At 50.9% G+C, this 57,278-nt stretch overlaps 2 protein-coding genes across 4 annotated transcripts; one reads left to right on the top strand and one right to left on the bottom strand.

The window, feature by feature from the left end:
• The first annotated feature begins 2,006 nt into the window (after window positions 1-2,006).
• On the top strand, window positions 2,007-19,169 carry LOC120532249 (calcium uniporter protein, mitochondrial-like). Its single transcript, XM_039758101.1, has 8 exons — window positions 2,007-2,293; window positions 14,104-14,179; window positions 17,267-17,437; window positions 17,530-17,634; window positions 17,702-17,871; window positions 17,966-18,169; window positions 18,591-18,707; window positions 19,034-19,169. The coding sequence occupies exons 1-8, from the start codon at window positions 2,231-2,233 to the stop codon at window positions 19,109-19,111; spliced, it is 984 nt and encodes a 327-aa protein (XP_039614035.1). The 5' UTR covers window positions 2,007-2,230; the 3' UTR covers window positions 19,112-19,169.
• Window positions 19,170-19,847: 678 nt separating this feature from the next.
• LOC120532247 (caspase-6-like) lies at window positions 19,848-56,488 on the bottom strand. 3 transcript variants are annotated; one of them, XM_039758098.1, is made up of 8 exons: window positions 56,179-56,488; window positions 28,835-28,879; window positions 26,851-26,890; window positions 23,795-23,944; window positions 22,839-22,915; window positions 22,574-22,749; window positions 21,924-22,068; window positions 19,848-20,675 (listed from the first exon to the last, which is right to left on the bottom strand). In XM_039758098.1, exons 1-8 carry the CDS (start codon window positions 56,393-56,395, stop codon window positions 20,437-20,439), a joined length of 1,089 nt encoding a protein of 362 aa, XP_039614032.1. In that variant the 5' UTR covers window positions 56,396-56,488; the 3' UTR covers window positions 19,848-20,436. The 3 variants fall into 3 exon arrangements, with proteins under 3 accessions (XP_039614032.1, XP_039614034.1, XP_039614033.1); XM_039758100.1 differs by lacking the exon at window positions 56,179-56,488 and adding an exon at window positions 36,261-36,394; XM_039758099.1 differs by lacking the exon at window positions 23,795-23,944.
• Between the last annotated feature and the right edge of the window lie 790 nt (window positions 56,489-57,278).

The following is a 57,278-nucleotide window of genomic DNA, read 5'->3' as shown; positions in this document are numbered from 1 at the left end:
TCAACATTAATTAACATAGAATAAGAGTAAGGTGGTCCGATGGCCAGGGTGGACAGAAAAAACTAAAAAAAAACTCCAAAGGCTGGAGAAAAAAATAAAATCTGTAGGGGTTCCAGACCACGAGACCACCTGACCAGTCCCCTCTGGGCAATCTACCTAACATAACAATGGTGAGACAAAGTCCAGCAGGGGTCAGTCCTGTTAGGCCTCACCCCCCTACCCCGTATGTCTGTGCTGGGCCATCTTTGGACGCCAAGTATGGACAGGAGAGCAGCGGCACAGTGATGGCCAGCAGACGTGCAGCCAATGGGCAGCTCCGATGGCGAGGCCCGAGACCAAAGGGGCATCGCTGAGATAAAAGCTCGAGCCCGCTTTGCCCATCGCTGTTAGGCCAGCAGTTGAGATCTTCACGTACGCTCGGGTTTGTAAGGAGTGAGGAGTTCAGGCAGCTAATGAAGGTAGGAGGGTTTGGGGCCGGCATAAGGACCCGAGGACAGGCGGTATGTGGTTGCACTTTGTAGTTCTTATACTCGGCACTGCCATTAGTGAGGGTCTTGCCTCTAAACTTCACCTGGGATATGCCGGCCTCCTCAGACAGAGACGTCTAAATGCTTACAGCAGATGTCAGAGTTGCAAACTAAGAATATCTCTGAGCCCCGCTAGAAATCATGAAGTCCTTCATATTGGGTGCCAGTGAAGGACGCAATGCAGTCCTAGAAGTAAAGGTGGGAGTTAATTGCTCAGGAACTCCATTTTTAGAAAACATTCCTGTACTTGGCATATAGCGGGTTGGATGGATGGATATGGGGGATGGGCAGCTAATGCCAGGCAGAGGGGCTCGGGCTGTGGCAGTAAATGTAAAAATGTTTGAAGGGGGTCTGAAAGTGAGCAGAAGGGTCCGGGAGTCACAGTGGACCGCTAAGTGTGTGGGGTCTCTGCTTATATGGCGCCCTGGTGTGCGGAGCACATGAGTGAGGCCTCAACTCAGTTTGGGTCTCCATATTCTCAAGAAGACACAGCAATGCCAGGGCATCTCCAGAGAGGAGGCAACCAGACGGGTTCTGAGCTGTGAGGAGAAAGCAAAGGGCAGCCTGATTATCTGGAACTTGTAAGAAAGCCAATGCATGAGACACGGGAGCCACGGCCTGACAACCACACCCTCTGGTGACCACTTTGCCAAACCCCCCATGGCAACCCTGCAGCTCGGCTCTACTCGGACAAACGCAAAGTCTGCGGGTAGCAATCAAGTTTGGGAGACTTAAAAGCTTTGCCCGTTGTGACGGTGAAATGTCTGACTTGGCACAGTCTGGCTCTGCCTATTAGCCAAGTGCCCACTTTGTCTTGTGAAATCCCAGTTTTGTGCTGCCATACTGCGCTGTACACCAGGATAAGGGTGTGGCACACAGGAGTTGCCAGGAAGGCCCAAGGCCATTTTTCACGCTCTCTGGATGCGCACCGTTGCACTTTTCCTGTCTGTCTTTGCACTTCAGCAACCAACCACTGGGCCTTGAAGATTAGACATGCGTGATCTGGCCCCTGATATGTCCGACATTAGAGACGGTGAGAAATCCACCCTGATTGGTGTGGTCAGAGCAGGGCGGCACAGGCGCCGGTTCGCGGCCTCGCACTTGTCGTGACGTCGGTGTACGTCGTGCATGTTCTCCTCGGGCAGCGCGGTGTCCGAGTGGCAGAGTTTGATGCTGCAATGGATTAGGGGGCTTTCTCAAGGTTCTGTTATTTTGGGGAGATTTCTTTCTCTCGACTTTAGCACTCCGTTTTTTCAAACATAACGCATTTTCATAACCCGCCTGTCCGCAATCGAGCAATGGCTGGACATGGCGGCGGTCTAGTCATCTGCGCGGGGAGCCCCGGCGGCGATGTCCCCTCTCTGTTCAACGCGGTGATCTTTCAGGCACGTAACTCTCGTCTTCTAAAGCCGCCTGACTCGGGGCATCGCAAACTCGGGCCGCGTTTATCTAGCTCGTCCATCTCCTGAGCCCGTAGCCAATCCGCGCGTCTCCTCGTTGAGTGGCACGCCCCTGACAAATCGTCGAGGCCGGAACCGAGCAAATGGGCGGGGCTCGGAGAAGCTGCTCTAGCTGCTGTTTCCCGCCGCCGCAGCAGCTGCTGTCGACTCGGCTCACCGGCGGAGTCCCGGAGGACGTCAGAAAGTAGCGAACGCGGAGGCCAGGCTCGAGGCAGCGCCGGGACACGCGGGCGCCAACCGGCCATGGCTTCTTTGGCCAGCTTGGCGGCGGTCCTCCGGAGCGCGGGGGTACAGGTGCTGTCAGGGGTAAGTGGGGCGCCGCTAGCGGATGTGGATGACCCTTGGCCCGCCTCCGCCCTCTCGCTAGCTCGCTCGGCTGACTGGCTGTTTGTTCGCTCGCTCGCTCGGGGCGCGCACTTGCCGCTGTTGACGGGAACTTTTCCTTGCGAGACGTCCACGTAAGCGCCTCGCCGGCGGACGCTGACACGAGTGGGCGCAGACCCACATCTGCTGACCTCTCGGCGTCCAGCTGACGCTTTCTTTGTCTAACGCGAAGTCGAACTTGTGAGCCCCCATTGCGCTCCTCGGCACTGTCTGTCTTCTCCGGCCGCAGTCTCTCTACTTAAACTTTCCTTCACTTGCAGGAAGTGCGCTGCTCTTTCCACGAGGATAACGGAACTGCACGTTCCCAGAAACTTGCTTAAAATACCCCCGGAATTGTAATTCCCACCGTGCCCGCCGCTCCCGCAGTCCGTTTGTGAGACATTAGTGACGGGCCGCGAAGCGGACTGATTACTGTAATCGGGGCGTCAGTCCCAGATGGCACTTGGGCTTCGAGTGTCGCCGGTCCGCTAAAGTTTAGCCGCCCACTCGATATGTAGCATCCGACATAAACCGGGGTCCGTTCAGAAAGTCGCCGCTCGGCGGGCACTGCCGTCTGAGTCACGGGTGGGGGTGGGCGCTGCTGATGCCGCCGCCGGTTCTCTGCTGATGTGAGCAGCGGATGTGCAGATTGGCTTCTTGCTGCCTAATTAGCCGTTTGCCGTGTGAACTGCGGGCTTCCTGTTTGTTTGTAAGCTGGCAGGCATCTCGGGCATCAGGTGCTGCTCAAACGGACCAGCGGGCCACCTCGCCGATGCCCTCCCGATATGCCAGAACCCAGGTTAGGACTGGGCGGCCCACTGGTTGCTGTTGTCAGTTGTATCCCGATGGGGAGAGTGACGGAGTGCCACTCTTTGCACCATAAGGACCGCTGATGCCAGTGATGACGAAGGAGGATGCCCAGCACCTCGTTATATTCTAGTTAGGTTTGCTGGCCAGAGTCGGGAGTGAGCGAGCACGTGCCTTCACAAGTCGCCCATTAGACGGCTTCAGAGACCACCCTGCCTCTGGATTACTGTTAACATCTCTAAGCTCTTGTCGCCGTTGGGGTATCCAAGTCTTCTTATCTCAAACCTGACGTCTCGACTGTGCATTTCCTCATAATTGAGGGGTCCCAAGGTGACTCTCTGTGTGCCTCTTTGGGAAGCCGCTTTCCTCCAAGTGTTCTGTTAAAATGGTCTTTCATTTGCTTCCACTTGTGTTTGTGTTCTTGATTTTGAAGTGACAGCTGGCATCCGCCATGCTTACTCTCGCCATGCTACACGTTTAAGATTGCCTTTTGTTTTTATTTTTTTGGTCCATCTTCAGTAATTTGTTTGCTGATCCACCGAGTTTACTGTTTGTAGTTTGACAGTACAGTCCTGCTGCTGTTTGCAGAGTCGTGTCTTCAGCATGGGCCCTGGCAGGACTGCACTTTGACTTGGCACCGTAAGTTGCCATCTGCACCCTGCTCTTCAGGCTCTGCCACTGCTTGTGTGCCGAAGTGAGAAGCTGCCTTGAAAGCGGAGGTGACGCTCGGCGCTTTGCGTGTGTTCGAATTGGGACGGGCCCTGCTACACGTTGAAGTGCTTTAGTTCCCCCCAATGGACAGTAAGTAGATTGGGCACGGTGATGGTAATGCCATCTATAAGACCCCCCTCCCCCTAATTACTGAGCCCCCTGCAGTCTCTGGGAGTTGGCTTCAGTGGTCACCCGCAGGGGCTGCTCTTTTCTAAACCACAGAGACATCCAGGTCATGTCATGCCCGCAGGGTGCTTCCTGCAGTTGGAGGCATTGCTGCTACTGGACGGTGGGCACCTTCTGCTTTTCCCAGGTGGTCCAGTTATCTGCTTTTGTTTTTTTCCTCTAAGCCCGAGCTTGAAGCCCTGCAGTCGTCACGTTGAGCTCTGAACTGTTTGTCAGAAGTACCCGAGTTGTGTTAAAATTGACCTCCTTGAGTGATTCGTAGAAGAGCGGTGGGCATACAAAGCATGGACGAGGGTCCCGACAGACAGAAAGCACTGCAGCATTAACTTGGCGTACAGTTGTGGCTTCACCCAAGAGTCTGCTGGTGCCACAAGGCGGGCGTTGTACAGTTGGCTTCATTTCAGTTTGTCCCGTCTGAAGGTTTGTGTCAAAAGCAGATGCCCACACACGCGGGTGAGGGGATCGTGCCTATTGTAGTTTAGTTGTTCTGTACATTGATGAGCACGCATGCTGAGGTTAGCAGCTTCCTTCTAGAATAAAGAAACGTAGTAAAGACGACTTCTACCTGGGAGAACAAGCCAAGGTGCTAAGGAATCGCCAGGCCTGCTGCAATCAAAGAGGAACAATGGAGGGCTCGTCAGACCGTCGCCTTCCCTCTTCATCGTAGAACAGAACTTCAGAATCTGCTGGTGGGGCAGGTGGGTGTTTTGCTGGGAGATGCCAGCTGCTATTCCTCATAAATTATAAAAGATTTAGATAGGAATACAAGTGACAAGCTGGTGAAGTTTGCAGATCTTCTGGAATCCATTGAACTATCACAAGGGGGTCTTGGACAGCAGGCAGGCGCAGGCAGGTTTGGGGATGATGTGGAAGTTTAATGTCCGCAAATGCCAAGAATTCGATGTAGGAAGTCGCAGTGTGAGGTCTGAATGCACAATGGGGGGGCCGAAGATCAAATGTCCCATCCGGGTAGGCGTGTGGAGCTCTCTGGGACTGGTGTCCGTTTGGAGGGAACTGGAAACGTTTTGTAGGTTCTGCTGATCTCGTCAGAATTCAAGCCTCTTCTTCTTTACGGGGGGCTGCTTGCGTTTCACGACAGGCCTTTGCTCGACACTCCTAAATTGTGGTGGTCTGTCGTGTCGTGTGCTTCTTAACTTGCTGAGATGTTACCACAAGTGTAGCACATTTGGAGCTCTTGGCCTTCACTCCAGCCTGGCACCGATGAGCCCCTCGATGACTGCTTGTCCTTTCCTTCTACGGCCTCTCAGTTCTGCTCTTTGGCTCACGGAGGGCTGCGGGTGGCCTTGACGGCCGGAGTGCTGACGTTCCCCGTGGCACACCAATGCATCTTAATGAGCTCCCCATCTTGGACTTAACGGTTTGGTTTCTGTAACCTTAAACGCCAGCCGGTGGCTCATAACTTGCCCGACTGGGGTTTTCACAGCTCTGCCCACGAGGCTCTTGTAAGGTGTGTGTAACTAAAAACGGTCCGATGCCGCCTGTATGTATTTTTAGAGTAGAGCAGCTTACGGTATCTGCATGATAATGTCGTATTATAAGGCCTTTGGCAAAGGCAGGGACAGCCGGCCATCTGCTGCCAGCTCGGATTGCCGGGTACAAAGTTGGCTCCCCGTGTGCATGGCACGTTCAGTTGGACTGTTTTGAAATCTGATTGGCTGATGGTGGCTTTGAGACGCTTCATTGGAGGGCTGAAGAGCTGAGGTTCACCTGCACCCCGTCACAAAGACCAAGCAGTTGGCATATCACAAGCACATCATCTTACCCATCTCTAGGCGTTAAAGTCCGCCAGGCCACTCGTAGTCAGCTGTGCAGCGGGCGCGTTCACAAGCCATGGAGACGACAAGAGGGGGGCAGACAATCTCAGAATTAGGCTTGTGGGTCAAATATGGCAGGAGGGAAAGAAACGTCGGGGTGACTCCGGGCCGTCTTTCAGAGGGTGGGCGACGCCATCTTCACTTGAGCAGCTGCCTGGTTGTGTGGCCTTGAGATTGAGGTGCGTAGTTCGCTCTTGAAGTTGTTTGTTTTAATGCATAAAAGTCGATTGTTTGGTGAATCAGAGGTGCAACATAGCGAACCCTGAGGGTCCGTTCTCTGGCACAGACGTGACTGGGACTGTGCCAGTCTGAAACTCCCTCTGTTGTTTGCACGATGAGCCAGGATTGAAGTTACATGTTGGATTTAATTCAGTTTTATTTGTGACATTGAGGCCTCTTCATACTTGGTGTCCAGGGATCGTGGCTGTGGTGACATGCGAATGTCCCCAAACGGAGGTGCATACAGTAGACAATGCTTCGTTATTGTTGTTCTCGTAATTCACAAGAAAACCGCAGCCTTTCCTAAAAAGCCGGAGTATGCGATGGGTGGGACCTCCTTCAGTTACTTCACCATCTTAAAGGCGGGCGGCACCTGTGAAATGCCAAGGTGTGCAGGAATGATTGGTGTAAAGTCCAAATACGAGGGTGGCACAGAGTGGAAGGGGAGGCGTCGTCTCGTCCCAGTGTTCGGTGTGCATTCATAACAAGAACCTCCCAGTCGCATTATGTGGCAGACAGTTTACAGTTGATGATGATGATGATGATGATGTCGTAGTTTGAGATCCTCTCAGACTCCCAGATCCACATTCCTGTCTTAGTGCTGCCATTTCACATGAAAAGAGAGCTGGCCTGGTGTGAGCCTCAGAGGCCCTTGTGCCTTGTGCACGTGTCCTTGGGGACGAGTTGTGGCCCAAATGCTGTCACACACACACACACACCGAGCTTGAGAGGCGACTGGAGTCCTCGGGCTAAACTGAAACAAACGTGAGGATAGCGCAGGCGGGAGACAAAGTCGAGCAGGGATTGTGTCACACGGCCAGCTGCAGGACACACACACACGCACACGCACGTCTGAGGAGGAGGGGCGGCCGCAGTGTGTGTCACACGACTCCAGAGGGAGCCGCTTCTTGGGGACAGGCCTGTTTGCAGTAAGCGTTAATTAACATCACAACTACCCGAGTGAGAGAGGCCAGTGAGCCCAGCAAAGCTTGCCAGTCTGCCCAGTGGCGTGTCATTGATGCGCCTTTTCAGGACGAGGCCAGCAGAGAGTTGGCCGGCTGCTCTGACTCTTCGTTTCCTCTTCTTTATGGACGGCCGGCCGCCTTCCCTTGTACCCTGCTTTTTGGTTTTTGTGCCACTTGCCTGCCTGGTTGATTTGAGTTTTAAAGGAAGTGAAACCGTCTCGCTACATCACCACACCCGAGCTCGGCGGTGGGCGGAGGGGCTGCATTGCCCCTAATGACTCACACGTACAGCGGGTTGTGTAAATTGTGGGTGTGCCTACGGATTGAGCTGCCTGTTTAACGCTAAGACGCGAGGAGCAGAGCGGGCCGGGGGGCCGAGTGATTGTGCTGACGTTGATCTTCTGGCTGCTGACTCTCGACTTGAGCGGAGACGCCGGACGTCGTGCTGATTAATTCACTGCAAAGATTGCAGTCTGCCAGTTGGCTGCTCTGCGGGCTTGGAGTCGTTTTTAATGAGTGAGGAGTGATCTGCTGTCCGGGGTGACTGCCACCCACCGATGACCCTTGGAGTAGCGTCGGGACCATAGAAGGACAGCCCCCTGCCAAACGCCCACCCAAAGTCCCGACCGTCGGTGTCCGATTCGTGATGAAGGGTGGATAAACAAACGGGTTGTGCCTGCGGCAGCTGCCAATGATGGAGCGTTTGTCAAAGGCACCGACTGGCAGAAGGTGGGGCCGCCATGCTGCTGTGCGTCCCACTCCTTGTCACGCCAAACGCCGGGATGGCCCTCTGTGGCTGCCGTCTGACCTCCTGCTCCTTTCACGTTTGTGAGTGGCGGCCGCCCAGCTCGCCGATTGTGCCCGGACTGCAGTCAGCCCTGAAGTTCTGCCGTTGAAAGTGAATGTCACGGACGATCTACATAGCGGCCTTCTGTCTCGTGACGACAGTAAACGGGGACGCGTCAAATGAACACGTGGCAGCCATGATGCATGTGCACATGCATTCTGAGTGTGAAGTATGAACCGGCCATAAAACCTTCACAGAGGTGGCACCGATGGCATCTACACGTGCCAAACAGACACTACATAATGTAGTTCACGTGAATAATGGCACTACTGCTAATAACGCCGGTGACATTTCTGTCGTTGCCTTGGTCACAATTAGGTAGCGGGTGTCGTGACATTTCACAGGCATTGGTGTCGAATACGACTGTCGTGGCACCTCTGATTTTGACCAAGGCCAGCAAAGAGCTGCAGATGTAAGGCGGTGCCACCTCAGGCTGGGCTTATTTTTATGTATGACACTGCATGGTGCCTTTGCCAGGCCTGCACCAGCCCTCTGTGCCATCATCTTGTTAAGGTCACCTGGTGAAGGCTGCACTATTAGATACTATGAGTAGCTCGTGGGCTGCCTGCTCCTGTGCCAGGGGCAGATCTGGTCCTCAGGCAGCCATAGTTTGCCCACCCCTTTCAGAGCTAATGGAAAAACTGAGTCATCGTCCTGGAGCAGGCGTATTGATTACTGTGGTGGGGAATGAGCCGCTGGCACGAAGACGGCTAAACTCCAAGGGCGGGTCGTCTCGAAGCCCCTCCGTGTGCCCGCATCACTAGGCGGTGAGGGCGTTTAGAGGTGCCAATCACTGCACTGACGAAAGCCAAGACCGACCAGTGAGTGAAGCTGATGAAGCAACTCGAGCTCGTGGGTCAAATGAGAACGCGGGGAGCGTCGGTGGGCTTTCACTCTCGCCGTCCTTCACTTATCATGCGTGGCACTTTTAAGGGGCTGATCTCCTTATCAGGTGAGCGTCGGGCATCGCACACCTGGCGGCCCACTGGCAGGTCCACCTAGCGACCTGGGATAGGGCACAGCATGTGGCAAGTCAGGTGAAGGCACCAGTCTAGCGAGTTGAACCTGTGAAGGTGGCCGTCCTGCAGTGAGAGAGTTGGAGTCGCGTCCCCCCATCTACGGCAGGGCATGTGGTCCGTTACAGTGCACCACTCCTCAGGTGAGCCACACGGGTGAAATGTAAGGCAGGTAAACCACCGTTGGTGCCAGGCACTGCCCACAACGGCCAGGAGCAGCTACCGCTTTTCTTGGCCATGGCAGCAGTCAGCCCTCGATGTGACCTTCCTGAGTGACTGCGGCCCAGAGGGTGGCTTTCCGTGTCCCTGACAGTGCAGAGGCACATTGGGGCCTGGAGGATGGTGTCGGTGGCACAGTCCGTGCTGGCTGTTCTGTCTGACCAACGTGTCACCGCTCCCTGATGCCACCAGTTCACCTTCCTGTTGATGACGCAGGCAGCCGTCCTCTGAAACGGGCCCTGATGGTGTGTCACTGGGCTTGAGATGTCCCCAGGGTGGGGTGACTTCCTGTCATCCCTGTGGTTCCACGTCAGGCAGGCCGGAGGTTTGTGTGGCGTCTTTGTTTTCGTATTTCTGCGTCTCCTGAGCTTCTGTCAAGTTTCACTTTACCCTTGGGGTCTTCTCAGTCTATTGATTGTTCACCCGCCGCGAACACGAGATGAAGAATGAGGAAGTGCGGTGACACGACTGGAGTGAGTGAAGGTCATTTGTTAGAAGGGCCCCTTCGTCACGTGGAGGGTTATGACGATCCACAACCCTTCACTCATGGTGCTTCTGAAGGGTAATGTTCTCGGCCCACCGCTGTGGACGTCTCCGCACGTCGCTCACGCTTGCCGTCTGAACTCGCTCTTTCAGCGCCTTTCACTTTACACTCTCACTTTCTTCAAGTTCGTGATTGACGGGTTTGAGCTGCGACTCGGGTCAAGTGCCAGGGCAGATTGCCCGTATGCCAGCTCTGTCTAACTTCACGCCTTTTTAAAATCAGATTTCACTCTTGTGGCACAAAAGGATTTGGGATTGGCCAGCCTTTTAGTTTAAAAGCACAAAGGAATCTTCTAACAAAAGGGTCATTGTGGGGTCCTGGCCTGGCCTGACTGCTCGGGGTCTTTCAACGTGTCGGCTGATGTGTGTGTGTGAGAGAGGGCATGGCAGGGGCATCGGCGGGGGTTCAGATTACTTTACCATGGTGTGCGGGGGTGAAGGTTACCCTGAAGGAACAGCAGGTCAGGCGGAGTGAGGATTGTGAAGCTGGACGTTGGAGGTGTGATGATGAGTGTGGTTAGTGCTTGGAAGATTTCTGGAGTGAGTTGGATGAAGTGATGGACAGAAAGTGGTGATTGGAGCGGTGAAGGGAGCAGAGGAGATGAGGAGGTGATGGGTAGGTCTGGTGTCAAGGAGATGAATGAAGGAGGTCGGAGGATAGTGGACTTTATCAAAAGGATGGACATGGCTGTGGTGAGTAAGAGGAGGGAGGAACACAGGGTGACGTACAAGAGTGGAGGAAGATGCCCACAGGTAGATGCCATCCTATGCAGAAGAGTCAATCTGAAGGAGAATGAAGACTACAAAGTGGTGGCAGGTGAAGTGTAGTTAAGCAGCATAGCATGGTGGTCTGGAGGATGACGTTGGAGATCAAGAAGAGGAAGAGAGCGAGGGCAGAGCCAAGGATCAAATGGTGGAAACTGAAAAAGGAAGACTGCAAGGTGGAGTTTAGGGAGGAGGTGAGACTGGCACTGGGTGGCAGTGAAGACAGCTGGGCACTACAGCAGATGTAGTAAGGGTGACAGCAAGAAGGGACTTGGCGTGACATCAGGACAGAGGAAGGAGGAAAAGGAAACCTGGTGGTGGAATGAGGAAATACAGGAGAGTATACAGAGGAAGAGGATGGTGAAGAAGAACTGGGATAGTCAGAGAGAGGAAGAAAGTAGAGAAGAGTACGAGGAGATAAGGCACAGGGTGAAGAGAGAGGTGGGGAAGGCTAAAGAAAAGGCGTATGATGAGTTGTATGAGAGGTTGGACACGAGCCGCTTTTCCGCTGCATAGTACGGCACAGCACGGTTCAGTACAGCTCACCTTCGTTCGGCTCAGTTCGGCTCGGTTTGCGTTTCGACTGCAGTTTAGTTCCGCTTTAGAGTGGGCGGGATTATTCACGTGTCGTTAGAGTTGCGCCGCCTCTACTGCAGTGACACCGAGGAACTTTTACAACAACACGCAGACAACGACAACACTTTAGCTCGATGACGCGCAAGGTTAAGCATCTAAAAAAAGCACATCACTAGCTAACTTTTATCACTGTTGCAAAGCATAAAATGAACTTAACTGCCAGTGTAACATTAAAATGCTGATTCTGTAGATTACAGATCTTCCACATTTTGCAAAAAAGTCGCCGCAACAGACCATCTGTTTGGACATTTAACTGTGCTTCAGAGTGGTGGGATGTGATTGTTCCCGGTTTTACAAACACTCAGTGGCTGGAGAACTTTCGAAACTTCCGCGTGTCTGTACCTTTAAAGAAAAGAATAGCCAGTGACGCAGTAATGACGATTTTCTCCGGCCAATCAGTGACCAGCAGATTTTACACGTCACATTTTGGTAACGGTTCGGCACGCTTGGAACCTCGGCTGAGGTGGTACTAAAAAAAGGACCAGGTACCAGGTACTGTTCCCAGTGGAAAGCCCCGCAAAAGTGAGCTGAACTGAACCGTGTCGTGCCGTACTATGCAGTGGAAAAGCGGCTTAAGGAGGGCTACAGAGGGGGGCCGAGCTGGGAAAGATGAGCGGCAGGTTAGGGTGATAAAAGATAAAGATGGAATCGTACTTATAAGTGAGGAAGAGTGTGATGAGAAGATGGAAAGAGGACTGTGAGAGGCTGATGAATGAAGAGGTGGAATGATGTGGAGATAGTGAATCAGGAAGTACAACGGATCAGCAAGGAGGAAGTCAGGACAGCGATGAAGAGGATGAAGAATGGAAAGGCCATTGGTCCAGATGACATACCTGTGGAAGAATGGAGGTGTTTAGGAGAGATGACAGTGGAGTTTTTAACAGGATTGTTTAATGGAATCTTGGAAAGTGAGAGGATGATGAGGAGTGGAGAAGTGGACTGGTGGGCCGATATTTAAGAATAAGGGGGATGTGCAGGACTGCAGTAACTACAGGGGGATAAAACTAAAGATATGGGAAAGAGTAGTGAAGGTGATGATTAGTGAGCAGCAGTGTGGTGTCACGCCAAGAAAGAGCACCACAGATGAGATGTTTGCTCTTAGGGTGTTGATGGGACGTTTAGAGAGAAGGCAAGAAGGAGTCGCATTGTGTCTTTGTGGACCAGGGGGCCTCGAGAGGAGCTGTGGTGTTGTATGAGGAAGTCGGGAGTGGCAGAGAAGTATGTAAGAGTGGCACAGGATATGTACGAGGGCAGTGTGACCGTGGTGAGGTCTGCAGTAGGAGTGACGGAGGTGGGATTACATCAGGGATCAGCTCTGAGCCCTTTGTTATCTCCAGTGGTGATGGACAGGCTGACAGATGAGATCAGACAGAAGTCCTTGTGGACTGTGAAGTCTGCTGATGACCTTGTGATCTGTAGAGAGAATAAGGAGCAGGTAAGGAGACCCTGGAGTGATGGAGATAAGAGAGGAGAGGAATGAAGGTCAGTAGGACCACCAAGACGAGACGTATGTGTGAACGAGAGGGAGGTCAGTGGAGTGGAGAGGATGAGGGAGGTGGAGGAGTTTAAATACTTGGGGTCACCAGTACAGAGTGATGAGGAGTGAAGAAGAGAGTGCAGGCTGGGTGGAGTGGGTGGAGAAGAGTGTCAGGAGTGACTTGTGACAGACGGGTAGCAGCGAGAGTGACAGGGAAGGTCTACAGGACGGTAGTGAGACCAGCTATGTCATATGGGCTGGAGGTGGCAGAGTTAAAGGTGCTAAGATTGGCACTGGGTGTGATGAGGATGGACAGGATTAGAAATGAGGACATTAGAGGGTCAGCTCAAGTGGGACGGGTGGGAGACAAAGTCAGAGAGGCGAGATGGCATTGGTTTAGTGAGATGCTGGGTATACTGGGTGAAGGGTGGCAAGGATGGAGCTGCCAGGTAAGAGGAGCAGTGTGTTTGTGTTTATAAGACTTGGAGTTACTCGTGGGGGGATACAATGGCATATTCTCTCGGTCTCCCACCTTTATGTCTGTCATGTCTCTGTTGGTTCTTTGTGCCCCTTCTGTTTCTCAGTGGCATCTTTCTGATACTGGACCACCTTTTCCTTCCTCCACGTTTGCCACCACAATTTCTTCCAGGCCCTAATTTCATGCAGAGACCACAAAAGAGGTAAAAGAGCCCCTCCTTGACACTGGTCAGGTGCAGATACCCAGTTCAGGGCTGAGACGTGAAAGTCTTGTGGGGCTCACGCTGTGACAATGACGCATGTGCAGTTCCTGCAGTTGGTGTCCTTAAAGTGAAGTCCACTGCCATGAGGTGACGCCAGGCTGGGGATGAGAACTGTGGCACTGAGCCGAACAGCTGATTGGCCAGCGCTGATCTGACAGCAGACCCTCAGAGTTGGGACTCGTATGTGTAGTCAAAGTGCCACCAGGAGTTCAGGGAGACCACTCTGTCCTCTGCTCTGAACACGGGCTAAAACGTGTCACCATTGCTTTGCCTTTCTCGTCCTAGAGACGCCACATGTGAAGTTGGCATTGGGGGCGACAAGAGGCACGTAAGAGCTCCTCAGCTGTGTCAGATGTCACCTCTGAGGTTGACTTTGTGCTCCTCTACTTGTCGAGTGTCTTTTTAGGTCAAAGCACCAGTCTCTTCTCATGCCCATCTGTTCAGAACCACCTTGGCACTGTGGCCTTGCAGAGCGGTGGATTTATGTGGCCAGGGATTGACTGTTGGTCAGGCTAATAAAAAAGCAAATCCTGTGTGCCTTTGGGGTGGCATTTGAGCGCGGTGGCCCTCCAGCAGGGTGCCCCCTCCAGAAGCTCCAGTGTGAGGCCACCGTATGATTGCACTTTTGCCCTCTGATTTCAAGGCCAGTGTGATGAGTCGTGTCATCGCCCGGTGACGGTCACCTTGCCCACACAGACCAATCTCTTTGTTGCTGTCCTACATAAAATGCCCGGCCGTGTGCCCACCGTGCTTCTGACGTCTTTGCATTTCTGCTTTTGTCTTGCAGGTGGGACGCTCCAGATGGTGTGTGTCATGTGGCACCTTGAGGGCCAGGCTCGGCAGCACTTCGGCATCCCCTCACGGTACGGTATTTACTTCTTCTTGAACTGGTGGTGAAGGGGCATCAGAGTGCTGATGTGATGGTGCCCGGTGGCACCTTCCCTGAGCCGTGGTGCCTTTTAAGTCACTGGCGGCGCGTTGTCTTTGTGCTTTTGGGGTACGCTGAGAGCTTCTCAGAGTTTGCCCTCCTTGACCTGTCCAAGAAGCGGCGCCTGGCAGATGCCCGTTGAAGACTGCAGTAGAGAGCCTGCAGAGAGGTTGGCGCACTGTGGCTGGCAGACTTGAGTTTATAACTGAAATGAGTCACCTCTGTGCTGTAACTAAGGTGACCGTGACGCCTCACAGAGCTCCAGCTATTATGGGATGATAATGATGGGCTTTCATTGAGGGTCTTGTGGGCAGCGAGCCCTGCACTGATCTTGAAGAAGCCTGCAAGTAGAAGCCAAAGCAGAGGCACAAATGGCAAACCTCGGCCCCCCATAACGATAAGGTGAAGACGTGTCTCTAAAATGGCCAGGAAGGGAGGGGACACGTTAGGGACAGCGCTGAAAATGCTACAAATGGCCGTTACTGTCTGCGGCGTCGGGACACGTGGAGGGCCGTCTGAGGGTTTGGTTTCGCCCGTTACAACCGCGGGCATCGCTGACCCACCTTGGCCACACTGTCACTTGCTGCCTGGTTGGTGATTTACTAGTGACACAGGACAGTCACAAACCTGGCCTGGCCTGGTGGCTTATCGAGAGGGCACGGCCGCCTCGCGAGTTTCATTTCCTCTTTGACCATAAAACTGATCACGTGACCCGACTGGCCTGTCGCTTGGCAACACGGGCGCCACCTCGGCCTTCACGTATGAAGTCACCAGAGCTGCTGGACTTTGGGTGGCAGGACAGCTTTGGATTTTTGGCTGGCACTTTTATCTTAAGTGATGCCAACTACCAGCAGGGGGCTTTTACCCCAGTGAGCAGGGGGGCTTGCACTTCACAACTGTTAGGGTCCCGTCCTCTCACGACAGGGTGATGTGTCATGGAGGCTTTGACTTTTGTGTCCCCAGGGTCTGTTGTGTGACGTTCATCTGGAGTGAGTTTACAAACTCGGGTGGTCCCTTCTCGCACAGCACGCCTGCCAGACCTCCAGACATGGGACCCCTTTAAGAGGGAGACAGCAGCAGGGTGTTGGGGGGCTTTACAGGAGTCTTTGAGCTGATGGCCATGTCTAAGAATGGCGTGCAACGTGGCATCTTCTGTGTAGTGGGCTGTCGGCCTGACATGTGGGACACTGAGACCCCTCTTATTTTAACGGGACCCCCAGGGTGATTGCTGCCCACAAGTGTGAGTTCCATCAATGAATATTTCAAAGTCCAGTCATTGGCAGGGAAACACTGAGGCGGTGGTCCCGAATGTGGCATATAGGGGTGATGTGAGGGGGTGGCCTGGCAGGAGGAGGGCACACGTTTACTGACTGTGCCCTTGAATATGCGGCTGGGCTTTGAAATCGTCATGCGCCACACATGCCAAGCCTGGGGCAAAACTCATGGTGCACGTCTCCATTTGCTCATCGGTATGGCCGGACCCTCCAGTGGGGTGACACTGTAAATGCGTGTAAACAGGTGACATCGTCAAGGGGAGCAGGGTGGGCATGCAAAAGCAAAATGGCATCAACAGGCCAAGACGGGTCTCAGCAGACGTGTCTGCTCACATCGGTGCCCCTCGAGCTATCCCCGCATTAGGAGGACGCAGACCACCATTAGAACATGGGAGGTGAGGAGGGGGACGTTTCTGTTCTGGTATGACATCTGACGATGATGATGACGATGGTTACAGGAGGGCAGTTTGACGACCCGTGGGAGAGATGGAGCGTTGGGGTGCTCGGTGGGGTCGTCTTCTGGCTTGGCCGAGGGTCCTGTCCGCAGTATCAGGTGGTTGAATGAAGAAGACCACCCCTTCACCAAGTCAAAGGCTGGGAGGTTCTGGGAGTCGGACAGACGGGGCGCCAACCGAAGGTCTGATATCTGAAAATGGCATAGTTGGGGTCGACAGTAAACCCGAGGGCTGGTGGGTGGGTGAGTGGAAACTGAATTCCTGTAGTTGGCATCTCCGAGCCAGTCCTCGATGGGTCATTTATGGAGGTCCGGCACAAAGAAACCCATCTGACGATGACATTGGCATAGCGAGGTCTCGTTCTGCTGACCCGCCAGAGGAGCCACCGAGTGGCAGTTTGATAAGCTGGTTACTCACACAACACCCGAGTCCTAAAATGCCACGTCGAGTGTAATTCTGGTGAACAGACTTGGCGTTGCCTTCAAGTGCCTCACCGATTTGGCCGTGTAAACCCTGAACCGCTTGTGTCTGCTGCCCTCTGCCAGCCTGTGTGGGTACAAGTGTCCACAAAGCAGGCGCCTGGCATTCATGCGACGACGATTCCTGGCACAAATAACTGGTGTCCGTATTTCAGAAAGTGAACGTCGATGGGGTGTTAAGGGGGACGTGCGTGGCGCAGTCGGATCACGAGTAGCCCACCTCCCCACACGCGCGATCCGCTTCACTGAATTTCAAATTCCTGCTTTATTTTGTGTCGTTTTTCTGATCCCAGCTGTAGGGCGAGATGCAGTCATACCCACATAGTGACACGCCGCGCCAGTGAGTGAATGGGGCCCACCTAACGGGTGGCAGACGGTTGTGCCCAGTCATTCATGTTCAGGCACCACGGGTTTGCTGTTGGCAGTGCGGCCGCCTTTCATTGTGACCCCAAAACATTTGGGAAGAAGATGAACAAGTACATAAAAACTGAATTGGTCAGCACCGAGAGCCCACCCTGACCGCATATGGAGCCCACCTCTGAGAGTGACGTCACAGAGGGAGGGTGTGATCATCCCAGTAAGTGTCCAGACTCTCAGTGGGGGTGTGATGCCAGCCTATTGAAGGCCCATCCAGGGTGCCCTGCCTTGTGATTTTGGTAAAGTTGGCCCCCCTCACCCTTTTGTGACCACCATGGTGGTGTCTCTTTTTCTTTATCCTCATCTTCCTCTTTGCTTCGCCTCCCCCGTGGCTGATCTGAGCTCGGTTTGGGGGTCTTGGCGCTCACTCAGCGACGTCTGACTGCTTCTCTCGTAGACGTAATAGTGGAGTACAGGCACGGGCTGCCCACCCTGTCTTTGCCTCTGCCCTCCAGAAGAGAGACGTGCCGCTTTTCCTTGAAGCCGCTGCTCATGAACGTGGGTGACCTGGTGCGTGACGTCCAGCGAGAGGACAAGGGCATCGAGAGCGTGACGGTGCTGAGCCCAGGTGAGCCTTCCATTCATCTCTTCTGACTGAGGTGGGTCAGCGCGTTGGCATCGGTGGTCTGCCCTCGTCACAGTCGTTCTTTGTCGTTGCAGATGGCGTGCGGCTCTCCTCGGCCGTGCCCGTCCACGTGCTGCTGAGGAGCGATTTCCAGATTGCCATCAACGGCGTCCACTACCAGGTGCGACCTCCAGACACAGGTAATGGCGGCCAGCGGTCGCGGCCCAGCCGGCTTAGGGGCGGAGGCTGACCTTTGCCCTCTTGTAGTCCTAGCGGAGCAGATTGGCGCGCAGCGGACGCCGGCGATGGACGAGCTGAAGGTTGTCGTCCAAAGGCTGCATTCGGCTCTGCACCTCCCGGCCCACCACGTGCAGACGCAGGAGAAGCTGCTGCTCCGGCTGGATGAGCTGAAAGAGGAGCTGCGGCCCCTCGAGGAGGTGGGCGCTCATCGCCGGGTGCTTGCGCTCACGCTTGGCGATTCCTCATCCGCCCGTCTGCTGATCGTCTGTATCTCTGGCTTCTTTGGCACAGGTGAAGGAGAAGCTGATGCGGCAGGCGGGGGGCCGCACGAGTCGCCTCCTCTGGCTGGGACTGGCCTACCTGTCGGCACAGGGGGGCGCGCTGGCGTGGCTGACGTGGTGGGTCTACTCCTGGGATATCATGGAGCCCGTCACCTACTTCCTCACTTATGGCAGCGCCATCTCCTTCTACTCCTACTTTGTCCTCACTAAGCAGGTTTGAACTTTTGTTAGCCGTCCCAGGGCACCACACGAAGAACTTGGGGTTGGAGGAACTCGAAAGGCTGATGGGCACAGGATTGGCTACGCCCTGCACTGTCACAGCTATGGTGGCGTCAGACACCGATGACAGTGACGGTCACAGGTCAGGCCCTACTTAATGGGTGTGCATGAAGGAAGGGCTGGCCCGTCGCGTGGCATCTGCCATCTTTCACCCTGTGCCACCCACATGTCCCCGGTCCTTACCTGCTGCTGTTTTGAGCAGCTTGGCTGGTGAATCGGCTCGTTGCTCATCCCAGTCCAGTTTCCTGCTGGGGGTCTCCAGGGCTCTCCACTCCTGCCTATCCCGGTCTTTTAAGGGGGCCGATTTCAGTCGTGTGCCAGGGGTCCTAACAGCTTGTGTTTTCTTTCAAATGCAGGATTGTGTGTACCCCGAAGTCCAAGACCGCCAGTTTCTTCATTTTTTGCACCGAGGAGCCAAGAGACAGCAGTTTGATGTCGAGAAGTACAACAAGTTAAAGGACGACGTCGCTCAGGTACGGAATGGCTGGCATCTTCACTCGCGCGGGTCACACGAGAACAGTGAAGGCCTGCAAGCTTAGTCCAAGGTGCGGGCTCAGTCAGTGGCCACCCTAACCGTATTTGGGGTACGACTGCCCCCTATGAAGGCCAGGCTCCACCAGTGTGGACAATGGCTGGCTGGCTGGTCACCTGAACAGCAGTGCTGCTACGAGTTATACATTTGACACATTAAAGGGTGTCACAGGGCCCAGGTGCTGGAGGGTCCGGCGGGCCCCCCGTAGTTTGGAGTCACCGTGGCGAGGCCCTGGTGTCTGATCTCCTCTACCTTTGCTGTCCACAGGTGGAGTGCGACCTTCAGCGTCTGCGTGGTCCTCTGCAGCTTCAGCTGCCGGTGGAGCAGATCAGCGAGAAGCAATGAAGGGGCCGAGTAATCGGAGGAGGGGGCATTCTGATTAAAGGTGGCACCCTGCACACAACCCGCCTGCTCCCTTACTTTGTATTTTTTAATATTCCTTTATTTTGTCTTCGCTGCTGGGCTCTGGAGAGGAGCCCCTGGCATGCTGGGCACAGCCCGCTGCCAATGGGTAGTAAAAAGTAAATCGAGTTAGGAGAAGGTGAGGCCTGCTGGCGCCCCCGCCTGGTCACTCACCCGGACACGCAGGCTGTCTGGTCCCCGCGTTAGCTGCGATTGTCGTTTATCCGAACTCGAATGATCAAATGCGTTCGGATACGGCGGCGTGGACAATGACGGACTGATCAAGTGGCAAGTGCTACTTTCACCCACAAGGTGGCAGCAGTTTCACGTTTTGCCAGCCAAGTGTGCAGGAAATGCCGAAAGGAAAGGAAAGCCGCCCCGCAATCTCCGTGCCGGCCGAGAGAAATCGGGAACCTCGTATGAGGAGCCAAGTGGATGTTTGTGTCGCGATGGCGGCCAATGCCGAGCAAAGCTGCACGACAGCAGCGGCAATCGAAAACCAAACACATCGCCGGGTCCGCCTGTTGGTAAATGAAAGGAGGTCCATTCACGGGGGGATCACACGAGACCCCTGAACAAGGGGATGGGAGTGGCGGCTCTTCGAAAGTGTGGACCACCATCGTTTATAGCGGACGTTGTAAGCACAGAACTGGGCGACATGAGGAGTGGATTACGCGACATAAATGCCGGCTGATCGTTTCTGATGTCTGAACAGGCGTCAATGGAAACCCCCAAATGCTTGCTTTTTATTGTAAGACCACCATTACCATTTTTATTATTGTAAGACCACCATTACCATTTTTATTCGGCGCTTCACTTTCTTTCACTGAGCGTGTCGCGCTGCTCGTCCGCCGGTGCCTTTCGACCCTACGCACGTGTTGTCCTCGTCCGTGCCGATCCTGCTCTTATATAGCGCCTTACCAGAACACAAAGAGAGCAGCCAGTCCGTTTGATTCAAATTTAAATGGAAGGCACTGCAGTAACTCCGACAAAAAGTAAGGCGCCCAGCGAGAGCCCCGGGGGTCCCCGTTCACATTTTCTTTAATTTCCCAGAGAAAGGCGGGGGGCTGCCATGGACAGACAGAGCGACACAAAGTCGTTTCCCTTTTGCTCCTCGAAGTGTCCAATCCCTCCGCTGCTTCCAGCACTCGAGGCCCAGCAGCTCAAACAGGAAGGAAGGAAGAAAGAAAGAAGCCGCCGCCGCCATTACCCCAATCCCCCCCGACCCAACCCCACCCCTTTGTTAAAAACGTGAAAGCGTCCTTGGCTCAGCTCGACTTCGGTCGAAAGTACATCTTCTTGGTCAACATTGAAGCGAAGCAGGGCACTTGCTTTTTGCCGAGGGAGCTCCGGTCGGCGCACCGGTCTACGCGTCTCGCTGCCACTTTCCGGTTGACGAGCGTTAAGATCTCCGTGAACTCCAGCGTGGGGCCAAACTTCGTGAGGGCGGCGCACAAGTCCTGAATGTACCAGGAGCCGCGGACGGTCTCTCGGTGGGAATAGTAGCCTGAAAAAGAAGGAGGAGGCACAGGTGACGGGCACAGCGCAGCAGGGGGGCACTAAAACAAAGCAAGAGGACGGGCACCTGCAGCCAAAGGCTCTTCAGGGCTGGTGGACGAATCTGCGTGCAAAGCCCACTGCCACCTCGCTTCACCCTGCATGTGCCAATTCTATAAAAGGAGTGCCATGGCAAAGTTGACACCCCAAGTAAACCAAAGCATGGCACTGTACCTGACATCACGATCGACTGCTAGACCAGTTTTGGTAAAGTGATGCCAATTTGAGCCCAGGCACAACAAGCAGCCACATTACAGACCAAAATGAGAGCTCGGGAGCCCCCCAGTAACTGGGGTCAGGGTCCTCCACTGCTGGCCCGTCACAGGGAGTGCAGACGGTCTGGAAGGTGACAGATTTAATTCTGTGGGACCGAACACTTGAGAGCAGCGGATGAAGACTACAATAAAGAATTCCAGATGGACCCTTCAACTTCTAGAAAAGTCTCGTTTCCTGTTAAACGGGACACAGGCGGCCATTCAGCCAAGATGCTGATGTTTCACTCCAGTGTGTAGATGAGAAGCCCAGAGGTACAGGAAATGCCCGTAGGGCACATGATGGCATTCAACGGCCCGTCCCAGCCGAGTGTTTGTCACCTTACAGCTCTTAAAAGGGACAATCACGATGACTTAAAGCAGACGGACTGCCGAGGAGGTTAAACAGAAACGAGAGCCACTCCTTCTTGAGGCCCTCGATGCCACACGCCTGTGGGCACAGATTCAGTTTGGCTCTGCGGTTCTCTTTTTATTAAACTAAAATTCAATTTGTATCCCTAAAGGTGAAAACATGCCAACGCGTTCCATGGAATATGGGCACTGGTCGAGTCTCAGCTTTGACCCACAATACCCACCTTGGACTGGAGGCAGAGTTTAACTGTGTGGGTGGGCCAGTAATGGAGATCAGTGAAGATTACCAACGCCCATCTACAGGGGTACGGGCATGAAGTGCTCAGGGGGCAGGGGATGGAGGGCTGGACTTGGGCATCAGCTGCTGAGTCAGTTCTCATAAGAAAACTGGACTTGAGCCGCAGGAAGGAAGGAAGGAAGGAGCGACACGGATGACCCTCAAGCTGGGCTGGCCGCCTGCAAACACAACTCGCCCCTTGGTACGTACAACGGCTGCCATGTGCCCCTCATGTCCAGTGCGTCACGTCGGCTCGTTAGCTGCTCATGCCAGGCCACAGCTAAGCAGGCACTCTCACCTTCTGCCACAGAGTAGCACATGATGAAGTCTGCGCCAGCCGGCAGCGTGTACACGGCGCCAGCATCTGCCACCACTTCGTTCACCTGGCTGTCCACACTGTCCATTGGAACCACGGGCTCATCATGCTTGTCACCACGACAGGCCTGCACAAAGACACAAAGGACACATGGAAGGTCACTTAAAACCGGCCAAAGCTGAGAAATGAGAACAAGGCCAGGATGTCACACAGTGCAACCCCGTCGGTGCGGGCAGGTGGGCCACCCCTTGGAGCCGAGTAGACCAGCAGGGCACGTGTGAGAATATCAGGGAACATTTGATGAAGGGGAGCTGGCTAAGTAAATGGAGACAGTGGCCAGAGGGGTCCATGAGGGGTGAAACACGGCCCCTCACAAACTGGGACTACGGCTCTGCGGCTGCAGTCACGTGGCGGGTAACTGGCAGGTAAACTCCCAGTCTTCCACATGTCCACAGATAGCCACACGTGCCCCATACCAGTGTAGACGTGCCAGGACACGCAGCGTAGTCCTCTCTATGGCTGGCTGATCCTGAAGTTCCTCGGCCCTCTTCAGTGTGGCCCATTGGCACAAATCCTTCTGGTGCCGACAGACAGAGGAGCTCTGGTTAGCAATGCTTTCTGGGAAGTCTTACCTGGATTATAAAAATCTTGGGCTTGCCAACTAGGCTCTTGCACTTGTCCCCCTTAAACTGGGCGGTCAGATCCTGAATTTTCACTTTGGCATCATAGGCGTACACGTGATCGTTTTCACCGTGGCTCAAAAAGACGCACAAGAAGCAGTCTGCATCGCTGTGGTCCTCGGCAGCCGCTGCAGAATTTAAAACAGCACAAGTTGGCGCAGGAAAGCACAAAACATCACATGCCGGGGACGCCATTCACAGTCACGTGACGTCTTACCATCCATAATCTTGTTCCACATGTCTTCCACTTTCAGATTGTCATATGCCCGGACGTCAAAATTGAGCTCCGTCAACCTGCCAACAGAAAGTGGGCTTACTGACAAGTAGAGGAGGTGGTCACAAATGACAAGACAGACCACTGGCACAAGTACCCAAGGCCAGCTGCCCATGAACAGGACCTACAGACAGTCAATGAATGCCTTGGGGACAACGACTGGCGGAGTTTCTCACAAGGCCTCCATCTACACTCGCACACCCATGCAGAAGTGACGCCAAGTTCAAGAGTCCTTTAAGCTGGACCTCCGATTGTAAACGTATGCCAAACTGCAGACTTGCCTGAATACTTCGTCAATGTCACCGAATGCTGGGGACAAGCAGGTGAGACACACGCAGCACAAGAGCAAAGAGTAAAATGAACGGCCACCTAAATAATTGAACGTCGTGTGTTTGTAAACCTAAGAGCTCAAAGGAATTGAATAGCATGGCATCAGCTGGCGCGGGGCACTCTTTCCTTGCACAGGCTTTAGACGACAGGATGCCAGTCAGACTAACGCCCAACGGGTTTTACCTTAAAAAGCAGACGGACAGGAGCCTGTGTGTGTGTGTGTGTGTGTGTGTGAGAGCTCGAGCTCGTGTTCTGCCGAGCCAAACCGCGTTAAAACTTCAGAGCAGGGCATCACTCGCCACTGCGCAGAATGAACTACAATGGCACGGTCGACTGAGGACAACTTTAGTGTTGGAATGCAAGTCAAGGAGAACAGCAGATGTCTTCAGAGGTGACGTGTTGGGGATGACCGATGGCTCGGCCACTGCTTGGGTGGTGTGGTGCATCTGTTGGTATGACAACCTGAAGGGGGAGTTGGGGGCACTCATAAACGTTAACACGCTGCCATGGCAACCTCTGAGCAGCAGGACGGTCACCTACCTGCCTCAGACCCCAAACGACTTCCTTACCGTCTCATCAAGTTCTCCTTGTCTGCGTTTGTGCCGTTCCTATTGGGCATGGCCAAATACCAGAAGAAGCGCTCTTGGTTAAAGATGAGAGCGACTCCACGCCGCTTATGGGTCATGTGGTATTCTTCTGCAGGGTCGAACGTGTCGCTTCTGTAAGACATTCATTTATGAGCACATCAAGTCACAGATTTCTTCAAATAGCGTTTACTGAATGCATTGCCAGAGCACACATAAAGCCCACGCCAGACAAACTGTACCCGGTGTGGTGTCACGTCAAGTCTCCACTGCCAAATGCTAACGACGGCAGCAGAATAAGAACGTTAAAAATGAGGCAAACTCGAGCCATGCTGCTCTGATGCCAACACACCAAGGCCTTGGGCGTAGCACTCCAGAGGGTCCATTTTAAGTTCCGTTTCACCCATCAGACGCTCAGTGGAGACTTTGTGCCACGATTCTCCTCGTACGCCTTGATGAGCACAATTAGCGGTGCCAGCGCTCCTCTCCTCTCCAGTGACGCACGTTTGAACCCCAGCCACTTCTCGTCTGCAGGTTTGCACCCAAATGTGGAGGGCAGCTCGACTGGCACATCTAAACTGACCCTGAATGAATGAGAGTGTGGGTGCCCAATGGCACTCCGGACATCACCGCCAAAGGTTGTTCCTTCTTTGCCACAAAGGCTATCACATCCAGACCCCCAGTAAAGTTGTATTTTGGGGGTTCAATCAGGAGCTCTCGCCAAAGAGTCAGGCTGGTCTCGTACTCCTGACCTTCAAAGGCACAGGTGGAGGATCATCCAAAACCGAGCAGCGCTTCACGACCCCCGGGTTCAAAGGAGGACGACACATTTCATACCCGAACAACTGCACTGGATTGGATTTGAAACACCGAGAGGTTCATTAAAAACCATCTGAAGAGAAAGTTCTCCCACCATCTGGTGACCTCTCAAAATGGGGGCTACTCCAGTGCTCTCACAAGGCAATCGCCTTCAGCGCACCAACAGAGCTGGAGTCCCAACAACGGGCAGCCGAATCCAAACAGCCGTCAGTGCGTCCACAGAGCGAAAACACACGCGGCTGCCAACACACTCGTCTGACTGCAGGCCCTCAAGTCTGCTCGGGTGGTGCCAGCACTGACCCAAGAGAGTAAAGGTGACCAACTCAAACAGGCCCACCCACCTCCACTTGAAGGGCTTTAAAAAAAAAAAATATGTTGTGTGGACAGCCAAGAAGCGGACACTCGAGCACAGGTGGCATCAGCCAGAACCCGGGGCTGTCCTTTTGACATTTCTTCCTCATCCGCTGCAGATTCCTGTCGATTTCCTACACTTTTTAATCGACTCCACTGCTCCTGCACCACCTCAACGGTTGCTGTGTAGGCCTTAGTGAAATGACGTTCCCTGTTGGACTTTCTGATATTCCACGCCGTGATCACGGAGCACTAAATCTGGACGGCCTTCACCTCTCCGTGTTGAACGTACGGATTTAAAATGAAGTGCGTGCTCCGCTTCACAGGTCTGTGGAGCTCCTTCATTGGATTTGGGAATGCGTCAACAGGATTGTCGCTTTTCAAAAAGCATCGAGCAACTGCAACTTGTGCAGAAAGCTGCTGCCGAAGCTCCGACTACACCGTCTACCTGCGTGCTTTGGATTAAAGTTCATTTGCACATTAAACTCCATCACATGATTCAAGTCTCACCACTTGGAGGTCACGTGTCAATCCAAATGACCCAAACTCAAGTCACATGTCACCGAGTTCGGGCTCAGAGCCCTGCGACTGACCAAACCTCAGCTAGAATACAAAAAACAGACAGAGAAACACAAAGGTCAATTCATCAACAAGCCAACTGTGCCACAAAAAGGCAATTAACTTTACCACTGGGGCGGCACGGTGGCACATTGGTAGCACTGCTGCCTCAGTTAGGAGACCCGTCTGGGCTCGCCTTCCGGGTCCTCCCTGCGTGGAGTTGGCATGTTCTCCCCGTGTCTGCGTGGGTTTCCTCCCTCAGTCCAAAGACATGCAGGGTAGCTGCATTGGCAGTCCTAAATTGTCTCTAGTGTGTGTGCCCTGCGGTGGGCTGGCACCAGCAGACCACCACCATGACTCTGTGTTAGGATATAGTGGGTTGGAAGATGACTGACTGGCATTACAAACTGAGAAAAACAAAACAAAAGCAAACTCCCTGGCGAAGACCCTCCGAGTGGCCCAAGGTGTGGATGAACAGACCAAGTCAGCCCGACACGAGTCCTCAACTCCTCCAGACGTACTCCGGCCAGGCTGTCGGCCTACTCTACATTCATCAGCAGCCAGGTGGGACCCTCCAGTAGCACCCTCACAAGCAATGTTATGGTGCCCTGAAGGGTAAAATGCCAGCACTCCCCAGAATACAACAGGGCAGCCACCCATAGCAACAGGTGACAGGGCCCGTTCCTCCTTCAAGGGGACTGGCAGACATGCATGTGGGGACGTGCAGGGGTCCATGCTGTGGCATCTAATCTGCGACTCATCTTTGCTTGTGTAACATGAAGCAGCACAAGGGAAAGTCCAGAGAGGAACCAGCAGCTGATGTGAGGAGAACGGATTCTGAAAAGACTCGACTCGCTACTCAGAAGTCTGTTTAAGGGAAATGAAATGCAAGAGTCGAGAGTGCAAATACCAGCGCTGCCAAGAAGGGCTCAGGGGATGCTGGGTAACGGGGAGGTTCATACAAATGCTGGGCTTGAGGGGACCCCACACATCCCACTGCAAACTCTCGAGGCCATCGTGCAGTTCTACAGCGTTGGGGCTACGTGTGACATTCTGTACACGGCACAATCGTCTCAAGTGGCACAAAGTTCAGCCAAGACACAAATTTATAAAAACTCTGCTAGCTGAAGAGGAGCAAAGACCAACCGTTACATTAACCTCACATCCCTGAAATTTGTGAAGCACTTTGGAAGGACAGGAGGACATGACATGAGGACATACTGGGCTTCTCCATGGCTTTGGCCATACAGTATAATGAGCCGTTCGCTAAAGTGAATAAACCTACAGAAATCACAGAATCCAAAAGGTCTTACTGTACAAAGGAGTCCGTCTCTGTGACGTTGTCGTCAGCACCTAAATCAAAAAAAGAAAAAAAAAATCCAATCAAGAATTCTCACCTCAGTTTTCAAAGCCCCATTTTGTCACAGAAACATAAAAATCACATTGCAAACTGCCGAGAGCGGCTTCTTCATTTCAAATCAGGCTTCTCCCTACGAGACGTACCGAGGGGCTCGAGCGTCCTGTCCATCAGGCATTGTGTCACACATCAAAAGGCAATGGCCCGTGGTGCCAGCCAAGGGCGACTTCACTCTTTCAAATCCTGCTGGCTACCTTTCAGAGCTAAAGGGGCTCCAGTCCAGCAGCATCAAGTGACAGGCAGTCCACAGCCGGCCAAATGAAGTGAGCACACCTGGGAAGACACCTGGACTGGGATCAGAGCCGAGGAGTGTGCAGCTGTGAACGTGCCACCCTCGCCACTTCATGTAAACTTTATGGACATGGCGAAGCTCACATTTATTTTGAGAGACTGGATGGGAAAAAAAACGCCTCCAAACATTTCTCTCAATAAAAGGCAAGGAAACACGAGGCCAGCACTGCAATGGATGCTCTACCCTCACATTCCATACCAGATCCTTTCAAAAATGGAGAATAAAGAACATCCAGGACAACGTGTGTTACACACCACATCAGAGGAGGCCTGACCAGTCTACAAACAAAGGGTTAAGTGAACAATCCAGTCATAACACACTTCAGGAGAACTCATGGTGGTCTTTAGTCCAAAGCACTGAAGGGTAGATAAGAGTGTATCTGAAAGGCCCAGGTGGTTGTGTCCCACCTCTGGGTAGGATATGGACCAAGAGGGTTAGCCGAGACGTCTGAATGAGCATTTTTACAATCGCTAGTTAAAACGTCAAGCAACAAAAAGTATGACAAGTGAAGAGTCCCAAGTCTGGAGCACAAGACCAGCTGGCCATGTGAATAAATTTCATCCATCCATCCATCCATCCTCTTCCGCTTATCTGAGGTTGGGTCGCAGAGGCAGCAGCTTGAGCAGAGAAGCCCAGACTTCTCTCTCCCCAGCCACTTCTTCCAGCTCTTCCGGGGGAATCCCAAGGCATTCCCATTCCTCCTGGTTAGATGTGCCTGGAACATCTCGCCAGGGAGGCGTCCAGGAGGCACTCTGATCAGATGCCCGAGCCACCTCATGCGACTCCTGTCGATGCGGAGGATCAGCGTCTCTACTCCGAGCTTCTCACCTTATCTTCAAGGGAGAGCCCAGGCACCCTGCAGAGGAAACTCATTTCAGCCACTTGTATTCGTGATCTCGTATTTCGGTCACTACCCACAGCTCATGACCACAGGTGAGGGTAAATTGAGAGCTGAGCCGCCACGACAGACCGATGCAGAGCCCACACCACGGAGGATGCCGCTCCGATCCGCCTGTCGATCTCACGCTCCAATGCCAATGGACGGGTGGGCGTGCTGTAGCACAGGGCACAAGGCAGCCCTGGCCAGACCACTGCGGGGCCTGCTCACACAAACGAGCCAATCACCAATGACCCAAACATCTTGGGGATGCAAACTGTGCACAAACACCACATGGGTGGGGAGTTTCAGCCAAGGGCACCAGAACCACAGCGCTGGCATGCTGTGCAAAGGGCAATTGATAAATCCGAGTGACAAGCGCACCTCTCGTCCTAACTTGAAATGTCGCTGCTGTCAAGTGCAGCTTTCAGCCATTCGAACGGTAACAGGACCAAGTGACAGTTTAATAGGGCAAGACTGTTCTATACTCTAAATCAAGACGCTCTGTGTCACGTACTAGACAGAAAGAAGAGACGATGACTAAAACTGAAACAACGAGAGTCAACCATTAACACGTTTATCTGCTGTGCGGCGTCTCTTATAGCAACTTCACTGCGAAGGAAGCAGACGAACCCCACGGCTTTCATTCCTTCATCTCATATTCACTACATAAATGGCTGGCACAGTGAACTGCCACCCACACAAACTCACCTTTGACTTTCTTCTCCATGGGCCGGCTGTCTTGCTCGCTTTTACCTGGAAGTGTTAGCAGAGACAAGGATTACAACTGAAGGCTCCACTCGTAAAGGGCTCGGCCCGAGGAGCCATCTCTCATAACAACTGGCATCTGTACATTAAACATAACCTTTGGCCAAGGAGGCTTTGCCAACCTTCAAATGTCGCCCCATTGCTTCAGAAAAAAAAAAAAAAATAATAAAATGAAGAACTTTATGATGGGAAGAAAAAACAAATGTAAAAACCCAATATACGATTTGTGGATGACTGCAGGCCAGTTGCTCCATCAACCACTTGAAGGCCCGCTGAATACAAAATAAAGATAAGAAAGACGACAACAGTTAACTCTGAGCAGTTAGCAGTCAGGGAAGTGGGGCTGAAATGAACACCACAGACGAGGACATTTCAAGAAACAATACGCTCGTCTTTAAAAGAACTTCAAAAGAAGATCGATCAGAAGTCCGCAGGCTCAAAAATGAGCGATAAGCACAGCGTGACATACGGGGCACTCCATGTCAGAGCTACCGATGGCCCAACCACTTTGGTGTAGCCATGTTTTGATGGAAGAGCCACACTTCTGAACCCTCTAGACGAGGAGAACAGGCCATTCAGCCCAACAAAGCTCGCCAGTCCGGTCCACTTGTTCCAGTTTACCGTTGGCCGGGTGGGGGGTTGCGTGTCACTTTTATCCGCCATCAGACCCTGTATGATCAAAGCAGCCCCCTGAAGGGAGTCTTTGCCCTCACGATGTTCAGGCCTCAGAAGCAGACGCCGTACAGTATTTGTAACCTACGCAGACTCTTGATTTTTCCCCCTTATTCAGATAACAGTACAGGCGTCCTGAAAAAGCAATAAACAGAAAAGTAACGGCATCAGGGTTTGAAGAGCAGACCTCTCAAATTTAAAAATCATTTGGGATTCATTTTCAGCGCACCCTACCGGCATGTGGGAATGTGCAGAGGAGGTTTTCTATTCCCAGACCCCCCATTAATCCCACACGGTCCCTTCTTTCTCAAAACACAAATCTTCATTTTCTTCTGCAAATCTTTCCATCCTAAAACAGGAGGAATGTGCCACGTGTCAATAATGGTAATGACGATGTCCGGTCTCCTGTTGCTGACCACAGAATGCGATACTCGATGGCCAAGAGTACTCGAGGATACCCCCGTTTAGGGCACCTACAACGCCCAGTCGGAGGACACACCACCGTACTGATGTCAAAGACAAAGACGCTCTGAACTCCGCACTTTGGCTGAAACAGAATGAATTGGGTCACGATATCAGGAGGTGGTGTGTTGAATGAAGAATCAAGCCGCTGCTGTGCAGGTCTTGTGCTGAACGCACCTTTGCCAATTTATAACACCATGAATCCCATACCTAAGTCAGTGATGAAGAATTTGATGGTTACCATTACTGACAATTGGTGAATGGAACCCGTATTTAGAATGGAAAATAATAATGAAAGAATCCCATAAGAAAAGTAAGACTTGTTTTTGGAGGAAGAAGGGACCACGTAGGGATACAGGAAATGCATTTTAAAAATGTCTGGACAGTCCCACAGTGCATTAAGCGGGGCTGCCAATCACACCCAAAGTGATGGTTTCACGTTTGAGAGGTTTGCAGTTTCTAGTTTGTTCAGAACCTTTCAAGGAGCCCGTGTGGTTATCTAAAGATGGCAGACATTTCAGCAGGCTGCATCAGTTACAGTCTACATCAGTCTGCTTTCTGAAAGCCTCAACAGGGCAAAGCCAAAAACACAAACTATTGTCTTCTACTTCTGAAGGTCTGCTCTTACCAAGCGGCGCCATCCGGACCACACCAGACCAGACCAGACCAGACCAGTATGCACCATGTCAGCCTGCTAGGTGCTTTAGTTCTTCAGCTATGGTCTTGTGAAACTGATGACAAAATAAAGCTGTGGCATCAAAACACTTTTACAGGGCGTCTCCTCTGAATTTATACATGCATGAGGTCACTCCATGTCCAAAAACCCCACGAGCTTCAGTGTGTAAAGTCCCAGGTGTCATCCAGGAAACGGCAGTGAAGGCACTGCACTCACATCAACGTGTCTGGCTGATGCCTTCAGTAATAATAATAATAATAATACATTTATCAAAGGTGACTTCAAACAATTGGTTTTCTTTTCTTTTGTTTCTCCAGTTGTAGCACAGAGCAGTGAATCGACCTGCTCAGGGTCACATGGTGTCAGTAGTGGGATTTAAACCCACAACCTCAGAGCTTAAAGTCCAAAGCCTTTGCCACTAAGTGCCCGCCTCTCAGGCCCATGTCCTGGTGGAGATGGCAGCCAGTGTTCTGCCCGACATATGCGCCACGTCAGGAGGCCAAGCTGCTCTGGAGCGAGTGCGTGTGAACCCAGCATGATCCGAGGCTGGCCATTCTCTTCAAATTCCTGACCTGCCCTACAAGTGAGGTCACCTGAGCACCAGTTGTGAGACGAGACATGAAACACTAGACGACGTTACTGGCAGTAACTGAGCAACTGCTGAACTTGACAGGCCCCAGCCATTAAATATTTACAGCATATACACTTCTATGGATCAATACAATGACCTATAAACTTCAAAGTCTGACCCCAGTCACAACAAGAGGTGACATCATATACAACCTGGTCAAGGCTCCCTGACAAAGCAGCCAGGTTCAATGGTCCTTCAAAACAGGCAAGAGAGAGCGGACCCCAGAATCCTCAGCAGTTTCAGAACAGGATGGTCTGTTGTCACATTAACATCCACCGACGTCCAGAGGTGTACAGCAGCACTTCACTCACTTCAGCGTGCAGACCACCCGAGTGCCTGCTCACTTCTACTGTCAGTTTAATGCGGACGTCGAGGCCACATTAGTAACATTCATTCGTTCACTAAACTAAGAGCAGTACAGGCCTGAGGCCCTCGCACTTGAAAATAAAGTCAGCCTGTAGTGTGTGACCTTGATCCGCATATCGCAGTAATCGGTGCAGACGGAAAGCGAACAAGAGCGATGCTGAGCTACATAAGCACAACGCTCAATATTCATTACAGTCATTCATAGCAAGCGCGGAGTCACCTGTGACTGTGGGGCTGGCGGCCTCTCCTCAGTACCCCAATGACAGAGCAGCGTCTGCCTTTTAAAATGAAACACGAGGCACAACTTGAGACTTCAATTATTCAGTAGTAATCGTCCACATACGTAATACTTTTAATTCATTCAGTTAGCCAGAGTAGCGACACAAGGTTTATTTAGCTTGGATTCTTTTATTGACAGCCGGGACACGAGGATACCAGTTACACGCCGAGTTCTGGTGATATCACAGAGAAACGAAAAGCTTAAACCCAAAAAGCGAGGTGGACTTTGATTATGCTGGAGACAGAGAAGTTTCAAAACGCCTGTGCCCACAATCATTATGAGCAACAAACTGGGCGAGCCCAGCAAAAGCCAGCTACTGTGCGCTACGGACATCTGGTCCACGAATACCGTCTCAGATACAGACGTTGAAATGGATGGACTTGTTTGTGAACGGCGACACAAACTGCAGCTGGAACCATTTTTTGAGATTGAATCGCTTGGCACTGCGATGGGCATCTCCAACTTCTGGAAACTACCATCAGTACGTGAACATTAACATAACACTAGAGAGGACCACACGCCGGACACGTGTTATGGAAACATCTGTGGAGCTGCCCTGGGTGCTTCTGACCTCGGGGTATTTTTCGTACGTGGATTACTCGTTGTAACAGTTGACGATTTGGCCTGATCCCGGATCTGTCGGTTTTTTGAAACTCTTGCTGGATGTGTTGTCACAGCAGCAGATCCAAATCCTCAGACCTGCTCGGAGCTCACACACTTAATCAGTGTCCGTGCGTGGAATTCATTCAGTCGTGGCTTCACCGTCCATGAATGAGCGACCAATTGATATCGGTGTGTAAATTATAAGAAGAGAATTTCATAGAGAGAGGGTTTTGTGTGATCTGCAAGATCCTTTATTGCTTCCGGAGGAAATTCTTTTCGAAAGATACCACTTCAGCCGAGGGGAATATTGTAACTCAAAGATTTATTAGCACCTTCTATTCGAAGTCAAACTCGGTGAAGTCGGGCTCTCACAGCCACACAGACAGTAGGCATTGCTTGGAGTTTTTTTTTGCAAGCGGCACTTTTTTTATATACTGTAGGCGATGCGGAAAATCTCTCTAAAAGTGCAGTTTGCCAGGCAATTCGTAAAGTCTGTTTGGCTCTGAAATATTTCCTTGGGGTTTCTTAGTGTTTTCTGGACACCTGCGTGTGGCGACAATAAAAGAAGCGTTTCATGCCAATGCAGGTACACAGGCAGAAACAACCACAGCTCCATAAAGAATCTCACAATCAGCCGAACATCCTCATTACAAATGTGATTGGGGCGCACGGGACTGATCAGAGTGGAGTTTGATCAAACATTATGTAGAAAATGTACCTCTCCTCCTGATGAATAATCAGACACAGTGTCTTCATCAAATATTCGACCGTTGGTCAGACACAAGTTCTAGAGATAGGACATTCACTGCAACTGACCCAACAAAAAAAAAAAAAAAATGCCCTCAGAAACAGGGCGATGGGCATTATGGTGGAGAGCCAACTCTTCTGCAGGCGTTAGGTGTGGACCGCGTGGACCTCCACCTGTTGTCTGCCTTCTTATTAGCTTTAAAATGAATGTTTCTTATATTATATATGATTCTTTATGTCAACAATTCTTTAAATAAAGAGTTATATACCAATATTTACCACTTTGAAGTATATTCTTATACTTCACTCTAACCTGATCCCATGTTCTCCTGGTGCTCACGTCTGACCTGGAATTACGACATATTAAATAATAATTCATCTGATACGTAGAAAATGAAACGCTGCGTTCAGCAAGTACAATGCACAATACTCAGCGTTGAATTTGCAGGCCGTCTTTTCTGGTTTGGGCTGCCTTTGCAGTGTTACCCCTTGTGCATATTAAATCTTGAAATCCTTCATATCCTTCAAATAAAAGGTCCTGCTCTGCTTGTGTAAAAAAAAAAAAAAATGTGCCCGTTCTTTTGTCATTTTGTTGCAGCCTATCAAAGACTCGCTGATCAGGTTTTCTAGCCTCGATATCTGTGGGCTTTTCACTCAGCGCGGGCACACGCAGTCATCTCTGCCAATTAGATCAGCTAGACTAAAAACGGACTTATCCCGGATGAGCTTCACCGGCATTAACTCATCCAAGATGAGGCATCTGATCTCAGATGATTTAAACCCCTCGTCTTCATCATCATTTGTTTACTACCAAAGTACAAACAGAAAGAAGGAAAACCCCAAACTGGTGCTAAGAGAGTGTAGAAGAACGGCAGGCGAGTGCCTCCTGGGACACAGCCGCATCATAAACCATAAAAGAAATAATCTTCTGAAATAATAAAACTTTCCTTAATCGCATTTTAATTCACCCGAGCAGCCACAAAATTGAACAGAAGAAGAAAAAAAAAAAAAAAAAAGGGTGAACCGGTGGGTGTACATTTGTCAAAAACAAACATTTTGATGAGAATTGGTGACTGCGTCGAGGAGCAAAAATCCTCTGCCCCTGAGTGTGGGCAAACATCAAAGAAGCCTTCATATGGCGCCTTGCAATAGCAAACCTCACTCTGAAGCACAAAGTCAGCTCAGCAGCCCATCGAAGAAGATAAAGGCCTGGCTTGGGCGTATCACAGGTGGGGAACACCACATGATTCCTTGCGGTTTACACGTCAAGTCCTCCGCCACTAAACCCCACAGGCTCCTGCCAAGTATGCAGACAAACACGTGTGATGTGCACTTCAGCTGTTCAGGCAGCGGGCCATACAAGTCATGTATACATGTTGCTGTTTTACAGTCAAAAGCCATGACGAGTCCCAACAAGTGCGGTGAGCCTGTGTGAGTGTTTCACGAACTGCAACGCACTGACTTTCTGACTGCGAGGCAGGAACGGCCCTGAGTGGCACACATTCACAAAGCTAGGATTTCACAACAAACAAACCCTCGCAGTAAAAAACCCCTGGAGAAAACGGACACACACAGGCCAGGGAAACATGCAGACACCAGAAAAACCACAAGTGAAACAAACTCAGCATCAAGAAGCAGTGCCAGGCAGGCACACCAAGACCTGTGCCAACCTCTTTACTAAACACCAAAGTGATTGTTAGTCAGCTCTACAGGTCTGTGGCAGCCATAAAAATGTGTGATCTCGTGGACTGGCATCCCACCCAGGCTTGGTTCTTATACTTGAAGCCACAGAGGCAGGAACAGCCGAGACTCCGAGAACAGAATAATAGAAAACACGGACCACAAGTTTCAACATGCCCTGTGTTAAACGAACTGCCAGGTTCCTTTTCTGGTCACTGGACGGGACTTATTAAATATCACAAACGTCACTAAAATCGTCCTAACGTGCCATTTGATGTAGTGGGGATAAAGGCTTGAACTGCAAACCCTGAGGCTCAAATCCCACCACTGTGAGACCCTGAGCAACTCACTTCACCTGCTTAAACAACTTGAAGGCACAAGTGTATGTCAAATGGTGTTAGTCGCCTTGGATAAACAAGTCAGCAAACGACATCAATAAGAAGAGCAGATTAGTTCAGCCCACGACACACGTCGGCAGTCCGGACTCCGCTCCCTTGAGTGTCTGACGTGGTTCATCATTTGGCACAAACTCGTTACCGAGAACATGAAAAGGAAACTGCCAACGAATGAGCTCCACTAGCCGCTGTGAAGCTCCGTCGCCGCGCCTGAATTCCCCAGCCGGACTCGTCCGACAAGTTTCCTCTGATGCTCGGACTCGGACCTGCCTGGCAAGCTGGGTGGGACCACCGTCGCTCCTCTTCTTTCTCCTCCAAACGGCGACAGTCACGTCACATGCCCCATTTCTTTCGATTTGTCTGGTAGCCAGTGGGCAAAATCAGGTGCGGAAAAGAAAAAAACGCAAACTCGTCCTTTGGAACCATAAAGACGCGAGTGACACGCCACTGTTGTAAAGGAGTACGAAAACAAGAAGCGCACCTCGGCGACACAAGCGCTAAATTACAACTGCCTTTATATGGAAGGAAGGATGGAACCTTCACCCGGGAAGGCGATCTAAACGCCGACACAAGTTCCCAAACACTCGGAGCCTGACGCGGCACACCACACGGCCACGTCCTCTCCACGTGAAGTGTCGACGAGAGGCGGAATCCCCGCCAGTCTCACTACTCGACAGCCGCTGACCCCCGCCAGGTTTTCACTTGGGAATGGAAGTTGAGCCCGCCAGGGGACCCTCGAGAGCACCGAAATGATTTATTACAAAGTCCATTTACAATAAACAGCACTTTAAGCACCACAGACAACAAGCAGCGCTTCCCTAAAGAAGCTCATCTTTTTATTGCGTTATAGCACTTACCTGCTAATTGTGGTTTGCTTTTACTCGCCATGCTGCACCACGAAACTCTGAAAGTCGCCCAAACGGCTTCGACGTTCGGCAATTAAAGCGTTTCGGCACGAGACGGAAATTCTGGCCCAACGAGGCGATTGGCTAAGAGTGAGAGGGGGCGGGGACAAGCGCGTCAATCACTACGGCCTCGCCTAGCGCGCTTTGAACTGCCGGCGTCTCTGACTTGGCGCGGAGGCTCTTGGGTTCTTCCTGGGCTCGTGCGCGTGCAGTACAGGCAGTGTGCGCGTTTCGAATCAGCCGAGCGCCCGGCATTAATTTAAGGAAGAGGTGACAAACGGAAAAATGACAAGAGGCGGGACAATAGTGTGAGTGAGTGTGAGAGTGGAGAGAGAAGGCAAAACAGCAGAAGTCGAAGAGGCTACTAGGAGTCAGAAGGGCTCGAAACTGGAATGGAGCCCTGCCGCCTCTGCCAACTAACGTCCACGCCTGGAGCGGAGATGCTACCTGGAAACCCGAGCTGCAGTTTTTTTTATGTCTGCATGCTAATTGGTCAGACGATTCATTCGGTTGTGCTTTTGATCCTCTCGATTTGCAGTGGCAAGCCTTCCCTTACGTTAGTTATTAGTTGCAGTTAGTCGATGTGGGACCCCGAGAGGTTAGGTGTGTCAATGCGCGGTTATCGGGATGTGTACGATGAAGTCACGTTCTTGATTGTAAAAAGAACCGACTGGAACTAATGTTTAAGCAAAAAGAGTCGGGTATCTCAGCCGCCTGGAGCATCTCATCCATTCACTAATTGTGTTTTCAAACACGTGTCTTATCCAGTCCTTCCCATTTTGATTGTTTGCCTTTGTTTCACAGACGTTTGCTGGTGTGCCCAGGGTGTGGCAAGCAGGCTTTTAAGGTACACTCTAGCGCCAACGCTGCTGCCAGTTTAGCCCCTGACCCACATCTGTCCAGTTTGGCACGCCAACCTTGTTTAGGCTGGAGATGTGACTCGGCTAATCTCGGGTGAGTCCTCGCCATGCCCAGTACAGACTGATGTGTTTTAAGGTGACACCAATGCTTGTAAAGGTCACATGAGACTACAATGTGTTAGTCACTGGCTGTCCAGATCGTTCTTTATGCCACTTTCTGTTCATTCAAAATGCTGCTGCAAGAATTCTTGCAAGAACTAAAGGGTAAGAACAGATAATGCCTGATGTCCAGTGAAGCTTGGGGGTGATTTCATAATCCTCTTTCATCCTTAAATGGCTGAGGCCCTGCTAACTTAGCAGAATTTATTTTTGCTTACAAAAAGATTCAACAGAGTATTAAAATAACGGGGAGAGATCGAGCCTGTGGGTCCCAAAGCTGTGGGACGATCTGACTGATCATTTAACAGAGGTGCCCCTTCACTCTCTGGCTTAAGTCTTTAGTCTGGCATACCCTGAGTAGGGGTGCCAATCAGCTGTGCATACTGCAGTTCTGTATGTTAGCCGATTGTGCAAAGCTAGAAGCCCTGCAAGAATTCCAAACTCTCCTCTATCCTGTTTCTCTTCCTGACACCCTGCTGTGGCACTTGGTGCCAGTGCTCCATTGCCAAGCTGTTTTGCTGCCCGCCCTTCAGATATCTGAGATGATACTGAGAAGACTGTCGTCCGATTAGATGGCCCAGCCCAAACTCTACTGGAGGGTGACCAGCAGGGGGCGGGCAGACGGATGTTTGAGGTCTCCAGGACTGACACACCTGACTTTCTCTGTTCTAAGTGACCTTGGTTTATTTTCTCCTTTTATGCTCCTTTTTTGATTTTCTCTCCTCCGTTGTCAATAGCAGCAATTAATTAATGGACAGATAATGCTGGGCTCCAACTGTGTTACTCCCTCTCAGTGCTCATTACGTCAGGTTTGTATTTGCATTGTACCTGAGAACTCGTCACAGAGCTCTGCATATATGAAGATACACCAAAGTTTTACCTTCACCCACACAGAACTTGCACTCCAGCACAGTCTGCTGACCATTGCGTCGTCTTTATGTTTGATAAATCTACAAAGATGGAGGACAGAGACAAGTCATGAGGGGAGAGCAGTTAAAATGGAGATGTCATCTGAGATATGTTTGGCCTAAATACAGGAGGACAAGTGAAGATGAAGACTTGATGTGAAGATAATGGGGGAAACAGACCGAGGTGGCTTAAGCTTGTGGGGCGAAAAGCACAAGAGAACTGGACGAAGAGGCAGAGAGACTCCGGATAAGACGTGGTCAGATGTGGCGTCAAACGGTATGAAAAGAGTGCCAATCTGGAAGCAAATGGCTGGCCTGGATAAAACCGGAAAATGTCCATTTAACCAGTGATGCTGACTGGGTGGAAGTGGACCAGAACTTACAGGGCCCTGAACCTTTACGTTTGTCACATGAGCCGAACGATCAAAGTCCCCACCAGACAAGATGACAGCACATACATTTCTTTTGAATCCTCCTTTCATGTCTCTATTATTCGAATAGACAATGTCGCCGTTTGTTCACAGTCCCCCCGGCCAGTCGCACGTCTCTCGGTTTGATCCTGTGACTACAGCGGTCTGGAGCAGCAGCAGCAGGTGCAGCACAACCTGAAAAACCCGCCGTAGGGCCGCTGAGGGCGCATGTGAAGACTCCAAATATCCCTCGTGTAGAGTTTGGCCGATCCTGCAGCGTAGAGCATTCACAAACAAAACCGAAAACCTGCTGCTGGGCCCACCTGCCTTGGTAAAGTCGGATGGCAGTCCACACCTGAGAGCGGCCCACGCGGTGGGACTGGCACTGCCAGGTGGCAAAAGGTGAAGGCGATTGTGGTGGCAGTTAGGCTTGTAGGACCGTCACACGAATCTAACATTGTAACGTTTTAAATGGCGGACTTCACTCTTTTATTTAGGCCACTGGCACAGTCAACACTCTCCACCTTGCATTTTTTAACTGGCACTGCATTTTTATTTAATTTAATATTGTTCTTTATCAGCATACTGCTGCTGGAGTGTGTGAATTTCCCCTTGGGATTAATAAAGTATCTGCCTATCTAAATGGGCACAAGTGGTGTAGGCCCTCTTATGGAGAGCAGCAAGGCAGCCCATGATGAAGAGGGCACGTGAAGGTGGCATCAGTGCATTGGCGCTCCAGCAGTTCTCTTTTTGTCAGTTAATTGAACTTCTAGTGATAAGCACATCCAAAACAGCACACACATGTAGCCTACCAGCCTCAGCGCTGTGCCTAAGTGGAGCTCATGAGGATTGACGCTGTAAATCCACAGCGTCACATCAGGGTTCATGCCTGGCATCCACTGTAGAGCACAGAGACGGGTATCACGTCTCGAAAAGCCAATGAACGGCTGACACGCAGATCTCGCCACTGCATTATTAAGAGCGCTCAGCGACTTACCACACGTCTCACCTCACTCAGGGAGGCAGACAGAAGCTGGACAGGTAAAGCACCCTGGCACATGGCTAAATCTTCATAGCTGGCCACACCACGACCCTCACCAAGAAAAGAGGGATCTGAAATGGCGAGAGCCTCACCCACGAGCAGATGATGGAAATTCGGACAGGAAACGTGCTTCTGTGGCCAATTAATCCCATTTCGCCACCCCTCGTTTCTCAGTGTCATACTAGAATGAATGTGCAGATGACCAGAGTTGATTGTTCGTGATTAACGAGAAGTGCAATTAAACAGGCCTTCTCCAAGTGATGTCATCACATGGCACCTGGCAGCTCTCTGTGCCAGCTCACCAGCTGCTCCCATCAGTGGGCCGCTGTCTGAGCCAAGACGGGACCCATCACCGCAGGTACAGGCCACCTGAGAGTTGCTCAACGTCCTAAACACTGGAGCCATTGAAGTAATCAGAGAAAAGCCACATTGACATGGAAGGACAAGAAAAAAATGGGGGCCTGGAAACACGAGGACGGCCTGTGACCACACAAAGAGAACGGACATTCAGTGTCCCCATGCCAGTCACCTTCACATGGACTTTCACCAGCTAATACGAGAGAGAAGTTCCTATGTTACAAATGTACCAAAGTCACCAAGGCCCTAGCAGCTCTTAGCAAGATGAACCACAAATGGCAGGCGAAGTGAACTGCGTGACGCTCAATTGGGTAAACAGCAATGACACAAGTGCCACACTGACGGGGAAGCCACGTCTGGTACTCCTGCCATCATCCTCTTGCATTTTCTGGCATGAGAAGAAAGCCCTCCCATTTCTTATTGTCATTGCAGGCCAACACCACCCTCACCACCGTGACAAGTCACAGAATCCACCAAGATGGAGGGAGCAGCCAGTGCCCAAACTTCTGGATTTCCACCGACTGCTCCATGCCTCGCTGTTCCCTGGCGAGTTTTACCCTCTTGCTGTGAAGAAGAGCAGAAATGCAACAGCAGGTCGGGAATGAGAAGAAAGCCAAAAGAGACGATCAGAACTGGCATTGCAGGTGCAGTTGGCAGGCCCAGTGGTCTCAGGGCTGGCATCCAAGTTCCACTAAGGCCGTAAAACTGAACTTTCTATCACACAACATGCACACCCCTCAGCACGTGGGGCGGCCGATCTGCCAGCTCTTCGCTTCCTCATCCCTCTCTCTGCCTGCTTGTTCTCAGCTCGGCCCCTCTTCTCTATTCACGGTCACAATGTGACGTGAGCAGGTCGTTCAGCCCACCCGGCCTGCTGACTTGAAATCGAGTGCCCCTGGGCAGCCCTAGAGACCTCACCAAAGACACTTTTAAAAAAGACGCATCATAAAGGGGGTCTCATGTCGAGTCCGCACATCTGGACAATGCACCGGCAGCATTTAAGTGGGCCTTGTGGTGCCCAAGCTGACTCTGCCAAGGGGGACTGCCTAAATGTCTGCTCTGTTCATTCACCTGCAGCTTTATTTTAGAGACCACTGGGGGACTTCTGATGCCCACTGGCATTATGTCAAGTGTTTTGTGAGCTCACCATGGCTTTGGCTTATTTAACTGAATCCCACTTCACTGTCTGCAGGTACAGGCGATCCTCTGGATCTCCCTGTTCCTCCCTGCCTGTTCTCAATGCCACTCATTACTTTGCCAATGGAGACTGAAACTCTTGCTGGCACCAACATTACCCATTTATTTTAAATCTCAACTTTTCTGTCCTTCTATTGCTACATTTGCTTTAGTAGTCTACCTGACAACCCCATGTTTGCTTTTGCTCCCATTGGCCTAAATCTCTGGTAAGTTCTGTGAGCCACAATGCCACATGGATAGCTCCAGAACCATCAGACCATGGCATGGGGGCCACCTATGCCATCATCTCACCTACAATGCTCATTATCAGGACGAAATGGCTGATCTATCAGATGTGTATTAGGGCATCAAGTTGTGAATGGGCAGCAGTGGGCACACTGGAAGGGGGGGGGGCGTCCATAGATAACAGCACAGGTATACACAGAGGTGCCTCCAGGAAAAGGGAGCCAGAAACCCGGAGGCTCCTGAAAAGACAAAGCCATTCTAGGAAGGAGGCCAGACACCTTTGACCAGGAGGGCAGCGAGATGAGGTAGGAACGTACAGGATCAGAGAGTCAGGGAATGGGGATGCCAGAGTTCAGTCTAGAGCTTTAATTCCTTGGAAAAAGGCACAGCATCTCATGGCGTAGACAGAAAGAAGGACTAAAAAAAATAGAAACACGGCTCAGAGGTCCAATTTCTCCTGGTAGCTGCAGATACACGAGGCTCGCTGGCCATCCAGATAAGGCTTACATCCCAAGTGCATCACAGTGTCAAAAAGAAGTCCCACAGCCGAGTGGCAAGCTGAAAAAGCAAACAGAGAGCTGTAACAGTCAGGGAGCCTAAAGTCTCAGGTGTCATCTTACATTTGGGACGCTCAGTAGAAGAGTGGAGTCAAGGGGCACAGCAGATGACAGTGACGTCTTGGGCTTAGTGAGCCACAAACCACCTAACGGCAGGCAGCACTTGAAATGGGAAGAGCGTTTAGTGGAGTCCTGATGGTCAGCTCGTCCGCCTCACCTCCTCTGTTTCCAACTCACACAGCTTAGTATGAACTGGGCAATGGCACCATATAAATGTAGCAGAACTGCCTCTAAAACACTCGGGAAAGTGCGGGCATCAGATGACGACTGCCCTTTCATCTTAGCTTAAGAACGACGGGGAATTCACATCACACGTGAAGCTAAAGTGGAGTTTGCTGGCTGAGCTAAGGAGGGTCCTGCATGTAGAAGCTCTGCTGGCCTCTTCGCTGTCACCCTCCAACCAGGGTCCTGAAGGGGACATTTTGGATATCAATTGTGAGTGTTTGTCACACTGGACATTCCTTTTACGAGTTTCCACAGTTTACTGTCCTGCCACTTCATTTGCTAGGCTGTGCTTTTAGCGAACTTTACATCTGAACTTGTCCTGGGCACTTTAACTGGCGTATCTGTCAGGCGCACGACTGGCGACTCACTTTCTGCGCTTTTCTGTTTATATTTGTGGAAGCGTACATCAGATGGGTTTAAATAACGATAAGAGCAAACAGGTTTAGGGGGCTGACCCCCAGTACGTGGCGTGACTCTGCCATTATGCTCTCCATTCAGCCACAACAAAGTCCGCTTTAATTCTGTCTCAAGTCACAGAGGTGGCACGTGTGAGGATGAGAGCCGGCAGCCACTGGGTGCTGACAGGGCAAATAACGGCCGACGCGTGCTTGTGCTCTGCTCACTCACCGCCTCGACTGACTGACTGACTGACTGACCGACTACACGTTTGGTTTTAAAATGGACTCTCAAACACAGCATTTGAATTAACAGAGCTGTCCTTATTGTCAACACCAGACATTTTGTGTTATCACTTTGTTTTAGTAATGATTAGCCATTGGAGTTGACATTTCTCGATGTCCTAAGACAAGTCGGCTCTAATGTCCCTAAACGTCCCTGTGGTGCGTGGATTATGAGATCGGCGTAGCCTGGTCTGAACTATCATTAATTTAGTAGACGCCTTTCTCCAAAGCAGGTTATAATCCACTCCTCGTCCCTGTCCGCCTTGATGCCACCCTTTCCTGCTCGTCACTGATGCTTGGCGCTCTGGCACTCACCTTGAATGCTTTCCGACAAGCCCAGCGTCCTCTGCACGTTTCTGCAGATCTTGGATAGGCACTGCTGGAACTCCTCATCACATTCCTGCTTCGGGCTGCCACAGGTGCTGTAGCAGCGGTCATGCTGGTTGCAACATTTCGTCATGGAAGGGATGCCAATGTCAAACTGGAAGACATCACAAGCAGTGGGTTAGTAGTGCAGTTCACGGAGATGGAGAACTACCAACCATACGGTATATAAAAGAAACTACAGCTCTTGAAACAAAGAGTGGGGTACAAAAGTAAGAGAAACGTCAGGAAACGAGATGGCACTCGCCAGAAGGAACTTAAAACGGGAGCAGAGCCGCCTTTCAGTTCCTTACCTCGACAGCACGTGAGGACACAGTGGCTTCTTATTCTGATATTTTGGGATTCCATGCCATCTGAGTGTGAAGAACGACTGCAAAAGCAGCAAACTAAGACACACAAAACGCCTGTGAAGGCGCTATATAAACGGGTTGTTACTACTGCCTCCTGTTCATTCACACGGGTTTAGCCTCCACTCTGCTGTATCAAACACCAACAGAGGGCACCATGAGACTTGACATCGAAGAGCCATCAAGGTGTGATGAGCCCAGTTAGTGGGCCACTCAATGACAACAAAGAGACTTCTGGGTGGCGATGGCAGCAGCAGGGTGCTGGCGTTTGGTTAAATGGGCATGGCAGATTCGAACTGTGGAACTCTGGGAACAGGCTGCTTGACCTACCTAGTGCCCATGACAGATGGCACCCTAGGAAGGAATCCTGGGACAAACTGCATGAGGAGATTTCATAGGCAGCTTTAACAAAGATGGAGACATTAAGCGGGGCTTCTCTGTTCATTGGTCTGTTACTTCTGTCGAGCAGATTTATAGTCAGAAAAGAATTTCACTTACACGACAAAGACATCTGCACTCATCATTCACTTTACAACTGCCAGTGGGAATCAAGGACAACGCTGGCAACGGTGCTAAAATTCATCACCGTTCAGGGGTAGGCAAGAACCGAGGTGCACTCGGGGAGCGCAGTATAGCGGGTCCGACAAAGTCAAACACTAGCGTGGCGAATCGCTCGCTCGGGAACTGAAGTGACTTTAGCTGCAGGTTGAAGTCCCATTTGACTTTATGGTGCCCAGCAGAGCTGCGCTGTGGTGCCGCCGTCTATTAGGCAGTGAAAGCTCTGTGAAGATGTCTGCTGTCGCGGTCCTGCCGCTGTCCGTCGCGGGACGTCGTATCTTTGGCTGCCGGTACAACAAAGAGTTCTGAGCAGACCTCAGCCACAGCGCTGCTCTTGTGAAAAGAATGGAGATGAACGCCATCAACTCAGAGGGGAGAGGCAAATTCGTTTGTGAACGTCACTGAGAGAATAAAATTTAATAATAAAAAAAACAAGCGCTAACTTTTACAAGTAGCCAAAATGTACATCGGGTGGTACAGACTCAAATCAAATGAACGTTTTTATTATAATTATAGCGAGAATAAAAGCAGCTCACTTCTCAAAACGTGGAGTGCCCAGACTCGAACCCGGGACCTTTTGGTTGTAAAGCAGCAGTTCTTACCTCTGCACCATTCAAGCAACTGCCTGTCGCTGGACATTTGAGCTCGAGTTTCAACTCAATGACAGCCACATGTAAATCATATGATTATTTTTCCTATATTCTTGACTAAAAGCGCACGAGTTTATTTGATATTTGGACTGAAGTCTTCACACATTACACACTTCACGTCATTATTAGTAGAACATGGAAACAGTTTCTGCTTTAGGTATATGTTCAGCATTTCTCGCATTTCCTTTCATCCTACACTTCCCCAGATCTTCATAGACACGGAGCACACGTGAAATTCTTGTGTTCCAAATAACGATATTCTGCATTATTTACCCAACACAACTCCAGGCACCTGACAGACACACTTGAGCTCCGTCAGAGGGTTTGGATGGGACAGCAGGCTGCTTCTGGTGATCGACGCATTTACAACATAAAAGGCGCTGATGAGGAGGTGCGAAGGGATTTCAGGTGGCCCTGGATTACGCGTTTTATCGTAGACTTTAGGGTTTCTAGTGTTAAGATTTTGTCTCATTATGGGTTTTGCGCTTTTCTCACCCTTTAGTTTCACTTTCACACTTTTCTGAGAAATGTATGGGTAGAAAGGGGATGTGTGGTGCTAACAAACGCACAGGCTCCTTTCTTCAAACCCTCGATGAAAAAAACTTTAAAAAACTCCTAAAATTTTTTTTAGTGTGTTTCATTGTTGCAGCAAATTTAATTTTAGAATCAATTTTGTGAAACCATTACAGGTAGTCCCCCAGGTTATGGACATCTGACCTACGAATGGGGCCACAGCTGCGACGCATGCGCCTCAGTAACCGTCATTCCGTCATCTGGGGACGCTGTAAGTGGTGGCTGGACGGAGGCTGGAGGGGGCGATTTTGCTGCTTGCGCAGTGTAGAGTCCCTCGGGTGGCTCCCAGTGCCAAGCGGTTTCACTGCCCGCCCACCACACACAGCTGCCCTGTTCGTCCAGGGTGGGCGGCTGGGAATGCTGCAAGCGGTGACCCTGTTGTGGCTGAACAGAGGCCATTGAGGGTGAACGGGGGTGGTGGTGGGCGATTCAGTACCCGTCTTTGGCCGCACCCTATTCGCTCTTGGTGGGCGGACGCTGCAGGCAGCATACTGTAGTGGAGGTGACTGTTAGGTGGGCTGGTGATGAGCCTGCTTGTATTGTTACGCACGTAGCAGGAAGTTGTCTCTCATTCAGTATGTCAGACGTGTTGACGACGGGTGCCTTCCTGCTGTGATAACGTGGACAGTGCTGTGCAGAAGAGCTCATCTTAACCTTTTGTCTTCACCCTTCAACAATGTCTCTGAAACACAAATCTGATGCAAGTGCTGGTGATACAATAAAGAAGAAAAAAACCATCACCATTGAAAATAAAGTAGAAATAATAAAAAGGCCAGAGAGAGGTGACACTCCATCGTTCACTGGCAGAGCACTTGGTTACAGTCGGTCAACAACAACATTTATTAAAACAATGGACCTGTTCCGACTTGCATACAAATTCAACTTAAGAACAAACCTGCAGTCCCTATCTCGTATGTAACCCGGGGACTGCCTGTGTATTTCTGTGACGTCACAGCAAGTGACAATAACTGCAAAATGAACTGGTGACGTGACATTGTTAATGCATTTTTTAAAGGCCAAGGCTATTGTAGGTCGCTGCTAAGTGTGACAGAGGTGAGCAGCGATGAAACGTCACTTCAAGTTCATGGCGAGTCACTTTTCAGAGTATGAAACAAAGAGAACACCACTGGGAAAGGCTTCAAGGTGGTAAACCTTTGCTCAAGCCCAGAATGAATCACCTAGGAATCCTCTCTTAACATTAACGGATATAGTGGATAATGGATGGAGGGATCTCACCACCTGTAATAACATGGGGTTCTGCAGCACTGTCTGTGGGACCCTCCACCCTAATTGCCTGACGAAATCTGACAGCAATGGAAGGAGACTCTGTGATGTAGAGAAACACGTCACTCTGCAGCAGCCCGTCTCACTCTTTGGAGTGCACGAAGACACTGGGCTGCCAGTTCCCAGACCCTTGTGTTAAATGCCAGCCTGGTCCAAGTGGGTGTCCTTAATCTCTTCTCTTAATCTTAATCTTAAACCCCCGCAGTTTGCTTCAACTAGAACGGCCCTGACAGCTCCCACCACTCTCTGAATGGTGAATTAAAGAGAGGATCTTTAAGATCAGACACTTTGGAGGTGCACATCTCACACTGAAGAAACCGCAGTACAGAACATAAAATGGAGCCTTCGCCGTCCTGGGTCAGTCGTACGGAAACAGAACAAACACAAACACTGGAGTGTCTGAGCTAAGAGGACCTCGCAGATCAGAAACAGAAGAAGCCGAGCCAGAGCATCAGCAACAGCTGCCTTCCTATAGCGGAAACGCCAGGGATGTTAAATAACGGGAGGAGCGCTCAACTTTTGGATTTTCTCCCGTTTTCCTCATTGCCTGTGTCAGCCATCCTCGTAGTTTTCCAACACCTCTCTTCTTGCCTCATACCCGACAATCCCACCTACGGCGCTGCTGAAACAGCCCATATGGGTGGTCATCCTCTCTGACCGATGCACTTTTAGCTGCCAATGCAGTACCCAAGTGTCAGCTGTCATCTTGACCTCCCTCTGCCCTGTATGCCGTGCCCCGTGTTGACGGGATGGGGTCCGGATTCACGGCTACACTAAAATTCAAACAAGCGGGTCTGGTAAATTGACGAATGGATCCTGAAGTGCGACTTCCTTCTCCATTTCCATTTCATAATCGTGGGACGAGGACTGTGCAGAAAGCCGAGATGCTCTGAGAAGCCCGCATGCCAGTGGATCTTCACTTGGCGTGTTGCTGGCACCCCAAGAACATCTTCAACTCACTCTACGGCATAACTCAAAATTGGGCCGACATGTGTGAAAGGATCAAAACTGAAAATGCTTTTTATCGATTTATTTTTATGGTCCTACTGGCAGTAGACGCAGAACGCACTTTGACTTTTTGTTTAGTAAAGCGACATATCTGAGCTTCACAGGGAATGAAATGATAAGGTTTGCAGCAGAGTCCCACGGCCCTGTGGCAGCCACGCTGAAAAGGTCCCACACAATTGACTGCCACAATTCCTAAGGCCATCATCTTCTGTTTAGAGACGTCAAAGCGAATCAAACAAATGGCAGGCTAGAAAGAATAAAGTGCCACAGGAAGGAAATCCCTTACAAAATATGGCCTCTTCCACCTGTGCCTCAGAAAATTGAAACAAGACATGAAGAAAGATTCAAGTAATAAAGCAGCAGCATAAAACAAAAGAAAGTACTTTACATGGACTCCGAACAGAGGAGAGCCGCATCCATTAGGTGGCGGGGCTTTGTAGCCGTAGCGAGGCTTTGCTTTGGACCCTGCATAGGAAGAAAACGAAGATCATCAATTGTGAAAAGGACTTCTCTTCAGAAACGAACGAATGTCAGGACGCCGTCCACATCTCACCCCTGAATCACGGAGAGAAATCGGCGAGCAGCCTCCACTGCCGCTGGGAAAGGACCCGGCAGCCCACATCAACTATGGCCAACCTGTTAGGTGGGATGAAAGGCAGGATTTGGGGATTGAATTCATTTAAAGGTCCCCGACAGCTTCTTGTATCCTTCGTGACGCGACACTGGAATTGATGCTCAACAAGGTTCACAAACCCAGGTGAGAACTGCTGGGTCTGGGCACTCTGGAGCAGCCCTGGGCTTCTGAGGCTCACAGTTACTGACTTGTTAGTTCAAATATCGTAAAGAATCCTCACAATACTTTCATTCTTCAACAGGGGGTTCCTGGTTCTCTCATGTGGCGCACATGATTTGAAGATAAACACTGCAGAGAGCGACCAAAACAAATCTGCGTGATCATCTTAATGTGAGGTGAACCACCATGATGAGTCCAATAGACTCCAGAGCTCCACTCCATCTACGTCACTGTGGTCAAGACCAGGGCCATCAGACTCAAGTCAAGTAACCAAACGACAAAAACCAGCAATCCAACTGGCTGACCAGCAGAGCTACTGGACCCATCTTGATGAATCTGGACTTGTGCTCCATCATGAAATCAACAGAAAGCACGCAGATCCACGGAGAAGTCCTGTCTTACGTCAGAGGCAAGCAGCGCCATCTCAGCCTTGTTACTGACCATCCCAATGTGCCATGTCACAAAGTGTCATCTGCAGCTGGTCACACCAGCATGGCCACAATATTTCAGTTTGCACCAATGGTCTGCACTGCCCCCACATCTCAATTCAAACAGGAGGTTCACAGCCAATAAATAAATAAATAATCAATCAATCAATCAATCAATCAATGGGATCCTATTGAGGCAATGAAGACGAAAACCTAAAACCTTTGCAGCCACTTGATAAATTCACGCCTCAAGGTCGTAGGCTACTCCAGAGACAAAGATGGTCCTACCTGCTACTGGACAGATGGGCCAAGTCGGGTGACCGCCAAGTCTATGCAAGGAGCCCGAGCTCACCTGAACAGTTCAAGGGCAGGATGGGACAAGGCCACCTAAAGCGACAATCTCTCAAGTGAGAATGACCAATTCACGTGACAACAGACGACACGGAGACGAGGGCCCACTCCAGTACAGGGGTCTTCTGATGGCTCACAGTCAGCCCTTAAAGACGCACAATTCACTCAGAAATGTCAGAACCTTAACAAACAAAAAGCAGCAGGAGGAAGTAAAAGCGGCGCTGGAGAGGAACGACGACGACAACAACTGCTGCTGCTGCTGGTGCTACATGAGGACGTCGCTAAACCGCCACAACAACGACGTTTACTTCTAAAGCACATCAAGCAAACAAGTGACGGAGCTCAAAGTGCTTTACACGTTTAGAAAAAATACAAATAGAAAAATACGATGAAGCAATGCTGAGTGACAAAGGATAAAGTACGGCGTGATGGCCGGGAGGACAGAAAAAACAAAAAAAGATAAAAACTCAGAATCTCCGAGGCCACGAGACCAGCCAGCCCTCCCCGGGCATTCTACCTAACATTAATGATCTCAATCAGTCTTCACACGGATGAATTTGATGATGATGATGGTCGTGTGGACCACCAATAAAGAAAGCAGACACGTCAAGAGGAAACGTCCTGCTTAATAAGCAAGCCCTCCGGTCAGCTGGCAGGGGCCCTGTGGGGGGTTCAAGGGGTCACTTGCTCACTGATGATTTGTGTATCACGAGACGGAGTTCAGACGATGGACAGAAAGAGCCGCCGCTCCTGCTGGGTGTGATTACAGAGCCCACCATGAAGTTTGGCATGAAGACCCATTTGTTCCTTGATTTCCCCTTTTGCTCCACCAATTCAAAGTATAAATCAAACACTTCTGACGGGATCAAAGTGCACATCCCAGATCGGTCACAACATGTAGAAATGACAACACTTCTTACGTATTGTCCCCATGACTGCCACTGAGCCCACTTCAGAGGGACCCTCACAAACTACGTGCAGCACACTCTACAAACGCTTGGCTTTGTACCAAGTGCAGTGAAGGACGGCGAGCAGAGTCCCTTGGTCCCCACAGCAAGATGGATAAGGTTTACGGCCCACCACCTCATCCTGCTGCCTGCCATCCTAGCAGGCTCGGAGGACATCGGCGATTATCAAACAGGGAGAAAGCCGTGGCCTGGGACCACCGGACAACACGCTGCCACTTCCGCCTCATCCTTTCTCCTCCTTGGAAGTTGGCGACAGCTCCTCTTTCCAAAGAATCCGTTATGTTGATCCAACCGAGAATCAATTTTTAAAAATATCAGAAGCCAAACTCTCCACCCTGATGTCCAGTTCAAACCCGTGCACCTCCGTATCTTACCTTACCCGCCTAAGCCTCACGTCAAGGGTCAAGGGTTAGGGCTACCAGTCCCAGTTGTCCTCAGTGTGTGTCGAATGCTTTTGTAAGTATAAGGGGACGTTCTTGTCTGCTCCGTCCTCTTGCCCCTAAAACATCTCCGGTGCCACGTAGACAACTCACCAGTGCCTCTCAGTTTTATCTGGTGGTGGTCACTCTCTTCATGTACAATCGCTGCAGAAAACGCACTACCCTGTCAACGGAAATCCCGGGACTCTCTCTCGCTCTCACTTGATGAAAACCTTCCTGACCAGACCCCAGTACTAAAAGCCGGAAGTCACCAGTCAGGCTGGCACCACGGGCAGACGCCAGGTGCTCCGATTCTGCTCATAGTGGACGACTTTTTCTTTACGTATTCCTTTGTTTCTCTCCGACGGAGCCCGTGTGCCTCACTAGGAGACTCGGACAAACACACAGCTTCTGCTCCTTCTTCTTGGGCCTCTTAGGCTGGCAAGTTCACGTTCTTGTTAAGTTTTAATTCCCCTAAAATGATTTGTGCCACCCTTGACCTAATGTTGTGCTTGAAATTTGATTGATGATAAAAAAGAGACAACACAGCAGATGCCCCAGGCTGAGGTCACTCTGGTGTGTCACTTGAATGAGTAGGTGACATGTCCAACTTGTGGGGCACACACAGGAGGAGGAGGAGGAGGAGGAGGCCGAGGACTCACAGGTTTCAGAAGGAAGCAAACCAAGCGAGTGTCTTTGACTGAACTGTGGACTTCTAACCAAAAACCAGCAATAAATGCCCACGCCCTGGACCTCCGAGATCAGCTAAAGACCCGCACGACAGATTCATGGAGGGCGTTGTACGGTGTGCATATTACGAGGTTTGCCCGCTCCCATGCCCTACCCCTCACACACTCCCATCCATCCCACCACGGACTGGTCTTCACCATTAACACAGATGACTGAAACGGCGCCTTTCTTCTGTGAAACGACTTCACACCTCAAGACCACAGGGGGAGTCCGAGGCTGCGCGGGGTCTGCTGTTATTTACCTCTTCATGGATCGGTAAGTGCAAGTCGACACACTCATCAGACGACCCCGAATGTACCCACCGATCAATACGTGTAAAACCGAGAGGCGGCTCGCGCCCGCCCTGCTGCACTAAAGGAACGGCGGCTTGCTTGATGATGGGGTAGCTGGGGGTCTCTTGTTAGTAATTCTCAATTTAAATGATTTTTGCTTTTCATTCATTTGTTTATGATGAAAGTAACCACTTGTGTAAAAACGGGCATGACAATGGCACCGGGAAGGTGTGCTAAGAAACATACCAACTGCTGAATGACCCGACTATATGAAGGACTGACACGACAACTGCTACGCTGTGGCTGGCACAACACAACCGAGTAGTCCGATGATCATCTTTGAAAAGAAAGCACGAGAGCTGAAAGCAACGCAGCGTACTGTCCTGTGGAAAAGGCAGCCGCCCACCCAAAACGAGTGCCACATTCACAGGGTCAATAGAAAAGCCCACAAGTGACCTTCAATTCCATCAGGAAAAAACGGCGAGGAAGGCTTGAAAGTGGCGTCTGTCTGCAGAAACGCCTGAATTATTAACTGGACTGACAGAAGTGAATCTGGGCTGAAAACCGGGGTCTCCTGAAGGCCATCTTGGCAGAACAAACCTCAACGGGGGGACCAAGACCCCCAGCACGACCATTCCCACTCGAGACTACTCATGGATATTCATCAGTATATTCAATCTACCTGAATGTCCGTCTGTCCACATTGTTGAATCGTTTGGCAGGTTTTGTTTCAAAAGTTGATTACACCTGCTTTTATTAAGGAAGCTAGATAGATAGATATGAAAGGCACTATATAACAGATAGACAGATAGATAGATAGATAGATAGAAGGCACTATATAATAGATAGATAGAGAGATACTTTATTAATCCCAAGGGGACATTCACAATAACTACATCCTTTAAATTGTTGGTATAAAGCGTGTGGGGTACAAACAGATCATCTCCCAAAGTGGAGAGGTAAAGCCTTCACATCCATTTAAGGTGTGACTTTAAAGTCACAGCCTGTGACGCAGATCAGAATGGCCCTGTCCTCAGCCTCCTGGGCTCCCAGGGCACCCTGCCCTACTGATGCCACTGCACTGGGCCTCTTTTCCCAACACTGCCCATCACAGCCCTGATCCATCGCTCAGATCCAAACCTCTGGTGCCAATGGCTTCCTTGCAATTCCTGGGGCCTCTCACCCATCTCACGATGCCACCACACTATTAGGCTCTTTTACCCTCCAGATGCCAGCTCTCACACACTTAGGGCCCTATGATTTCTGCGACGTGGAAAACACGGGTGGAGTCACGGAATTAACGCATATTAACGGATATGTGCAGAATTTAGAGACTAAGGGGAGGGGTGACGGTCACAAAGCCTCCCAATAAATTAAACGATTGAATACTTTGTGGCTCTCACTCAGATACGGTTTTCTAGTTTGGAGGTTTTCAAGCGAATGCAATACTTCGTAGAAATCCAGTCGTGCCTCCATCTTTTTGCGCACGTGTCTCCCGTATGTTTTCTCGTTAAAGGCACGTGAATTAGCTCGCTGCACGAGACAGAAATGTCGAAGCAAACAGTAACAGATACATAACTCCATCAAAAAAAACAAAGAAACACGAGCTGAACTGCAAAACTGAGGGCACAACGATAACCCCGGCGACTTTTACAAATCTGGACCACAACTTTCCTGAAAGTTCTACCAACATACCCTTTTAAAATGAACAACGAATGTTTTGTGATTTAATCAACGTTTTGTCTCGCAGTGACGAAGAACACAAAGTCCACATTCGACTCTTCCGTTATAAACGCGCCCTACAAACCCGGGCAGGCGAGCAGGCGTCTCCTCAGATGCAATGGGCCCTTCAAAGCGGGTCACCTGCTCTTTGTTTCAGTTTAATTCCCAGATTTAGCGTCTTGCAGATTAGTTCTCTTTTGCTTTGTAACTCATTATAGTTTAAGATATGCAGCAGATGAAGCTACAGATGTAATGATTCACGTTTTCAATCCGTAACCCACTAGAAACACTTCAGCGAGGCTGCATCACTGCTGATGAGGGTCAAGTCTCCCTTCTTCAAGAAGCCTGCCAGAGACCCCCGAAGCAGGAAACAGCAGGAGGAATAGCAGCTTCAGATCAGTAGGGGGCCTCACTGAACACATTCACCGCTACAAAGAGTTCTTTAAGGCTGAGAACACATCAGCTCAGGCTGTAACAAATATCCTAGGCCCGAAAAGTGAAGTTCACCTTCATCAAACTCGTCAGAGCTCTTCCAACCCTGGAGGGCACTCGCTGTCCTACTGCAGTCCCAGCACAGGACATCATGGAGGATCGGGGCTCCTATCTGATAAATGGAACTGCAGAATAAGGTTGAGCTGGGCTACTGTGCTGTTTCATTACAAAGTGCCATCTCATTAGGGTTTGTTGTGCTGTTGCTATTTAGAGTACAAAATAAAACAAGACAACATAACAACCCAAATCAAGGAGAAATAAAATGGAATTTGTGAAAAAATCAAACGGATTGCATAGGGACCTACAAACAGCCTCCCTCACGCCAGCCCCACCAGAGCGCAGGGCATTGAGCCCACCAAAGCTCACCAGTCCTGTCCACTTCATTCTCCTAAAAAACATCAAGTCGAGTTCTGAGGGTCCCTAAAGTCCTCCTATCTTCTTGGTCACTCACTCCACGTGTCTGTGGTTCTGAACGTTTGTGTGAGCTTCACCCTTAGGTTTCCAGCTGTGTCCCCGTGTTCTTGACGATCTCAATCCACTGCACTGCTGCCCTTCATCAGCAGGTCTCCTCTTCATCTCTTTAAGGCTCAGCTCTTCTAATCACCCCCTGCAGCCCCTAAATCATCCCAGTTGCTCTTCTCTGGACCTTCTCCAGTGCTGCTATGTCTTTATGGAGCCCCAAACTGCACCCAAGTGTGTTATAAAGCAGACCCTCCTGTGACTTGTACGCGGCACACGTCAAGGCGCTATATAACCTGACACTCTGTTAGCCTTCTTCTGAACACTGCCTGGCAGATGATAGTCCACTAGGACTCCCAAGTCCTTCTCATCAGGTGGACTCTCGACTTTCAGACCTCCCATTGCGTATTCAATTGTTTCGTCCATTTCCCGTTAATCCTCAGATTACATTTCTTTTTTCTTGGCCATCACTACAAACCACGTGGGTTCAGTCAGTGGCAGTGCCAGGTTGTCTGGCACCCTAGGCCAAGCTTATCAGTGCACCAACCAACTAACCCATGCAGCTGGGTTCCCACCACCCCCCATGATCTGCACCCTGAGCCAATGCCTAATTCACCTTCATGGTGGTGGTGGTCCTGGGGTCAGAAACATTTAAAAATATATTTTATTGGGTGGCACTATGCTTTAAGACTTCCCCGCCACCATATAAGCAGATTCTGTGCAGTGGGAGCAAACGAGAAAATGGAAGAGCAGAAGAAAAGGACACTTGACGATGGCATTTGACAGGCAGGAGGGCACAAGATGGCAGCACCTTCTGGGGATGTGGAATGTGTAACCTGTCATCTGTCCCGGCTGGTAAAGTGCTCTGCAAACAGCATTAAGCTTTCTAAGTCCAAGGGTGTGTTGCGTTTTTATCTTTTGACAAAATGTATCAGTAACTTTCACGTAAACCATCGCCCCTTCTCCATTGCAGTGTCTGCCCTGGCAGCTCTGGGCACCACACAGGAAACAACACCAAACACGGTGGGTGCCTGGCCATTTGCTGTCACTGCGATCGACTGACACACCCGGCGTGTCGCCTCCTCTTCTTTTTTCACTTCAGGCACTGAACTCACACACAGCCCACCGGGGTAAAGCAGGTCGATCCCTCGCCCACTGGCACAGACCCTGCCCTGCTTCTCTACCTGTATGTTCTTCAGTGGCGGCTGGAGCTCCTTTGCTAGGCTGACTGGTGGCGATGGCGAGGACACCGTGGACTGGGTGCAGCTGAAGGGGACACCCCGTCACAGAAGGCGGCAGGAAATCTGAAAGCATAACTCGGGCACGGGGGTTTGGGGGGCTGGCATATTCGGATCAGTCCCAGTTTGACTTTTTCTCACATGGGCGCCGTCTTTTCAGCACTTCTGCCATTTCATCAACTTGTCGCTTGGGTTTACCGCTCAACCAAAAGCCCCCGCCATGGACGTTGACGACTGTCGCTGTCCAAACTAATCACTCGGGCCACCTCGAAGTCACCACGTCGCTCTATGCGCTTTGACGGCGGCGGACACCAGGGGTTAGCGGCAAACGAAGGTGTTTCTAACCTGGCAGCTCGCCTGTCAAAACGCCTTGTCGTGATGCTCGCTAACACCGTAGTGACAGTACGACCCTCGCGTCCGCTCACCTCTCACCCCGTCCAGGTGCATGAAGCGCGGCGACCCCGTCACGACAATCCACTCGCCGCGTCACCTACCGTCCATGCACTTGTAGTGACACAGTCCGTCCTCCCCTCCGAAGAGCTCGAGGGCCGCGTTCAGGTACATGTCGATGCGATGCACGCCGTTCCGGATGGTTTTCAGAGTCATCCTCCAGTCCGGGGTCTCCGGCTCCTGATGAGAGTCGGCGGCCAGGCAACTCACAGGCCGCCAGGACAATAAAGCCGCCAGGACAGAAATCCACAAAGGAAGCATCCTGGACGCTCACCCGTACAGGTCCGGACTTTCGCTTTCCTCTCCTATTCCTCCATCATGCGAGGTGAAGGTAAACGCTTTGCGTCACGTATAAGCCCCACCTCCCTCGCCGTCATACGGAAAGCTGAGCGGGTCAAACCGCGCTCGCTGACTCGAGGTGTGCTACTGCCACCTTGTGGGGGGTTACTGCGTTTACAGGTAGAAGTCCTTTGAAAATTGTCTCGCCATCTTCAAAACACTGAATCGACTTGGGATTTTCTTTGTCGGTCACTTTCCTTACCTTAAACACATCCAGATTGTAAATCTCATTTAGCTCTACTTTATAACAGTTTCTGCAAAATGTCATTATCCAAAGGTCTCGTTATCTAAAGAGTCTTCTTTCTTTTCGCCTCCACAGATTTTCTCCACATCTGCTCTATAAGGCTGGCTGTATTGGGGTGAAAATGTGTTTTTAAACTTAGGTCCATAAATATTTGGACAGAGACTACTTTGTTCTAATTTTGGTTCTGTACATTACCACAATGAATTTGAAATGAAACAACTCAGATGCAGTTGAAGTGCAGACTTTCAGCTTTTTTTGAACAAAACGATTCCATAAAAATGTGAGGCAACTAAAGCATTTTTTGAAAACAATCCCTTCATTTCAGGGGCTCAAACGTAATTGGACAAATTAAATAACTGGAAATAAAATGTTCATTTCTAATGCTTGGTTGAAAACCCTTTGCTGGCAATGCCAGCCTGTAGTCTTGAGCTCATGGACATCTGCAGATGCTGGGTTTCCTCCTTTTTAATGCTCTGCCAGGCCTTTACTTTCAGTTGCTGTTTGTTTGTGGGCCTTTCTGTCTGAAGTTTAGTCTTCAACAAGTGAACTGCCTGCTCAGTG

This window comes from Polypterus senegalus, chromosome 7 (assembly GCF_016835505.1).
Source record: "Polypterus senegalus isolate Bchr_013 chromosome 7, ASM1683550v1, whole genome shotgun sequence".
In the NCBI taxonomy this organism is placed as follows: domain Eukaryota; kingdom Metazoa; phylum Chordata; class Cladistia; order Polypteriformes; family Polypteridae; genus Polypterus; species Polypterus senegalus.
This window is presented reverse-complemented; position numbering and strand designations above follow the sequence as displayed.

Bases quoted from the DNA above. Each gene is read 5' to 3' on its own strand.
- LOC120532249 (XM_039758101.1), top strand. From the start codon at position 2,231: ATGGCTTCTTTGGCCAGCTTGGCGGCGGTCCTCCGGAGCGCGGGGGTA. The intron at 14,180-17,266 runs GTACGGTATTTA...CTTCTCTCGTAG, and splicing joins CACTTCGGCATCCCCTCACG to ACGTAATAGTGGAGTACAGG. The intron at 17,872-17,965 runs GTGGGCGCTCAT...TCTTTGGCACAG, and splicing joins AGCTGCGGCCCCTCGAGGAG to GTGAAGGAGAAGCTGATGCG.
- LOC120532247 (XM_039758098.1), bottom strand. From the start codon at position 56,395: ATGCTTCCTTTGTGGATTTCTGTCCTGGCGGCTTTATTGTCCTGGCGG. The intron at 22,916-23,794 runs GTAAGGAAGTCG...TTCTGTTGGCAG, and splicing joins AAGGAGAACTTGATGAGACG to GTTGACGGAGCTCAATTTTG. The intron at 20,676-21,923 runs GTGAGAGTGCCT...CTTCTTTTTCAG, and splicing joins GTGCTACTCTGTGGCAGAAG to GCTACTATTCCCACCGAGAG.